Source organism: Crotalus tigris, unplaced genomic scaffold (assembly GCF_016545835.1).
Source record: "Crotalus tigris isolate CLP2741 ecotype Arizona unplaced genomic scaffold, ASM1654583v1 scf7180000018974.730210, whole genome shotgun sequence".
Taxonomy (NCBI): domain Eukaryota; kingdom Metazoa; phylum Chordata; class Lepidosauria; order Squamata; family Viperidae; genus Crotalus; species Crotalus tigris.
Window position 1 is genome coordinate 349,739 of NW_024097305.1, and position 72,089 is coordinate 421,827.

The following is a 72,089-nucleotide window of genomic DNA, read 5'->3' on the forward strand; positions in this document are numbered from 1 at the left end:
GCTGGTAGCGGGGTTGTAATGGCTTTTACTGGGGGTCTTTTTTTGGGAAAAAAAGATTATCATAAGTGTATGTAGGGAACTGAGTGGCTGAAGAGATTTGCAGTGAGATGTTATAGCTCAGAGGCCTTCAAACTTGGCCCTTTTATGACTTGTGGACTTCAACTCCCAGAATTCCTCAGCCAGGCAGGCTGGCTGAGGAATTCTGGGATTTGAGGTGCACAAGTCATAAAAGGGCCAGGTTTGAAGACCCCTGTTATAGCTTCTGGTTCTTCAGTGTTTGGATTCGGTTTCTGCTTTAATAGAATGCAACCAAAAGTTCAAAGCTTAACTGTTGTCCAGTGGTGTGTTTCTAATTTTTTTTAGTTTCCCATAGTATAACATACATGGATACATTAAAACAAAAATATTTAGCACAAGCAGGTATGCACAGAAAAAAAAGGCACTGAGAAATTGTATATTAATGAGTTTTTCTCACCTCAGAGAGAGCTGTTCAGTATCAGAAGTTAGACTGCTTGTACAATGAAATCGTCAGCATACAAAACACAATCTTCCACACTTTACTCAGTTTGTATATTCTGTAGGCTCAAACTTCAAGGAGCACAAAGGCAATCATTTGTACGCACAATAATTGTTTCAATGAAAATATCAACATCATCACCTGATAGATCTGCACATCTTGTTAGATATATTGGAGTGGTCAGATTGGTCTATTTCATTTATGAATCATATTTTCAAAGATTAAATTCTGCAAATGTACTGTGTTTATGCCCAAGAGCTTAATTGTCTACTACCATTCATCAAATCAGACATAAACAACCTATGGGCCTAGGATCTCTTTGCCTGCTAAACAGTTTGAATATGGCTTCCAGACATTTTGCAAATGTTGTCAGTAAATTGTAACGTAAGATAAGAGGAAAGTATAGAATACATGGGGAATGGTCTTCTTAATTGTATTAATTGAACTGAATTGGATTTAATGTAAATTCAAGGTTTTTTTGCTCTAGCCTTCCCAGCATTTACTTCTAAGGCCAAGTCATGTCCTTACAAAAGTTGCACACCACTGCCTTAAGTGTAGTACACTCTTTAAACCAATGTTTCTCAATCTTGACTACTTGAAATAGTGTAGACTTCAACTCCCAGAATTCCTGAGCTAGCCATGCTTCAAGTAGCTGAGATTGAGAATCACTGCTCTAAACTGTTCTCTTCCCCAAGCAAGGCAATTGTTAAATGAGTTGCACCTTTTTGTTATGGTTATTAAGTAAATCACTGCAGTTGTTAAGTGAATTAAATGGCCATTAAATGAATCTAGCTTCCCCATTGACTCTGCTTATCAGAAGCTGCCTGAGAAGGATGCAAATGGAGATCATGTGACCCCAGGACGCTGCAACTTTGGTAAATACCTGCTAGTTGCCAGGTTATCAAATTTTAATCACATAACTGTGGGAGTGCTGTAAGGGTTTTAAATGTGAGGACTGGCCAAAAGTTACTTTTTTCAATGCCACTGTAAATTCAAATGGTTGCTAAACAAATGGTTGTAAGTTGAGAATTATATGTACAAGCAGAGGAAGCTCTTTGTGGGCTACCTAATACATAGGTTGAATTAATAGCACCTATTCAGGCTTTGAATCCAATGGCCAAGTTTTAGTAAGTCACATATTATCCATTTAACTAAGTGTAGTTGGAAACTTGAAATTGTCACTTATTCAGAACTGCAAAAGTCTTTGTGAGTGTGAGCGCATACCTGATAAACATCTGGCAGGTCACAATATATGCATCACTGCTTGTTTCTTTCTTAGGTTAAGTAGTTCTGAGCTATTGAAATGGTTAGGTTGGGGTTATGTTATTTTGATCAAGAGTGAGATCACTTCAGTAGTCATTCAACAAGATGTTAGCGATGAAACTCTTGGAAGACATTAATTGTCAATGACCCTTTAAAAGTACTCCAGCAAGACATCTTTTGGCATGCAGGTATGGATGCTGAAGTGATTGATAACATTCCACAGGAACAGGGATCTCTCACATTAATATCCCTCCGTGAAATTTATGAGGGCTCCTCGCCAAGCCAGGTAGCCATAAAATATTAATCAAATGTATGTGCATGTTGCTCTAATGTATACATAAAGAACCAAAGAGCATTAAGATTCTAGTGGGGCTATTAAGAGGGCCATAAAAAGAAACATCAAAACAGAGTCACTGTCAAGCTTGTCAGAATCCACAGCTTCATTTACCTTAACATTTATCCATATATGTTCTTTTGAGACTAGGAAGTTTACTGGATCTTGAAAAAGATAATCTGATGTACATGGAAGTTTAGCTTTACATTTCATAATCCTGGGTGCTTCATGTTGGCAGCTAGATTCATACATTTAGGAAGATAGTGCTGCATAATGGAGAGGATGTAGTATTTTGATGATCTATATTCAAATTTCTGCTGTTCTGAACCATAATGTTTAGTGAGTGTGTGTGGTCTATCTTTCAGTTTAACTTGCCTTGCAGAATTGTTTTGAAAGTGAAATGGGATAGTCATAAACACAGTAATCTAAAAGAAGAGTAGTTTTTTCAAAATTACATAGCTGACTTTTAAAAAATATCAACCTATGTGAAAGGCAATCACAATGGCTTTCTTTTTAGTATGCTTAAGATTTACAGGAAATATAAATATAAAGAATTAAGAATGTTTTTTGCAAATATTTCATGATATGCATTATAGGAACTGGGCCGTGCAAGAGAGGGAAGCCCCATCCATGCATGCATGAAATCACACACACCCAGTCCACAAAAAAACCACCATCCGTGGAACTGGACCCTGGCACCCAAAAGGTTGGGGGGCTGCAATATAGCAATCACCAGAGAAATAAAAAAGATCTCAAAATGGTGGCCACAACCATGTGATCTAAACCCCACCCTCTTTTTACATCTCCTACAACATATTAGAAAAGAGCTGGAGCTTTCACTGAGTGGTCACAACCTCCATCTGGATTTTTGTCCCCTTTGTGGATGTTCCAGTAGGCTTACAGAAAGAATACTACAAAAGCTGTTTCTAAGTAGGAACATTCCATGCATATTTCTTTGTATGGTAACACCTATTTCCAGAGGAATGTAACATGATACCCTAGGTCGGGGGTGGCGAACCTTGGCTTTTTTATGACTTGTGGACTTTAGCTCCCAGAATTTTTCAAGAATTCTGGGAGTTGAAGTCTACAAGTCATAAAAGAGCCAAAGTTCGCCATCCCTGCCCCAGGACTACCCCAAAGCCCTTTTCTGGGTTCCAGGGAACCATCCTTAACCACATTTATCAAGAACTGAAGGGATAATTTCCTACTAGTTTGAAGTAAAAAAAAAAGACACAAAATATAATGCAAACTTTTACCAATTAATAAAATTATTAATGAAGCAAAAAGAATTTCCTCCCCTAGAACAAGGAAGCAACAACCACCACCACCCCCAAAAAATACTGAAACAATCCACTTCGGATCATCACTTGACCCACTAGGTTCCAGCTGAAATATGATTCCCACCACAGAACGTGAAATGGGACTTTAACCAATAAAAAAGGTGTCTATACTTATTTTATTCCTGGCTGAATTATATATATGCCTCAGGAAAATTAACTGTTCCGTTTTAACTGTTTCTTTATCTATGTCCAAGGATTTGGTCAACAAGAAAGACCAGCTGTCATACTGCAGGAAGCATGGCTGTCTCTGGATTTTGTACTTATGATCCTGGTCAAGGACACTGCTATTGCCAGGAACACAGTAGCACAGATTTAAAAAGTAGAGTCTTTGAGAGAAGCTTGCTTTCTGCCTTCTTCTTCTTCTTCTTCTTCTTCTTCTTCTTCTTCTTCTTCTTCTTCTTCTTCTTCTTCTTCTTCTTCTTCTTCTTCTTCTTCTTCTTATTCTTCTTCTTCTTCTTCTTCTTCTTCTTCTTCTTCTTCTTCTTCTTCTTCTTCTTCTTCTTCTTCTTCTTCTTCTTCTTCTTCTTCTTCTTCTTCTTCTTCTTCTTCTTCTTCTTCTTCAAATTCCAACTCTAGTCTGCAACTGTAGCATTTTTTGAAGATCTCCTGACTAAATGCCAAGAAAATTGAATCCTGTTTAATTTCTCAGCCCAGTCAAGTTTGGCCAGTTGCTGAAATTGGGACATTAATTTATCCTCCAAGAAAAGGGAAATGGGTCAGCCTAAAAGCCTGCTTTATGGGTGGCATCATGGCTGGCACATCTGCTAAGAATGGAACCTTATCTGGAGCTCCTTGACCTAGCTTGTCTTCTTCATTGGTCTCAGTAACCCCTTGTCCTTCTAAACAAGAAACAGATGAAGAAACAAAAGCCTTTGATAATGTAATCTTTATTCTTTGGAGGCTGTGTTGTGTATGAAAGCAAAAAGGAATTAAGATCATCTAAAAATTGTTTGATATATGTGAACAATATAAATGAATATAGTCAAACATTTGGAACATAAAGTTTACTCTTTTTCTTTGTGAACATAATTAAACTAATTTATATAATATACATATATTAAATTAAGTTTGAGTTAGAAAAACAAAGCTTTTAAAAGCAATATGGGACAATGTTTACCTTTTCAATTAAGCTCTTCCTTCTTTCTCAAAAGCCTGAAAAGATATAATTTTTTAGCTTCTTCTGCCTTATTGTTTCCTGAATTTGAATAAATTCATATAATTTAAAGTGGATTTGAGAATCTTAATTTTATCAGTTGAGATATAGAAACCAAATAAACTGATTGACTGAACAGTTGAAGAAGTTCCAAAGTGGGGGCCACTTTCTCTCATGGCCATAGAGTAGAATAGAGGTATAGGGAAGTATGTACATTTGTTTAACTCCTAATAGAGACTCAGAGCAGGTCTTTTAAGCAGTTTTTGGGGTGCATAATAAAGGTTAGAAATCTAAAACTCTTGACTCATGAGGATCATTATGGGCTTCAGGACAACTGCTACAGAGTAAACTTCCAAAGTAATAGAACCTCTACACTAGCCTCTAAATGGGATGCTACTACTAAATTTTCAGCTAAAGAGAAAATCAAAATCTTATTGGTTGTGCTCTAGGTCAGGATTCTGAAGAATATTGAGAGATTATTTTTTTTGAACAGGGTTCAGTGGGATGAAGAATATTTTTAGTGGGATCAGCAGTCAGTTGTAGTTCTAAGGGACATGAATTAGTTTAAGACTAAAAATTCTAAAAGTTACCATTTGCAACTTTTCTCATTCAAGGTGTAAAGATGCACCTGTAATATAGAGGTATTGTAGGTGACTGAGGGATACTAGGGGCCAATATTTAAATACTTTGGAAGCTGTATATAACCATATCTCTATAAAATGAGACATCTATTAACATTGAAAAAAGCACCTTAATCCCTGGACTGCCTTACTAATGGAAGAAAAACACCTAGACTAAGGACCACTCTATTTGATGATTAGCTTAATTATAATTAATTGAAGAAACAATGATTGGCTGGGTTTGCATTACACAGTGTCACCATATCTGAATTATAATACCTGAATATTTGCAAAGCTACACTAAGATAAAAGAAGTCATGTTATGACTTAATACAATTGGTAAACTCCTAATAGTGACAGAATCACTGGGGAACTCCAGGAGATGAAGCAACAGAGAAAATATTTTGGAGCACCACACAAAAGTTGAGGAATATGTCTAATCAAATATGGGTCTGAACATATAGCATGATGATAAAAGTGGCAAACAGCAATATTATCACATACTCCTGGCCAGTGGCCCTTTTTAAAGTGAACCATGTGACCTTATGTAGAATGATGGGCTGGAAAAAAAATTACTTGATTTACAGTGAAGAGTTTTCAGTAGATCTAAAGGATCAAGTCTCTCAGGTTTCCTCTGAGCTGGACATTAACTGGCAAATTGTAGCAAGATAACTGAGGTCACATCCTGCATGGGTATCTGAGATATGACTCAGCCTGTTAGTTAGGTCAGCCTGCTATTGAAGTGGCAGAAATCTGTGTGATATCAACTCCATCACTTGTAGTTACACTTCCTGCTTACCAAAAGCCTCTAGGGAAATAATAGGAGGATGGGCTTGGGATGGGGTGGTACTTTGTGGGAGGGGGTAGTTCCATCTGCCTTGAAGGAAGATATGAAGTGTCCCCTCCTCAAAAATCCATTACAGGTAGTCCTTGACTTACAAACATTTGCTTAACAACCATTTGAAGTTACAACAGCACTGGAAAAAGTGATAAATGGCCAATCCTTGCACTTCTGACTGTTGCAGCATCCCCATAGTCATGTGATCAAAATGAGCCGTGGTGGTGCAGTGGTTAGAATGCAGTACTGCAGGCTACTTCTGCTGACTGCTGGCTGCCAGCAGTTCAAGTCTCATCAGCTCAAGATTGACTCAGCCTTCCATCCTTCCAAGGTCGGTAAAATGAGGACCCAGATTGTTGGGGGCAATAGGCTGACTTTGTAAACCACTTAGAGAGGGCTGTAAAGCACTGAAGTACTATTGCTATTGCTATTTGCGCATTTGGCAATCGGTATGTATTTATGATGGTTGCAGCATCCTGGGGTCATGTAACATCATTTGTGATCTTCCCAACTGACTTCCAAAAAGCGCAGTCAATGGAGGAAGCCAGATCTGCTTAACAACCCCATGATTCATTTAATAACTGTAGCGATTCACCATCTATTTGTAAAAACAGACACAGAAAAGATCCTAATGATTATATACAAAGTCCTAGAGCTAGACCTATCTCATTCCTTCAGCAGGGCTGTGATTGGGGAATGTTTCTCCCACCAGCTGGTGGCATGCAGAAGACTAAGGGCAGCAGAGCCACTTTGCTTATCATGCCCTTTGTATATGTAATCAGTACAGCACAAGTTAATGCTGACTCAGAATAACTATAGTAGAAGCAGAATAAAGATCAGCAAAGGGTTTAGCAAAGTTTATGATAGTTTTCTGAGGGTGGATGGATGATACTTCCACTTAGCAATGGAAACTTCTCTCTGTGTGAACCCAGTTATTTGTGTCCTATGATTATCTGGTTATTCTGCTCTTATCTTCCTTTTAAGGTTTAGAAACAGAAAATCAATACCTGGAGCCAGACTCATGTTCTCCATAATCTTACAGAAGTCACATCATAGTTTTGTAAGTATTGTTACGTAGTGATGGTTTGCCTTTTCTGAAATGTTTGTACCATATCCTTTCAGTCCCTACCCATCTGTTGTGACAGCATCGATATCAAATGAAAAGAAACATTTTTAATGGATTCTCTACACCCACTACACCCACTCATCTGAGTTAAAAATGGTTCTTCTCTTGTGGTCTTATGGGAGTACTATGTGAAAAGAAAAGGAAAAATACAATTGTTCCAGTCAGTGCTTTTTTTCTAAAAAAAAAAAAAAAAAGTGCCGGAACTCACACATGTTATACAGCCCGCCTTGCCTACCCTATAATGTTCCATCTAAAAAAGGTGCCGGAAATCCGTTCTGGGTGTTCTATGAGAAAAAAAGCCCTGGTTCCAGTACTGAAATTCTTTATAGTGACCTGTTGATAGTCAGAATTTATGTCATTGGCAGTTCATTAGCATCAACAAAAAGAAAACTTTAAGCATAATGATTTATAGTAATACAAAAGTATTTCAGAGGTCTGTCATCATAAGCTTCTTTGTCATAAATCTACTGTATCATGCATTCAATCGCTAAACACCATTAAAAATTCCCTAATACTGAACCAAAAGCTTGGTTAATACACGTATTCCTTTGCTTCAAAAATCATCTTAAGAAACTGTACTTATGGATGTTCTAAAATTAATCTCTGGTTACCCTTTAATCTTATTTTAAATTGAAGAAGGGGTTTTATTCCAACACCACCAGATCATCAATAAATGACCTGGTTCAAATGAGTCTCTCCAAATAGATTTATAATATTGGATCACAGTGCTGTTTATTTCTTTAGTATTTATTTGCTGGATATAGTTATGATATATGTCATATCTGAAGTGTGTATATATATATATATATATATATATATATATATATATATATATACACACACACACACACATACACTGCTTATATATATAGTTGTAATTATATTGTACATAGTTGTTTTTATTGTTTTTAAATATCTTTTTAGCAATAAACAACTGGTTTATATCTCTCCCGGAGACTGAGGGTTGTGTTATTGAACAGATATGCCCGGGATTCACATTTTTGCAGTTATCAAGGACAGGAGGGTTGGTTGGCTGTGTTGGAGTTATTGTTTGCGGATTGTTCAGCTGTTTTGTAACATTCTGAGTAGCTGAGGTGCTGGCTGTGTGCCCATTAGTCTTTTGTGTTGTAATGACCTGGGTAATGGGTTATATGATGACATCCTAAGATCTAGTGTAGTGATATCCTGAGTTCTGTGTTGCACCATCCTGGGTGGTAGCTTGTGTTGTACCATCCTGAGCTTTAGCATTGTGACCTCCTGAGTTCTGTGGTGTGATGTCCAGGGCAGAAGGCTGTGAAGTAACATACCAGGCTTTGGTCTGGCTCTGAGTTTGCGGTCTAGCTCTGTGTTCATGGCGTGTGTCCGTTTGTTTTGTGTGGGGGTTGGAGGGAGGTGCAGCAGCTGGTGATGTCATCGTGGTTTGGCTTCTGGATGGTGGTTGCATTTCGTCTGAGTGATGGGTTTGGGCTTGGGTTTGGGTCAATAACCATCATTATTGAATATATATATATATATATATATATATATATATATATATATATATATATATATATATATATATATGTCTTTGGTTGTTCGGGTTTTCTCCCGCGTAAAATTGGAAGTGTCTTGGCGACGTTTTGACGAAGTCCCATTCGTCATCTTCAGGCTGGTGTTTTCAGCTTCGTGCTTCGAGCAGCAATGTGTGGTCTTAGCTGTTTCTTCCTTTTAACTGCCAGTGGGGGTATGAACTGATTGGGTGGGAGCTTGGCTGTGTTCTGATTGGGTGGAGGTGTGTTCTGATTGGTTAGGGGCGTGGCTGTGCTCTGATTGGCTGGGGGAGTGTTCTGTTTGGTTGTGCTCAGGTTAGTCTGAGTTGCCTATCAAAGAAGCCTTGACAGCTATTCAAAACAAATATAACCCCCCCAAACACATTTTAGATCTGACCAACCACTGCCTATCCAACACATACTTCATCTATAATGGACAAAAATACAAACAAACAGAAGGAGCACCCATGGGATCACCCCTCTCACCTGTCATTGCCAACCTCTACATGGAACACTTTGAAACCCAAGCTCTAGAAAAATCGGATCACAAACCCAAACTCTGGCTCAGATACGTAGATGACACCTTCATAATCTGGCCACATGGGAAAGAAAAACTGGACAACTTCCTCACACACCTCAACAGCCTACACCCCAAAATACAGTTCACCATGGAAACAGAAGCTAACAACCAACTTCCCTTCCTGGATGTCTTAGTCTACAAGAAATCCAATGGCTCCCTAGGACACACCATCTACCAGAAGAAAACACACACAAACCGCTATCTGCACGCTCTCTCACACCACCACCCAGCACAGATCAACTCTGTAGCCAAGACACTCATCTCCAGAACAAAACGCTTAGCTGACGAACAACACCTAAAACCCGAACTACACACTCTCACCAATGTACTAACATCCAATGGATTCCATAGAAATAAGATTACAAACCTAATCCAAAAAGAAACCCCCACTAAAATCCAAGACAAAGAACAAGAAAACGGCAAAGCCCTCCTCCCATACATAAAAGGCACCACAGACAGAATCAGTAAGATCCTCCATAAACACAACATCAAAACAGCATTCTGCACAAACAGAAAAATATCCACCATCCTTAGAAACCCCAAAGATAAAATTGAATTAGAAAATCAAGGAGTATACGAAATCCCATGCACCACTTGTCCCACCACATACATTGGACAAACCAACAGAAGAATAAGTGCACGCATTGAAGAACATAAGAACTCAGTCAAAAAAGAGGAACCAACATCTTCCCTGGTCCAACACCTTAAAGCCACAGGACATGAAATTGACTTTAAAAATACCAGAACCATTGCCAAAAGTGAACATTTTAATAACAGAATAATCAGAGAAGCCATCGAGATAGAAAAACGCCCACACAGCATGAACAAGCGAGATGATACCTCCCGCCTACCAGCCATTTGGAAACCCGCCCTTATTGACAAACGACTCCCTAACACAAAAAATGATACCAGACCCACACTCACAAAAACCACACAGGATGTCACCACCACACATCCACGCAAAAAGCAAACCCAAAGCCACACCGATGATGAGGCACGACCACAAACCAGAAGCCAGACCACAGCTGCATCATTAGCCACTTTAAACCCCTCCAATCCATACATGAAGCAAACTGACACCCTCCATGAAGAGGAGACACGACCACGAACGCGAAGCCAAAAAATAGCAAGGCAGCCCAAATCTTAAACCCCTCTGCAACTCAGACTAACCTGAGCACAACCAAACAGAACACTCCCCCAGCCAATCAGAGCACAGCCAAGCCCCTAACCATTCAGAACACACCTCCACCCAATCAGAACACAGCCAAGCTCCCACCCAATCAGTTCATACCCCCACTGGCAGTTAAAAGGAAGAAACAGCTAAGACCACACATTGCTGCTCGAAGCACGAAGCTGAAAGCACCAGCCTGAAGATGACGAATGGGACTTCGTCGAAACGTCGCCAAGACACTTCCAATTTTACGTGGAGAAAACCCGAACAACAAAGACCTACATATATATATATATATATATATATATATATATATATATATATATATATATCTATATATTAATATATATATATAATATTTCTGAGGTTTTCGCGGGTATTTGTATATAGGTCTTTGGTTGTTCGGGTTTTCTCCCGCGTAAAATTGGAAGTGTCTTGGCGATGTTTCGACGAAGTCCCATTCGTCATCTTCAGGCTGATGTTTTCAGCTTCGTGCTTGCTGCTCGAAGCACGAAGCTGAAAACACCAGCCTGAAGATGACGAATGGGACTTCGTCGAAACGTCGCCAAGACACTTCCAATTTTACACGGGAGAAAAACCCGAACAACCAAAGACCTACATATATATATATATATATATATATAATATATATATATCTCTATATATGTATATTTGTTTCTGAGGTTTTTCGCGGGTATTGTATGTAGGTCTTTGGTTGTTCGGGTTTTCTCCCACGTAAAATTGGAAGTGTCTTGGCGACGTTTCGACGAAGTCCCATTCGTCATCTTCAGGCTGGTGCTTTCAGCTTCGTGCCTCGAGCAGCAATGTGTGGTCTTAGCTGTTTCTTCCTTTTAACTGCCAGTGGGGGTATGAACTGATTGGGTGGGAGCTTGGCTGTGTTCTGATTGGGTGGAGGTGTGTTCTGATTGGTTAGGGGCGTGGCTGTGACTTAAAGCTACAGGACATGAAATTGACTTTAAAAATACCAGAACCATTGCCAAAAGTGAACATTTTAATAACAGAATAATCAGAGAAGCCATCGAGATAGAAAAACGCCCACACAGCATGAACAAGCGAGATGATACCTCCCGCCTACCAGCCATTTGGAAACCCGCCCTCATTGACAAACGACTCCCTAACACAAAAAATGATACCAGACCCACACTCACAAAAACCACACAGGAGGTCACCACCAAACATCCACGCAAAAAACAAACCCAAAGCCACACTGACTATGAGGCACGACCACAAACCAGAAGCCAGACCACAGCTGCATCATTAGCCACTTTAAACCCCCCCAATCCATACATGAAGCAAACTGACACCCTCCATGAAGAGGAAGCACGACCACGAACGCGAAGCCAAGGAATGGCAGGGCAGCCCAAAATCTTGAATCCCTCTGCAACTCAGACTAACCTGAGCACAACCAAACAGAACACTCCCCCAGCCAATCAGAGCACAGCCAACCCCCCAGCCAATCAGAGCACAGCCAACCCCCCAGCCAATCAGAGCACAGCCACGCCCCTAACCAATCAGAACACACCTCCACCCAATCAGAACACAGCCAAGCTCCCACCCAATCAGTTCATACCCCCACTGGCAGTTAAAAGGAAGAAACAGCTAAGACCACACATTGCTGCTCGAGGCACGAAGCTGAAAGCACCAGCCTGAAGATGACGAATGGGACTTCGTCGAAACGTCGCCAAGACACTTCCAATTTTACGTGGGAGAAAACCCGAACAACCAAAGACCTACATATATGTATATGTATATATGTATGTATGTATATATATATATATATATATATATATATATATATATATATATATATATATATATATATATATATATATATATATTTCAATAAAAAGGCGATCACCAGGAGATAGAACAACACGGTTTTAATAAATAAGACCAAGCTTTCGATGGCTAGGGATCTGCCATCATCATCAGGGTATAGACCAACCAGTGAGGAAACCTGCTTATAAACATAGCCACGCCTGCACTCTGTGCATGGACCTCGTAATGGGTCTCAGCCGACTGATTGTTACTTCACTTACTTCCTTATAAAAGGAAATGACTACTACAAGTGACGGCAGAATAATACCTCTGCTATGCTGCCGTGCTGATCAGAGTTACCGCACAGAAGATCAATACTTACAGCCGCCCTGCTACAGGAGTAGTCACGCGCTCTCAGAGAGTGGCACTACAGAAGGCTGAAAGAGAGGCAACCGGGTTGAGAATCGTGCCGGATTGCACAAAGGAGGAGCACGGAGGACATCGAACAGATGTCAAATTAACACAAACGTCTTGGGGAACACCTGTTATAGCGAAACAAGGTGGACCTTGGATTCAATTAGACAATACGTTAGGAGCAGTGGGGGGAAACAAAAGTATGGATGAGATCAATGGCAAAGGTCGTGAGGGTGCTGGAGGGGTGTTAGGAATAAATGTGCTGGAAAACGAGGGTCAAGGTGGAACCCCCGGTATGAAAATATACTAAATATATATATTTAGTAAAAATACTTACTAAAAAATACTTTACTAAAAAGGTTGCCAAGCTTTCATTGGGGAACTCCCCAACATCATCAGGGCTAAAAGGCCGTTCTAGCAAAGATGGTTTAAATGGGTTTGGTTGACGTTTGCACAGGGTTCTTCGACCGCGTCACTGGCCCCAGCTGATCAGCCGGTATTCGGAATTTATTTATTTATTTATTTATGAGACTTATATACCGCTTTAAGTGCAAGCACTCTCTAAGCGGTGTACACCAGTAAGCAATGTATATATATATTTACATTGCCCCCAACAATCTGGGTCCTCATTTTACCTACTTTGGTGGTGTTCATTCCTATCGTATTGGGGGGATTTAGTCCAATGTTTCCCTGTATCCTGTTAAGGGGTGGATCTTTCTTGGCTGCAAGCCAATGTTCCCTTTTTGTTGTGTGCTCTCCTCCTCCTTGATCATATGAATAGCCTCTATCTGGGTATTACATGTTTCAACGTTCGTATTTCCATCCTCCGCTACGATGTTTCCTATGTCCGTCTCCTATATATATATTGCACACTCAGATACCTATATAGTCATAGTTATGATATGATAGCCCTATAATGGCACTAAATAGGGATAAGCAGATGTTTTGTAATTCTCTTGGATGATCTTAAGCTCTTTCCTGAAACCATGAACCTAAAGCACTTTCTATGGGCACAAATGTATATGCTGTCACTAAATAAACTTTTATTTCCTATGTAATCTATAAAATATCTTCTGAAGATAATAATAAGGAAATCATCCTAAAGATAGGCAGATTTGTATTTGTACCTGGAAGATTTACCTGTATGGCCATGATTTTCACAAAAGAAATGCAGGAAATTAGAAAATTTGAATTGCGGAGTGGATACAGCAGTCTAAAAGTCTATTCATTGGTAATTGTTAGAGTTTCAGTGATTTTTATGTGCATTTCTTAAAGGCCTTGAAGGTGCATAATCTGACATTTTTCCTTTATATAAGCCACTCAATCAGAATAGAGCTGGAAGCAACCTTGGAGGTCTTCTATTTCAGCCCCTATTCAAGCAGGAGACCCTGTACTATTTCAGACAAGTGACTGCCTGTCTCTTCTTAAAAACCTCCAGTGATGAAACACCCACAGCTTCTGATGGCAAGCTGTTCCATTGGTTAATTGTCCTCACTGTTAGGAAGTTTCTCCTTAATTCCAGGTTGCTTCTCTCCTTGATTAGTTTCCATCCATTGTTTCTTGTTCTGCCCTCTGGTGCTTTGGAAAATAAATTGACCCCATCCTCTTTGTGGCAACTTCTCAAATACTGGAATGCTGCTATCTTAGCCAAACCCAAATACTGCAACCTTTTCTCCAGACTAGCCAAACCCAAATACTGCAATCTCTAAGCCTTTAATCATCATAGTTACTCTTTTTTGCATTTTTTCCAAAGTCTCAACATCTTTTTTGAAATGTGGATGCAGTATTACAGGTGTGGTATTACTAAGGCTTTATAAAGCAGTAATAATACCATGTGATTTTGATTCTATGCCTGTTTATACAAAGGATTGTATTAGCTTTTTTGGCTGCTGCCACAAACTGCTGGCTCATATTTAAGTGATTGTCCACTAGGACTCCAAGGTCTCTCTCATAGTTACTGTTTTTGAGCCAGGTTTTGCCTAATCTATATTTGTATCTTTGGTTTTTCCTGACAAAGTGTAAAACCTTGCTTTTCTCCACATTAAATTTTATGTTGTTGGAGAGGGCCCATTGTTCAAATCTGTCAAGATATTTTTGGATCCTGAGTTGTCTTCTGGAGTGTTGGCTGTTCCTGTCAGCTTAGTGTCATCTGCAAATCCTACCCACCTCACCCATGTCTGGCACCCTTAAACCCTGTTAGAACTGCATCATCCAGATATCACACAGACCATATATTTGCAAGCTATCAAGCTTGAGAAGATTGACCTAAACCTACATTTTATTTTTAGACCCATTTTTAGTTTCCATTGTTATCTCAAGTAGCAAGCATGTTGACCAACATTAGGGGCATGGAACATTTGGTGCCAGTTTCTATATTCATCAACCATTTTAGTAGATGATGTTAAATAATCAGTGATTTGGTGCTTCTGGGTAGATTTTCTGCCATTGCATTAGGCTGCAGGATATGTGGGCATCCTATCACTTTGCCATGTAGCATACTCCTGCAGATTAGTTTGGTAGTCTCCTGCAGATTAGCTTGGTAGTCTGCTGTGCTAGGTGCCACAGTCTCTGTGTGTTTCTTGGCACTTCAGATGCTGAGAAATATTATTTCAGTTGTTTGAGAACTACAGTTTTGCTTTCTCCATCCATAATTTTATATAGAGTCCTCAGTTTCATTAGTTCTATAATATATAATATAGACACTGATATTTTGGGCTTATTAATATTAATCAGATGTAAGCAATAAGGTGTTTTGCATATTAAATGGATTATAAATATAGCACTTGTCACTGACTCTGCCCCCGTATGAAGTAAGGGTATGGGTTATACAGCAAGTTTTCTCCATAACAACAACCTCAATGTGGAAAATAGAGCTTCTGGGGATATGCTTGGTCCTTACTTTTCTCTTATTTTGGAATGCTCCTAAAGCCATTCTGCTTAACCATCACCCTAACCTATAACAAGTAGTTGGAGGCAATCACTGGTTGTTAGTATTATTAGTTTCCTCAACTTTTTAATGAGGTATGGGAATTTACAATTTTTCTCTTGTAAAGTCCAACTTAATCTATATTGATTGAGGAGGTATATAAATACAAATTGGCCATATTGGCTGAGGCTGATGGGTGCTGATTTTGGAGATCACCAAAGTTTTTAAAAATATTATTTTTCATGTAACTAATATACAGTCTTATGCTGGTCCAATTAAATGTTTTCTCCTATCTTAGAGCTGGTGCACGTATGTCCATTACAAAAGTGGGCTAAAATTCACAGGAAACCAGGACTGTGAACCAAACTAAATAAGTCATAGACCAAGCAGAAGAACTACTAAAAAAGCAAGATATAAAAATAGCAGTAGAAAGTAGCACCCCATGACTTACTTAAAAAGGAGGAATATTCAAAGAATTTTCAAGCTAACTGGGCAGCTTGCAGTAAGTATCTGTTTGTGTGCAGGTATGTGAGGGAGTTCTCCGCAAGAATGTGTGACCATGCAGCAATCACCATGTTTGCAGTTTCCATCCTCCAGCTTAACAACTCTCTAAGGAACAAAGCAAAATGTGCTGAACTTCTGGGTCATAGTAATAATCAGGCTGGTTCATAAGGTCTCAGTCCCTAAGCTTGTCATGTTAAACTTCAAGATCTGAAAGAGACTGTTATTCTAGTTGACTTGATTGTCTTGTGTGGAGAGTGCTTAAGATCAAGTTGATGCTGCAGGACTGAGGATAAAGAAAACCGACTCAGTGTTCATTAATTCAGATAAATACAATAAGTTGAACCTGAGTCAAGACCTGAATTTACAACAATATTTTATACCTGGTAACAATTATTTTCAGAAGTAGACTATAATAAGAGGATTGGGAGAAAGAGAATCATTTTCTCTTTTAATGAATACTAATAGCCTAATTTTTAGAGAGACCATTGGTAAGAGAATAGAAATTCTCAGCATGGAAGATACCAGTCCTTTTGGAGCATATCTTTCATTGTTGGTTATTGTTCTGTCTTTGTTATCTTATCCTACTCCAAAACCATTTGAATGCTTTTATTCAAACAATGGATGATAGAAGCTGCAGCCTTACCCAGTTCTATGTATGCCAAATGGGCATTAAGTGGCTGTCTATAAAAGAACAGTAGAAATGGATCATACTGTGTTTAATTTGCTCCACACAGTGTTCTTTAGAGTTCAGAGAACATGTGAAATTATTACTGCCATGCTAACATCATGAAAACAGCAAGCCAGCAGAGAGAGCACCTTCTCATATGCAGATGGCAGCAACCATGTTGGTTGGGAATCCATGCCCAACAAATGGGGTTTGATTCCCATTCCCAACAGTTCTTGCCAACATGGATCTAAAAGTCTAAGAATTCGCCATCTTTGATGTAAAGACAATGCTAACACCCACTGTAAATTTTCAGAATGGGTGGTACTTGCCCAAAACAAATTGCTTACAGGTTATGTTTATTATGTGAGATTTGGCATATAGATTTATTTCCCCCTTTTCTCCTATGGCAGACTTAAACACAGCCTATCAATCCTTTTCTTAGGATATTCAGTCAGTATGTCACCCATGCACAGACTTGACACTTCAGCAATGTTTTATTTATCTTCAGACCATGCATTAGGATTAATAATCATGTGGCATTTTCTTCTATAACAATGATGTGATTTCTCTTGGCAGCATCAGAGACCATATGCAAGAGAAGGCAGTAATGCATTGCCATACCTACAGCTGAACTACTTCTAGAACACCAGTTCCTATAGGGAATATGTGAATTGGGATTTACATTTCAAGAGTCCCAATCCTTGCAGAATCTATTTTAGTTGTCAATTTTGGGTGCTCCCAACTCTCCTCAATGATGACTGAAGGAGCTACCATTTTTACTTAAATACTACACTACCTAAGATCATTGTTGTTGAGGATAATGGGAGAAACAGCAGGAGAAATGGAATAATTATGGTACCAGTATGTGGATCGAGAACTACCAGAAGTACAGGGAGGATTTCGAAGAGGCAGAGGAACTAGAGATCAAATTGCCATCATACGCTGGATCATGGAGAAAGCTAGGGAGTTCCAGAAAAACATCTACTTCTGCTTCATTGACTATGCAAAAGCCTTTGATTGTGTGGATCACAACAAATTGTGGCAAGTTCTTAAAGAGATGGGAATACCAGACCATCTCATTTGTCTCTTGAGAAACCTATATGCGGGTCAAGAAGCAACAGTGAGAACTGGACACGGAACCACTGATTGGTTCAAAATTGGAAAAGGAATCCAGCAAGGCTGTATACTGTCACCCTGCCTATTTAACTTATATGCAGAGCACATCATGAGAAAGGCAGGGCTAGATGAATCAAAAGTTGGAATTAAGATTGCCGGGAGAAATATCAACAACCGAAGATATGCAGATGATACCACTCTAATGGCAGAAAGTGAAGAGGAACTAAAGAGCCTCTTGATGCGGGTGAAGAAGGAGAGTGAAAAAGTTGGCTTGAAACTCAACATTAAGAAAACCAAAATCATGGCATCCGGCCCTCTCAATTCCTGGCAAATAGATGGGGAAGAAATGGAAGTAGTGACAGATTTTATTTTTCTGGGCTCCAAGATCACCTCAGATGGGGACTGCAGCCAAGAAATTAAAAGACGCTTGCTCCTGGGGAGGAAAGCTATGGCAAATCTAGACAACATACTAAAAAGCAGAGACATCACCCTGCCAACAAAAGTGCATATAGTCCAGGCCATGGTTTTCCCAGTTGCAATGTATAGATGTGAAAGTTGAACCATAAGAAAGGCTGAGCGCCAAAGAATTGAGGCCTTTGAACTATGGAGAAGACTCCTGCAAGTCCCTTGGACTGCAAGGTGTTCAAACTGGTCAGTCCTAGAAGAGATCAATCCCGACTGCTCTTTAGAAGGCCAGATCCTGAAGTTGAAACTCAAATACTTTGGCCACCTAATGAGAAGGAAGGACTCACTGGAGAAGAGCCTAATGCTGGGAAAGATTGAGGGCAAGAGAAGAAGGGGACGACAGAGAATGAGATGGCTGGATGGAGTCACTGAAGCAGTAGGTGTGAACTTAAATGGACTCCAGAAGATGGTAGAGGACAGGAAGACCTGGAGGAACGTTGTCCATGGGATCGCGATGGATCGGACACGACTTCGCAATTAACAACAACAACAACAAAGCAGTAGATGAAAAGTAGATCTTTGCCAGGGTGTGGATGACTCCTTAAATTTCAGTTTCTTTCAAGCAATTTTTTTTAGGGCAACTTCTTTCAGATGTCATAATGCATTTTGCAAGTAAGAAGTCCAAAAAGTAGAATTGGGTAGTTTGAATTTTTTTTAAAAAAATCAGATCATGCTTGTCTCAAGTACATTTTCCTACCACCTTGCATAACAAATCCTGCTTATGAGGTAACATTTGGTTGGGTTTACCTCCCCCCACCTTTATTTTTATGGCACTAACTTAGATATTTAGGAGATAATTAATTCACCTCTTATTCTGAAATAAATGCACAGAAATTCTTCTATCTCTCTGAGTCTTGATCTAAGGATATAATTAGATAAGATTTTTTAATAATAATTTCTTACAGTGAATGCATCTTGCTTGGTTGTGTACTGTTGATTGTGACTGGCAGAATATATTATGTTTCAGATTGATACAATACTCTTCCCTCACACTCCAAATCTCTGGGGGTTTTATTACATGAATTAGTTATAATATGACTGATGTCTTATTAGACAATATTTTGTTTTACATGCTTTAATATACTGTAGCTTTTTCCAAACCAGTGTTCTCCAGAGATATTGGACTTTGTTGGATTTGATGGGAAAATCACAATGAGGAATCTTGCTTTGGGGGTTAAAAATAAATTTAATATAACACCTTGCCTTTGGCCTCAACCCAATCACGATTTTTAGAACTACAAAATGAAAAATTATTTAATTACATTTTTAGACCACTTCTTATCAAATAACTTGGGGGGCATGAATGTTCTTTCTTTGTTATCATTATATAAAGATAAATGAGCCAAAGTCATTCTGTGAGTTTCTTAATTGAGTGGCAGTTTGAACCTAGATCTTCCAATCCTAGTCCTTGGCCAGTAATTTCACTTTTATAGTATAATATCTTTGTATTCAATAAGTATTTTGGCCCATCAAGTCTGACTAAATATGATGAAAGTCCTTGTTGTTTGTAAGATGTATGTCAATGCTGCTAACATTGGATGTTCTTGTTTTGAGAACAAATGGAAATGCAGCCATTTTACTTTTTTACTTTTAGAGATAGATGATGGTGGGAGGGGGAATGTGGATGAGAGTCCAGTTAGTCATAACAATAATAACTCAGCCATGAGAGTCCAAGGTTATTGCGCTCAGAGTTGATAAAAATTTGGCAGGCTGGAGAGCTGGGGAAAAGCCCCTGCTTCAAGCTAATTGGGGAATGTGATTTATGACTGTTAATTGGAGGAAGGAATTGTGCTTTGTTACTTTGTGCCCAGGGAAGGGGAATCATGGTTAAAACCACAACATTCCTCTAAACATATAGTTGCCCTTGATGTAGTTCTGCTTTTTTTCCTTACAATATGTCAATTCAGTGCACATATGACATCAATGGCACTAGTGTTTCTGTGCTTTTGTTTCACCATTTGCTTGAACTAGATGGGAACATGCTAAGTATGATATTGTTAAGCCATGCAGCCACTAAAACTAAGCTTTACCTGGATATGCATGAGATGAAGGACAGTAGCCTTTATCATATAGCTGGGTCCTTATTTTACCCACACTAGAACTATACAATTTATCCATTTCAATTTATCTGGAGTAGGGTGAGTGTTCCACTTCCCAAGAGTGGATCAGGAATTTTATGACTTTGCTTCATTTATCCTTTCCCTGATGCCCTGTATGCATTTTTATTCTCTTGTATTATTTCACTTTTTCTGTTTTTAAACCCTAATGTATAAGCCACCTAGATAGCATACAAGTTGATAAATAAGAACCCAATCCCCTTTTAAGAAAAGAATATCATTTCATTTGGGAAAACTGGACATATACACCCATAGAATCTGAAGCAATGTTATTGCTTTATGGAAAATAATGTAAATATAAAATAATGATAAATAATTAAAGCGGAAAAAACACCCTAGTCTAGTTATATATTTGAAAATGGAGCTGTAAATTGTTTGGAGTTTTGATGCTTCAGAGCCCACATGGCATGATGTAGCACCTGTCTGCAAACCCCTTAAAGCAACTTTGCCTTTTCCCAAAATCATGCAGCTGCCTTTCACAATGAAAAGATGCTTTGGAACTGCAGACAGGTGCACCCACATGCTCCACAGCACTATTTTTGCCCTCAAATCTGAAGCACTTTGCAATCCTACCAAAAAGCAATTTACCCAAAATGCTTCATCAAAACTGCCATCCTAGCCTCCTTTCTTCTTTTATTCATTTATTCTTGCCAATTTGAATGGGTACACCTTATTTTCCCCACACCACCACTCAAAGATGTATAAAAACAATATTAGAAAGCAGTAGGTAGAGGGTACTTTATAAAGCTTCAGCAGATTCTCTGTTTGAGATAGTTGAAAAGCATCTGTTGTCTGGCTTTATAGTATCATGATTTCCAGTCTTACTGCAGCCAAGAAGGATTTTGTGCACAAGAAAGACAAGGGCTGGGCAGGCAAATCATCTGGCTACCTGCTTGGTGTACTTCTCCAGGAGCTGAATATTCTTAATGCTTCTTCCTTTCCATCCTTCTGTTCTGCCTTCCTCTGCAATAGAGTCAACAGCTGTAACAACACATGGAATATACTTGGCAGCTGTAAGACACAGATGCTGGGTTCTGTAATGTACTTTTCCTGTTGAAGCTACGGAGTGTTTTGCTGGCTGCTTGTATGTCTTTATTGCTGTCTGAGTGCTTTGCTATGGCACTAGTTACCGTTCAGCTGATGGTGATGTAAAGCTACTCCAGGGAGAAAGAAATCATAATAACAGCAGTGCAAACTGACTGGAATTCTCCTTGAAGATGCTTGCCATCATTGCATCTATGTGCTTGGGAAAAAGAAACAAATGGTCAAGAATAAGGTCCTTACAAGAGGTGGGCTCAATCTTCCCCCCTGAAGATATGTGTTTAGTAAGGGAGGGTACCTATGGCTATTGAATTAAGAGGACAAGCAAGGAATCCAATTTTAATCCTTTTTTGCTTACCTGAAAATAAGTCCCATTGAACTCTGATTTGTTTCTGATTAGGAAAAGAATAATAAATCTATTTCTCCTCTAGATTGGTTTTATATGTATTCAGTCATAATTTTGTTGCATCCAATCTTCTCAGTCTACAATTTAAAAGCACAAATAAATTTGTATTATTTTCTCTAACATGTGAGATTTATACATACATTTTTATAACATGCACCATTTTTTGCAACATATTCATTTGTCCACAAGTGTCCACAAGTGTTGTGGAAAGTGTTTTTTAATAGGACTTTTTAAAACAATGAATGTCTAAAAAAATCTTGTACAGACAAGTGTTGTATATTGTGGAATTGCTGTATTAATTTTATCCCTTCTTGTTCCCATTTTCAACATAAATTTGAAGTGTCTTTATAATTCTAGATAATTTCCCTATGACATATGTCAGTGGTACATCATTTTATAAAAAATTCTCTTTAAAATTAAGAATTAATGCAAATTTCAGTCCTTTCAGCTACAACTACATAGTTTCCTATTGTTGCTTTTGTTACTATAACCAATGTTTAGCCCATTTTATCATACATTCTTTCACTTGTTCTTCTTTTGTTTCAAAATTCAATAAAAGTTTATATATTTTAGTGATTGCATGTTCATCATTTGTACACAATTCTACTTCAAAACCACTCTTACAATATTCAATACTATAAACTCTTGTGTCTAATTTAAATCTTTCTGATAGCTGTAAATAAGAAAACCATTAGCAACTATTTCCCTCTGTCACCAGTTGTTCTATTGATTTTATTTTTTTATTTCCCATGACAAAATTCTAGTATCTCACAATAGTGATTTGTGTTTGCCTATTATTTCTCATCTATAAAAAGCTGCTTCTGCTGAAAGATACAAAAGTGTTTTGTATCTTGGGGTTTGTACCTACTCCATATTCTCAATATTACCCATCTAAAATAATGATTTTTTTAAAGTTCACATTAACCTTGACTTTATTGTATCACTAATATCCATGCCACCCAAATCTCAGATCAGGTCCTTCTAATTCCAAGAACCTTTTAGTTCTTAGCAGCACCCACTCTTTCATCCAAACAAACAACAAGCTGCAAAATACAATTTCAAATCAGGTAAATCCAATCCTCTTCCCTTTGCATTTTATAATACCTTATATTTAACTCATGGATTTTTCCCTGCCGCACAAATTTAGATATATCCTGCTATTGTTTAAATGGTGTATCAGTTGTCAATTAGGTATTGTCTGAAACAAAAACGTCATTCTAGGCAAGACATTCATTTTTATTATTTTATTTTATTTTATTAAATTTGTTTGCCATTCATTTCATTTTAAAGCAAAATTTTTATCACTGAATGCAATGACAATTATAGTTTCTCACATTTAAACTCCATTCCATGTTTTAATATAGTTTTTTGAAATAACATACAATTCATCTTTATCATGGTGATAACCAAATATTTTACTTTCTTCACAATTTAAAAACACATTTTTAAATCACTAGTTCCATTTGATCTTTTATTTTCATGGTTTTCATCTTCTGTTTATTGATCTTAAATTTGCTACTGCATCATTTTTTTTTTTAGTTTTCCAATGAATGTTTCAATTGCCTTTAAAGGATCTTCCAAGAGGGGTGGGGCTTTGCATGGTCATGGCTGCCACTTTTAACATTTTTGAGATCTCCTGCAGATGTCTCAGCCAGGTGAAAAATATTGTTGGTTTTGGTGCAGCTATCATCATCAAAGCTTTAAGTACTTTCGAAACACCATAGAAAACCATTGTTCAACACCACAATCACATACTGAGCTTTCCCCATTCTATCTAAAACTCCCTTTTGGAGTCCATAAAAAAATCACCAATACTAGGTTCACCTTCAAAGTAATACAAATATCAACTCCTGCTTTAGCAGGTGCTTTTGTGCTTCTTGCGTTTGTATGAAAACAAGTGAAATATTTATTTTTCATTCATACTATCAGATTATTGCAGGTTTCCTTTGCAGCAGTGTTCATTTCAAAGCTAGAAAAAAATCCAATGATTTTATCTGAGTCCAAAATTTTCCATAGCGGTTGATCACACAAAAGTAGCTTTGGTTGTAACCTGGAGAACACAATTGTTTTTATTGCTTCTTTCATCAAGTTGGATGTCCACCAGGCGGAAAAATATTATGTTTTTTTTTTCTGGGCTGAAAAGATATATATTACAGACAAAAACAATCCCAGCATCTGAAGAGAAAACCAAAGTGCCTCATTGTAACAGGAAATGATTACAAACCAGAAGATGAACTCCTAGCTTCCAATAGGTGCTCTCTTGCACTACTGTTAATTCTGGGTCAAATTGTATATTACATGCAGTTTTGTGTAACACAGTACTGCTCTTTTAAAAATACAATGAAGTAACCTTTGGATGCAATTGTCTTAAGATGGGGAGTAGCAAAGGAAAGAGGCCATTGAACTGTTTTCCCTGCACATGCGGTCCTTAGTTGTTTTCCTATTCATAGGACTTCACATGGATACAGATAATATTATGGAAACCTTATACAAAAAAAATATTCTGAGGACCTCCCTGGTTGTCACTCCATCATTCATAAATGTATCTTTCTGAGCTGCTTAAGAAAACCAAATGGGGAGCTTAAACATGCCATCTTCCTAGGATTACTCTTATTTTTATTTCCTCTGCAGGCTTCAATCAGAATCCCTATTGAATGCATACATGTTTTACTGAAATATTTTTAAGTTGGGTATACAGCAATATGTGGCACTATATCCTTGACCCTAGGGAAAAGGCTCCTATTATAATATTGTGGGGCAGTGGTGGCGAACCTATAGCACGGGTGCCAGAGGCGGCACTCAGAGCCCTCTCTGTGGGCATGCGTGCCTTCGCCCCAGTCCTAGGCCTTCAGCTGGGTTTTATAAAACCTTTTTGCTTTAGGCCTCCACTGCTGTGTGCAAAAAAAAAAAAAAGGTTCAATCAGTCAATTTCAACTTCTCGTGGGAAAAGAAAGATCTTGCAAAGTTGGAATTGATTGATTGAACTTTTTAGTTCCACCCAGTCTGCCGTTACCATCATAGCCATGCCAACCCAATGGGCCACGCCCACCCAATGAGCCATGCCTACCCAATGGGCCACACCCAGCCAATGGGCCACACCCACCCGGCACTCGACAATGCATAAGTAGGTTTTGGGTTGCAGTTTGGGCACTCAGTCTCTAAAAGGTTCCCCATCACTTCTGTAGGGCAATCACAGTTTTGTTCCCAGACTTCATTACTCTAGACTTGTTTCATCCCTAAACTATGATTTTTATAGGAAAGAGGATGGGATACACATGCCATTGGCTACCATCAACCATTGCCCTCAAAATATTCACCTGCTACTGAAGTTTAAATACATTTTTTTAACCAGCTTCAAAACATATAGGATAGTGACAAGCATCAGGACAATATACTGTTATGCTATACTGGGTTATTATGCTATGGAAAGATCTGAAAGAGGTTTTTAAGCCCACAGAAAAGCATCTGTCAGCTATTGAGAGTCTTAATCAAGGCTAAGCAATGACCCTCATGAGAATTATGCCAACTTCACAGTTTGAACTGCCATGCCAAGGTGATTCTAAACTACTGCACATGAGTCAATTTCCTAATAAAATAGTATAGTGGAGAATTAGTTTGTTGCAGAAACTAATTGCGATTTTCCTCTTCAGTGGAATGGTCAACATGCAGCTTCAGGGCTTCACAGGTCCTTTGAGTCCCAAGGACAGGGACCTCTTTCTAAGCCAGTCTCTTGAATACTTATAGTAGAGGTAGCTAGTTTGGTGTTTTGGTGCCTTCAAGTCAGTGTAACTTCTAGAGAAATCCCTGAAGTTTTATTGAATATTTTTAGAAGGGATTAGCCACTGCCTTCTTTCTAGGGCTGAGAGAGTGATTGCCCCAATGTCACTCAGCTGATTTTGGACATAAGGCAGGATTAGAAGTCTCACTCTTCCTGTTTCTAGCGTGGTGACTTTTAGCAAAGCTTTACCAAACTGGCTCTTACAAAGTGTAGTATAAGTCCTAAAATAATTAATTATTCCAGAAACTCTTCCCAAAACTCAGACCTCTCACTCTGTACAATTTTGTCTCCCAAAAATGTCAACCCACTCTTTGGTACACTGATTAAATAGGACTGTGCAGGTCAGTTCTTGTCCTCTTCTTCTTCCATCTCTCTTTTGCCCAGACTTTCAGCCAAATCTTTTGGTCTTTTTTCACCCCTCCATCCCTCTCAGTATTAGAATAAAACTTTATTACTGTTACAGACTAGACTTACAGAAAGAAATAGAAAGGTCAACTTTTTTTAATTCATCAGAAAAGGAGTTAGGAATTATATGTTATAAAAAGTAAAGATATATACCTTTACATTCCATATTGGACTAATTGTAATGCTTTAGAATAGCCAGATGTGAAACCTTTATGTTGCTATTATTACTGACATTGCGTTTCCATTTCTTGGTGTTTGCTTATTTAAAAATAATAATAAAATCATGCTTAAAAACAAACATAATCATTTTTATTAATCCCAATATTCACAAATTAGTAGTGCTCCTGAAATACTCCAGTTGCCTTGTACTTTATTTGCATGTTTTAGTCCAGATGCCTTGTACTTTATTTGCGTGTTTTATCACAGTTATCGTCATTATTGGGGAGCTGTCTCATTATTGCTCTTTCACTGATTTCCATGGAAATGCAAGCACTAGAACAGGCAAGTGCCAGATTTAGTGTTTTGCTGACTGCCCATGGAACAGTGGAAAGTTCCACGTCATTGATATACTTGACGATAAAAATGATCAAATAGATTTCAATTAAGGCTATAAAATGTATATCATGTGTTAAATATATCTTTATAGAATATGAATTTCTAGGTGCACTGTAAGTCAAACTATTGGCCTTTGGGTTGCAAAGTCTTCAATAGCTTGGTCTTTAAGGCATCGTATCTTACTATCATTTTATCTTATTTGTCTAAATATTTGACATATTTTTAATGAGCTCTTAGGAAAATACCAGAAGCTGATAGAATAGCTTCTTCATTGACCAAGAGTTCTTAGAGAAGCCCATAAATCAAGGAAAACGCAAAGCAAAATGAAAGCATCAGGACAAGATTCAGCAGTCCATCTGCATTTGATAAAGTAGATCATAACCTACTACTTGATAAGATAGAAAACTGTGGGTTAGACAGCATCCCCACCAGATGGATCCGTAGCTGGCTGACCGGCCGTACTCAGCATGTGGTCCTCAATGGAACCACATCTACATGGAGGGAAGTGTGTAGTGGGATGCCCCAGGGCTCTGTTCTGGGCCCAGTACTCTTCAACATCTTCATCAACGATTTGGACGAGGGGATAGATGGGGAAATCATCAAATTTGCAGACAACACCAAGCTGGCAGGAATAGCCAACACTCCAGAAGACAGGCTTAGGATACAGGAGGATCTGGACAGACTTGAACACTGGGCGCTATCTAACAAAACGAAATTCAATGGTGAAAAAAGTAAGGTTCTACACTGAGGCAAGAAAAACCAAATGTACAGTATAGTATGGGGGTACCTTGCTCAATAGTAGTAACTGTGAGAGGGACCTTGGAGTCCTAGTGGACAATCACTTAAATATGAGCCAGCAGTGTGCTGCTGCCAAAAAGCCCAACATAGTGCTAGGCTGCATTAACAGAGGGATAGAATCAAGATCACGTGAAGTATTAATACCACTTTACAATGCCTTGGTAAGGCCACACTTGGAATACTGCATCCAGTTTTGGTCCCCATGATGTAAAAAAGATGTTGAGACTCTAGAAAGAGTACAGAGAAGAGCAACGAAGATGATTAGGGGACTGGAGGCTAAAACATATAAGGAAAGGCTGCTGGAATTGGGTATGTCTAGTTTAATAAAGAGAAGGACGAGGGGGGACATGATAGCAGTATTCCAATATCTCAGGGGCTGCCACAAAGAAGAGGGAGTCAAGCTATTTTCCAAGGCGCCTGAAGGCAGGACAAGAAGCAACGGATGGAAACTAATCAAGGAGAGAAACAACCTAGAACTAAGGAGAAACTTCCTGACAGTTAGAACAATTAACAAGTGGAACAACCTGCCTCCAGAAGTGGTGAATGCTCCAACACTGGAAGTTTTTAAGAAGAGACTGGACAGCCATTTGTCTGGATAAGGTTTCCTGCCTGAGCAGGGGGATTGGACTAGATGATCTCCAAGGTCCCTTCCAACTTTATTATTATTATTTGAAAGACAAAAATCATTATTTTGAAGACAGCAAAGTCCACATTCTGGATAGAATGGACTATTGGTTTGAAAAAGGTGTAAAAGAGACCATTAACACTGAGCAGCACTTTCTCAATGGAGGGAGAGGGATAAGACCTATCTTCTGTCTACAATGCATTCCTCTCAACAGTTCCAAGAAGATTCCACTCCCATTTGCACTTTGAAACAGGTGACCTTGAGGACATATATAAGCCCCCAATTAGCCTCAAGAGCCCTCAGGGAGAGTGCTAATGACCGGATGAGTGCAAAGAAATATGATCCTTCCAACTCCCCCTTCCCCTATTCTGTCAGAAGGAATCCATCCATCACCCCCACCATTCTGCCAGAACCATTGAAGCTTCTTGGATGAGAAGTAAAACATCTTCTTCTTCCTCCTCTTCAAGGACAAAACAGTCAAGTTGCCTTTTGAAAAAGCACCTTTGGGACAATTATGATCTGGATGACTGAGAATTTCCACAAACATACCATTACAGTAGTTCCACTTCTCCCTCCCTTCTCTCTCCCTCTCCCCTCTTTTTCTCTCAATCAAATGCAGAAATATTCAGACATTGTAGCATTCAATGTCCAAAAGTGTGCTAGTTTTATTTTTCCATCTAACTGTGCTAGATGGTATTGATGACTCTTCTGCTTTCTCCTTTCCGCACCTACCACAGCAGAGAGGTGGCAAATTATCATCTGCACCTTCTGTAACAATCCTCTTCTTCTCTCTTGTTACATATGGAAGAGCCAATTCCTGTCATATTTCTTCTGGAGCTACTATTAAGTTAGATCTCTACTATGTTGCAGCCAAGTTCCACCTCCACTTCTCTTTCTCTTTTTCAGAACATTGCATTCTTCCAGTCATGATAATATGATGATTCCATGTCAAATACTTGCTGTTTAATTTTAGTGTGAGAAGGTATGACTCTTCCATTATAAATTTTCCTATATATCATATTCCAGATGATCAAACAAAATTGACCACAATATAGATGCTTGATCTACTTTGCTAACAATCTCTCTACTCCAGAAGAACCATTCTAGTCATAACCACTCTGCTTACAGATTTTATAATCTGCAATAAAGAATGTTCCTCCCCAGTCTCATGCTTATTTTACAGTTCATTGTTTTTATTTTATTTTATTTTTTAATGTCTTATTTAAAGCCATCTTGAAAGTGCAAGAGAATGATCATCAAGGCTATGCGTTGTTTCACAGTGTGTGTGTGGGGGGGGGGCACAAGTGTGGTATCTGTCTGCAATCCCTTAAAAACCTTTTTCTGGTTATGTGTGACTACCCCATGACCCAATTGCTTAATGATGATTCTTTCCATCTCTTTATTGTGCTATTTTATCCCATTCTTCTAAAAACCAGGTCATTGGATGTGAAGAAAGTACAAAAATGTTTTGATACAGGCTTCAGATTGTTCACATGTGTTTAGTCTGTTGTTGCAGCATTATTATTTTACTTTTTGATGTAGACTAATTTTAACAGAAAACTCACAGGGAAACTACAACTTTATCTGTCTTTCCTGCCTCATGAAACCCAGGTTAGTGAACATTTTCATTTCCAGAATGATCTTTCATCTGGGCACAAAGCAGATATAGACAACCAGTAATTACTTTATTACTCAATTGTCTGATACCACAGCAAGTGACAGCCATTAATTTATATGAGGAAAAATCACAGTAGTAATCTGCATTCATAGACATCTTCAAGTTGGTGGTAATTTATCTAATCAGATGCTTGAAGTAGCAAACCTTGCTTCCTCCAAAAGTAATACAAAATGCAATCCATTCACTTGGTACTAGTGGAAAGTACTATGAGCCAAGGCAGCTTCTACCTGCACATGTAGATGGTGATCATTCTAATGTAGGCAGCATGTTTAGAAAGTAAGTGCAGTGTCAGAAAGCAACATTTGTTAAAATATAGAGATGGACCTTTCTGAGAAGGTGTGAGAAGCAGTTCTGAGAAGATGTGAGAAGCAGTTTGGTAAGAGCCACTGATTTGGATATTAATTGTATAGTGATTCTGCTTCTGAACAAATGGGACAAGATGTTCCATGATAGAAGCGGGTGGGGAAGGAGTTCTGGCAAAAACAAATAGCACCAAAGAAATCAAATAAATGTACCATCATCTCTTCCTCTCCTGGTATGAAAAAAGCAACATTTTGCAAGCAGCGGCGCATATGGGCTCATGACTTGAACGCCAAAAGTATTGCAACTTCTTCCAAATTCTACACACAAGCTGCCTTCATGGCAGCCTGTGGCATAAAAGTGGTCCTCCCATTTTGGACCTGGAAAAAAAACTAATTGAAAAAATTAGGAAATATTACTAAAACTCATGCAAATTCATATCTGCTTTTTCAATGATCCCTCAGGAGAAGGTAAGAACACTTTCAAAACAGATTACATTATAGAACAACAATAATACTAATAATAGTAATAATAAATAATAATATACTACTACTACTACTACTACTAATAATAATAATAATAATAGATATTAAACTATAATGTTTCCATTATCAGTTCATATTAAAAAAAATTGGAAAATGCAAAATTGCACATTGTGCATTAGAGTTTGCAAAACTGATAATTTCCATGAGGTTATTCAAAAGACACCTGATTAATTTAAAGAAATAAGACAACTCTGGAAATATCAGAGGTTTTCAAAATTTGCAATAAATATTGCAGTTGCCATAATTTCAGGATAGCCATCAATTTATAACACTATATCCCATTTTCTATGATATTTGCTCTTATGTTCTCATTTTAACAGAATCATCCATGCTTTATGGATGTATCTATACAGAGAGAGAGAGAGAGAGAGAGAGAGAGAGAGAGAGAGAGAGAGAGAGAGAGAGAGAGAGAGAGAGAGAGAGAGAGAGAGAGAGAGAGAGAGAATAGAATGTTCAGGTTGTTCTGTACCCATCGCTTCATATTTTGCCATGAGAGAATAGATACCTAATCTTATATTTGAGAACAAAAGATACCTAATCTTATATTTGAGAACAAAACACTTCTGGGGTAAAAAAAATTTCCACCCAGAAAAATGACACAATATCTAGTAAACTCAGTCATCCTTATGGGCTAAAGGATGGAAACAACACACTAGATTTAATTGAAAAATATTTGGTTGATATTCCCTGCCCATAAGACCATAAGAAATGAACCATTAGGGAAACTTCTGAACATAAGATGCATATATGGATTTTTGAATTATAGATAATTTTATTTTTTGGGTTATAATTATACTTATTATACCATTTGTACACCAATTATACAATTTTGTTTTCTGAACCTGGATTGAACTATTTGGACATGCATTTCAGTTCAGTGATTAGTCAGAATAGTCAGTTTTAGGATATTTGAGTAAAAATCATTGTAGAATAATTGTTTTCCAAAGCCTTTTCATTAGTTTTTCACTAATGTGTGAGTAATTATTAAGAATTATTAAAATCATAATCAGGCAGCAAAGCTGATTTTCTATGGAAGTAGCTTTTAACTAGTAGATCCTATTTATTAATAATATGTATTTAATTATGTAATTGATAGCAAATACCGGTTACAACCTATTTCAGTAGCAAATTAGTTTTGATACTAAAATCTGTCTGAAGAAAATGTTTTTAATTGCTGTTGAAAGGAAAATTGAATGGAACTAATGTAACTTCCCTTAAGAAAAAGTTTGAAGTCTGAGAGCAACCACTGAGAAGGCCCTCGCTTACATTCTTACAATATATCTTGAGACCCTGGAATAAAGACAAGAGGTGGTTTCAAAGTTTGCTAAAGTCAACAGACTCCTATGGGAGAATGCAAACCCACACCATCTGATCACAAGACAAGATCATGTCAAGTGACAGAGAGAGTCCAACTCCCAATGCAGTTCCTATATGATTACAGGTAGTCCTCGATTTAGGACCACAAATGAGCCCAAAATTTATGTGGTTAAGTGAGTTTTGCCCCATTTTAGGACCTTTCTTGACACAGTTGTTAAGTGAATCACTGCAGTTGATAAGTTAGCAACCCGGTTGTTAAGTGAATCTGATTTCTCCATTGACTTTACTTGTCAGAAGATCACAAAGGGGATCATATGACCTTGGGACAGAGCAACAGTCATAAATATGAACCAGTGGCCAAGCATCTCAATTTTGATCATGTGACCATGGGGATCCTGCAAAAGTCGTAACTGTGAAAAACAGTCATAATTTTTCAGTACTGTTGTAACTTTGAACAGCCACTATACAAACTGTTGTAAGTCAAGGTCTACCTGTAATCAGTTGTACACTGTATATTACCAATTCCACCTAATAGTCTGGTTGCTGCATTAAGAACTAGCTATAATTTCTGTAGTTAGTGTGGTTCAAATGGCATATTACTAATCTAAAGTATCACTATGAGCAGTGACATTATAACATCTTCACTATTGTTAACCATGTAACACATTCCTTAACAATCAATTAATCATAATGGAGCTGGAAGGGATCTTCGAGATCTTCTAGGACATCCCCCCTGCTTAAGCAGGAGATCCTATATCATTTCAGTCAAGTGACTGTCCAGTCTTTTCTTAAAAGCTTCCAGTGATGAAGCACCTACAGTTTCTGAACGTAAGCTGTTCTACAGGTTAATTGTCCTCACTGTTAGGAAATTTCTCCTTAGTTCCAGGTTGCTTCTCTCCTTGATTAGTTTCCATCCAACCAGGCATCCAGTGTTATAGGTGAATCTCAAGAGTTTAATCCAGTCATCCTAACTCTGCTTGGCTCCTATTGATCTGTTTTGCAATAAATCAGAAGCACCTCAGCCTTGTCAGTATTATGCTTCAGTTTGTCTGCCCTCATCCAGTTGATTAACCCTAATCTAAAGAGACTATTCATTACTGAATAGTCAACTTAGATTTAGATGAAAAAGTGTGAAATATTTGTGTGTGTCATCAAAATACTGTTGCCACTAAATCCTAAAAATCTGGAAGATCTTTTTCACTGATTTCATGCACCGTTAATGGCAGAGGAAATGATACAGAATCATATGCAGTTTAGATAGATAGATAGATAAATAGATAGATAGATAGATAGATAGATAGATAGATAGATAGATAGATAGATAACCTTTATTGTCATTTTTTACTGTGAGCACAATGGCACACATTAGAAATGAAATTTAGTTGCTTCCTCTCAAAGTGTACACATACATAACACACATTTAAGCATACTATATACAGCATATGTAGAAACCTACACCCTTACATATAAGTAACATATAAATATTAATCACTGTCCATCTTGAATACATAACGGAAGGAGGAAGCTTTAGTGTTCATAAGGTTAATTCTGTATAGAACAAAAAGTAACTCAAGGCAGCAAACATACCTAATACACCTTCCTCCTCCTATTTTCACCACCAAAACAAACCTGTGAGGTGAGATCTAAATCTACACATGTCTATGGAGATTCTCAGTCATCCAGGTCTTGGTTGTCCCAAAAGTGCTTTTCCAAAGGCAACTTCTCTTTGGGTTTTTTTTTTCTTTCTTTGAAGACATTTTGCTTCTCATCCAAGAAACAAAATGCTGGCTGACCAGCCCTACTCAGCGTGTGGTCCTCAATGGAACCGCATCTACATGGAGGGAAGTGTGTAGTGGGGTGCCCCAGGGCTCTGTTCTGGGCCCAGTGCTCTTCAACATCTTCATCAACAATTTGGATGAGGGGATAGATGGGGAACTCATCAAATTTGCAGACAACACCAAGCTGGCAGGAATAGCCAACACTCCAGAAGACAGGCTTAAGATAGAGAAGGATCTGGACAGATTTGAACACTGGGTGCTATCTAACAAAATGAAGTTCAGTGGTGAAAAAAGTAAGGTTCTACATTTAGGTAAGAAAAACCAAATGCACAGGTATAGTATAGGGGGTACCTTGCTCAATAGTAGTAACTGTGAGAGGGACCTCAGAGTCCTAGTGGACAATCACCTAAATATGAGCCAGCAGTATGCTGCAGCTGCCAAAAAGGCCAACACAGTGCTAGGCTTCATTAACAGAGGGATAGAATCAAGATCACGTGAAGTATTAATACCACTTTACAATGCCTTGGTAAGGCTACACTTGGAATACTGCATCCAGTTTTGGTCCCCATGATGTAAAAAAGATGTTGAGACTCTAGAAAGAGTACAGAGAAGAGCAACAAAGATGATTAGGGGACTGGAGGCTAAAGCATACAAGGAACGGCTGCTGAAATTGGGTATGTCTAGTTTAATGAAGAGAAGGACGAGGGGGGACATGATAGCAGTGTTCCAATATCTCAGGAGCTGCCACAAAGAAGAGGGAGTCAAACTATTTTCTTTTTTTTCTTTTTTTTTAATTAAAAGTTTTAAAAATTTTATACAATATATATCCCAAATCCCTCCCCCCCCACTTCCCAGAGCTGATTACAGGGTTACAAATAAACAATCATAATCTAACTAACATTACCTAACTATACAAACAGTCAAATCCATAACATGCTTTAACTCCTCTTCAAAGTAAATATTAACAAATTAAATACAAAAATAATAATATAATTAAACCTTAAAACTAAGAGTAATATAAATTCTACCATATTAAACTATTAGTAATAATCTGAAATTTACTCATAAGCTAGATAATACTTTTTAGTCTCATATTTATTCTGAATATAATCTATCCATCTTCTCCAAACCGAAATATATCTTTCTTGTGAGTAGTCCTTCAAATAAGCGGAAATCTTTGCCATTTCTGCTAAATTAGACACCTTGAGTATCCATTCTTCCATAGTAGGCAAAGAATCTTTCTTCCAATATTGCCCCACCAATAATCTTGCAGCTGTTATGAGATTCAACATCAAATTAATCTCTTTAACATCAAAATCTACAATAACACCTAACAAAAATAATTGTGGCGTAAACTTTATCTTTCTCTTAAAAATCTTTTGAATGTTCCACCAAATCTTAATCCAAAAAGCTTTTATATTTCTACACGTCCACGAAATATGAAAACAAGTTGCATCTAAGATTCCACATCTCCAACATTTGGGCTGTAAATTAGGATACATACAGGATAACTTTTGAGGATCCAAATGCCACCTATAAAACATTTTATAAAAATTTTCTCTTAAATTTTGAGCTTGAGTAAATTTTACATTTCTAACCCAAATTGTCTCCCATGTGTCCAATAGAATCGGCTCTTGAATATTTTGTGCCCGTTTTACCATACAATCTTTAGCTAATCTTAAACTCGAGCCCATATAAAGAGAATTTATAATGTTTTAATACAATTGGATTCTGAAACGGAGTCAAGCTATTTTCCAAGGCGCCTGAAGGCAGGACAAGAAGCAACGGATGGAAACTAATCAAGGAGAGAAGCAACCTAGAACTAAGGAGAAACTTCCTGACAGTTAGAACAATTAACCAGTGGAACAACCTGCCTCCAGAAGTGGTGAATGCTCCAACACTGGAAGTTTTTAAGAAGAGACTGGACAGCCATTTGTCTGAAATGGTATAGGGTTTCCTGCCTGAGCAGGGGGTTGGACTAGATGAACTCCAAGGTTCCTTCCAACTTTACTATTATTATTATTATTAAGCATATGAAGAACTTGGATGAGAAGCGAAACATCTTCAAGGAAAAACAAAGTCCAGTTGCCTTTGGAAAAGCACATTTGGGGCTAAATCTATAGACTTACGCCATGGCTCACACCCCTCTTTTGAAATTACCACTCCAGGAAATCTAGTTTCTCTAAGTACTTACTGTAGGTGGTCTTTAAGCATATCATAGTCCCGTGGTGGTGAACCTATGGCACGCGTGCCAGAGGCGGCACTCAGAGCCCTCTCTGTTGGCACACATGCCACCGCTGCCAGCAGCAGGTCCATCAGGCTGCCACCGCTGCCTGGAACAGGAGCCCCACCCAGTACAAAGGAGGCCAAGCGGCCGACTAGCAAGCTCGAGAAGAGGTGGGAGAGCAGAGGTCACTAACCATTGTCTATTGGAGGACTGGAAGAAAAGGGAGGGGGAAGCATTTTACATGTGTGCATGCACGCATGGGGCCGCAAGCAAGCACTTGCTGCAAATGGGGCGGGGCTCGTGCCTGCATGATACTCACTAGCCCTACCCCGTTCTTATGTGGTGCAATGCCTTGTATCTGCACCTCGCAGTGTGGCAGCAGCCATTTTTGCGCCTTGCAGCATGGTGGCCCATTTTTGTGTCCCCAGTTTTTGCGTGCCAGAGGCGGCACTCAGAGGTGCCTCCCTGCCCCCCCCCCCCCGAGGGCACCACAATGCTGATGCAGCCCTAGCATTTTGCAATAAATAAGTGGATTTGGGGCTGTGGTTTGGGCACTTGTCTCTAAAAGGTTCCCCATCACTGTCATAGTCAATGATATTCAGAGCTTCTGAGAGAGCCAACATAAGCAATAGAGTCAGCATCCCCTGGTCATTCTTAACACAAAGCATTTAACACTGCACTGAACACCCAGAAAAAATATGAGCTTATGTATATTTTTGAGGTAGATAAAGCTTGTTTAAAATATACATTTTGCTTATTTTTTTAAAAAAAGCAAAAACAAAACAGTATTATGTGTAAAATATGTAGAAGTATTTGAGGAGTAAAAAGGTTAATCCAGCTATATTTGCCTTCATTTGTTAATCTATCTATATAGTAAGCTCATTTTCAGCATCTGGTTTTCTAGGCCACTCTAATGGGAAAGACCAAGAAGAAACCACATAACAGTATTTTAATGTTGACATGCTTCTTAGAAAAACCAGGAAAAACAAATTTACCTATGTTGATCCATAAGAAAAGAAAAGAGAAAAATAGAATTGGCTGATAAGTTTATAATGGGAAAAGCCAAAATGCACTACATATACTAGGTTGAAGAGAACCAAATAGCTTGCATGTTACTGTGTTAATTTTATTGATTCTAATAAAATGTTGGACAGTTGTTCATTTGGATTTATTTACCGTATTTTCTGGCATATAAGGCAACTCAGTGTATAAGATGACCCCCGACTTCGGTGCCGATTTCAATGCTTTAGAAAGTTGTCTTATACGCCGGAAAATACGATATTTATTGTATTAGGAAGAAGGCAGAAAGGAGCTACTTGGAAAAATCCACTATGATTCTTTATTCTCACTTAATACTAATGCATTAATAGGTATCAGTGCATTTGTATTAGTGTGTTTGTGTGTGTGTGTGTGTGTGTGTGTGTGTGTGTATGTAGATCTTTGGTTGTTCGGGTTTTCTCCCACGTAAAATTGGAAGTGTCTTGGCGACATTTCGACGAAGTCCCATTCGTTATCTTCAGGCTGGTGCTTTCAGCTTCGTGCTTCGAGGAGCAATGTGTGATCTTAGCTGTTTCTTCCTTTTAACTGCCAGTGGGGTTATGAACTGATTGGGTGGGAGCTTGGCTGTGTTCTGATTGGGTGGAGATGTGTTCTGATTGGTTAGGGGCGTGGCTGTGCTCTGATTGGCTGGGGGGTTGGCTGTGCTCTGATTGGCTGGGGGAGTGTTCTGTTTGGTTGTGCTCAGGTTAGTTAAACCCCTCCAATCCATACATGAAGCAAACTGACACCCTCCATGAAGATGAGGCACGACCATGAACGCGAAGCCAAAAAATAGCAAGGCAGCCCAAAATCTTAAACCCCCCTGCAACTCAGACTAACCTGACAACAACCAAACAGAACACTCCCCCAGCCAATCAGAGCACAGCCAACCCCCCAGCCAATCAGAGCACAGCCATGCCCCTAACCAATCAGAACACACCTCCACCCAATCAGAACACAGCCAAGCTCCCACCCAATCAGTTCATACCCCCACTGGCAGTTAAAAGGAAGATACAGCTAAGACCACACATTGCTCCTCGAAGCACAAAGCTGAAAGCACCAGCCCGAAGATGACGAATGGGACTTCGTCGAAACGTCGCCAAGACACTTCCAATTTTACGTGGGAGAAAACCTGAACAACCAAAGACCTACATACAAACACCCGCGAAAACCTCAGAAAACATTATATATATAATGTAGTAGCAAACAAATGGAACGGTGGAGAACTGTCGACACGAAGATTGCCAGGACGGAGGAGGAGGGCATAGACCCCCAAATATGCAACACCCATATGAAAGTTACTCATGACAGTGGAGGAGTGAGAAGAAAGGGTGTGGAGCAGGGATTGAGAAAAGCGTGTGTGGGGGGGAGCGTCTGCGAGCCCAGGGAAGCTTGTAACACTGATAGAGGAGAAACAGATGCCCCCAGGGTGGAAAATGAAAACAAAAAGGGGAGGAGGGTCAGTACTATGAAAGGAAATAAGGATAAAGGAGTAGTGGAGGAGATGAATGCCAGTAATGAGATAGTGGAAGGAACGATCTGGAAGAACCATAGAAGGAAGCGTAAGGAGAGTAATAAAGAAACATCTGGAACACTAATTAACCGGCCGGGACCAGTGACGCGGTCCATGAGCCGGCTGCAGATGCCGGCAAAACCCATTTAAGTCATCATTGTTTACTGGCTCCTTAGCCCTGATGATGTTTGGAGTTTCCAAACGAAAGCTTGGCAGCTTTTAGTAAAGTATATTTTTATATTTATACTCTCCTGGTGTTCGTATTTTATTTGTACCATATATATATATATGCATTACTAATACTAATAATTGCATTAAATATAATTTGTTTTGTAACAACAGAATTATTAAAATGCAGTTATCTTATTGCTTTAAGTACAGATTGCAACAGGATCCTCATTGGTTATACATTATTATAACTGGCAATAATTGCAGCAGCAGTCACAGCATTGGTTGTTCTAACAGCAATTAATCAGGATTCATAAGTAAAAAAGTTATGCAATAGGGTGCAACTACAAGATGTTAACAAAAGACAACCACAGGCCGGACAAAGATGTCCTGCAGAAGCCGGCGAATATTCACAGTAACTATAACATAAACATTTATTAGACATTTTGTACTTTTACCTAGGAAGTTAAATAGAAAAGATGGGCTGATCAGTGGTAAAGAGCATAATGGGAATAGCAAAGTGGTATAATGAGAATAATGCCATGGGATTATCCGTGGGCAAAAAAGGAACATAATGGGAATGAGATAGTATTAAGGACAAACAGTTAAATCCTGTAACATGGCAAGCAGTCCCTAGAAAGCAGAGAAAAAGATTCTCAGTAAGGCCTGTGGGAACTGAATGCCCTCAGCACTGTGTTGGAAATGGCCCACAAACAGGAAATTCCATATTAAGGACAACAGTTTCATCCTTAGCTCTCAGGTGATACCAATTTAGACCTCTTAGCTGAAGACTGGCATGTAGATACAGATTGATTTCTGTTTGGTTACCTAATGTAGCTCCCAGAGTCTGACCATATTTACATGGCAACAACAGCCTCCAGTGAATTTTTAGATTCAAGACATCCTTGCCATGCCCTTTCTTGCTCTTTTTGCACATCTACATTTTGATTGTCTCTCTGAAAAGCATTGCAGTTGTGACTGTCACTCTAGCAGCACAAAAGTGGCTTTCTTCCATATTGGTATCACATATGGAATTATGAAACACAGAAACATAGAAATAGACATAGAACATAGAGTATCAGAGTTGGAAGGGATTTTGGAGGTCTTTTAGTCCAACCCCCCCCCCTATACCACTCCAGACAAGTTGCCCAGTCTCTTCTTAAAAGCCTCCAGTGATAGAGCACCCACAACTTCTGCAGGCTAGCCATTCCACTGGTTAATTGTTCTCACTGTTAGCAAGTTTGTCCTTAGTTCTAGGTTGCTTCTCTCCTTGATTAGACAAGATATAAGAGTAGAAGAAGAGGGGTGAAATCTATTTCAACAAAATTTATAACATTTCAGCATTAATGCAAGATTTTGGACAATAAGCACTCAATATGATTCATTTATTATATTTTTAATTTTGCCAATTAATGACCTCCAGACAAATTAGAGAATTAAACAAAAGATAAAGTTAACAATATAACAGAAACAGTAAAGCAGTAAAATGATACATTAATTAAAAAAAGAAAATAGATGAAGCGAGCCTTGAATTAAAGCGATTGTTTAAAAGCCTCCCTTCATTATTTATGTTTGGTATATAATTCTTTAACCTTCACTATGGCTTTACTGGTTCTAACCAATATTTAGTCTGCAATCCTATATGCACCTCTGTCTGAATAAGCCCCATTTATATATTTAGAGAAATTCATTTCCGAGTAGGTATATAACACTGAGCTTCTAGGCAGAAATGCCCAAAGTTTAAATGGTAGAAAACTGATATTTTAGGAAATGCTTTTACTTCTTGTCCTAGAGTAACTCATCTTTAAGAAGATTGTTTTCTACTCTATTCCAGGGCTAAATATTTTGGAATTTACTTATTTATTGTATTTCTATACCATCTTTATTAGAGGATGGGTTTTTGGAAAGACGACATCTATCTATTTTGGAAAAGACAATGTTTCTACTAATCAAAGGATATGGCAATATTGGTTATGGCAGAGATTTTGTGATCTGAGCCAAATATATTGTAGTAGCATATTTATTAACAAACCATTAATTATATAATATATAAAGTAGATTTTTTTTCTTTTTTCCTTAGTATTTTACTGTTTTGGCTTGTTTCTTTCTCAATTCTTTAAAGTTTTTTTTTAATTTTTGGTTGATTTACATATGTTAACAATGTTAAATTTTTAGAAAATCATAAATAACACTTTTTGTTATCTAAAAAAATTCCAAAGTGGTTTGCAAATTCTATGAAAAAAATTCAGGAGAAAAGTGAAGTAAAAAGAGAATAAAATTTGACAGTTCAAAGTGTTCTCCCTTACAACCTGCAAAGATATCCTGCTTACCATTTGCTAATGACACATGGCCTTACAATAGAGCCTTCTTTTTATGGATACCCCAAACACAGAACCTATAAAACTCAGACCAAACCAAGTTAGCAAGTTAGATTTACAATATCAATGCACTAAAAATGTTGTCTGGACCTGATCTAAAATGTTCCAGCAAGAAAGTAATTTTACCAGCTGTTATGGCAGAAAATTTCCTGTGTGGACTTCCAGAGTTGTTTGAAAGAGGAGTCTTCTGAAATCAAAGGATCTGACCTGTTGCCGGACCATCTTATTTGGCCATTTGTGCTATAGCTGATAAAGAAACTAGATATGTCTTAGGCCCTATGCAGTTCTTTCCTTTTGTTACTATGTGTGCATAATTTGATTAGGAGAATATAGACTTTATGAAAGTCAATTGTGGAAGACCATTGGTAAGTAGAAAGCAGAGTCAGCATGAGTGGGCAGCAAAGAGAAGCTGCAAAGAGCACCTCTGTATTGAGCACTATAGCAATATCCTTTTTCTGTGTCTCTGTTGTGTATGTATGAGAGGAAAATAGGACTCCTTTGTGAGTTTTTTTTTATTTTTGTCTTGACTAAAAGTGCAGGGAAGCTATGTTTTACCTTTACCTTTACTTCTTTCACTTCCAGCAGAGGGGGAAAAGAGCCTGCAGCTGTGCAGTCACATTAAACTTTATATATTTATTTAAAACATTTATATAGCCATCCATCTTATACAAACTCTGAATGGCTCCCAATCAAGAATTAAAACCACATTAAAACTATTAAAACTGTAAAAACAAACACCTGGCACCAAGTCAAGCTTACGACAGGCAGCCACCTCATCCTATCACAGCACTTTGAGGAAAATGAATGGACATGCTGCAGGGGCGAGAACATCTCTGCTAGCAGAAGCAAATGAGAACCTGCAACATCCCATACGATTTACTTTGCTGGTCTGCTCTAGTCTCTAATTAGGTGAAGGGCTAATTAACTTAAATTTATACAGCTGGCACACTGCTGCTGCTGTGCGCAAAGTCCCAAATGTACAAATGAGTGAGTTTAGGTGCAGTTACAGACATGAGCATGAATGTCTCCTACCTAGATGAGGTGAGCTCTGCCTCTTTATCCCCTTGCCCCCTAATGCAGTTTCATGCTCAAGGAGTGACCATGGAAATAGCTAGATGAAGCTGTCATAGAAGAAGAGGAAACTCTTGTGGTGTATTTAATTGCTGCGTGAAAATACTATAAATTGAACTGTGCAGCAATACTAGTGTCCTCATTCTTGTTCTCTTCTCCAGGATGGGGGGGGGACACATTAACATGGCTGGGTGGATGATCCAAAGGCAAATATTTAAGCATTTCTTCATTAAAAAAATGCCAAATTGAGTTTCATTTATGCAATAAATATAGCAGAAGAAACACAGAATCTAGAAAACTCAAGACAAAACCAAGCTATCAGCAAGTTAGTTTTACAATATTATTGTACTGAAAAGGCAAAGATAATTAAAAACAGTTTACCTGAGGTCAAAAAGCCCCATAGTTGGCTTACCATAGATTAGGAATGGATCACACATGTCCCTTAAATCCTTTTCTGGCATCCTTTCCCCAAGCCTTCTTGAATCACGCAGAGAAATTCAGTGGCAAATCACCACAAATTGGTGACACAGATTTCCCACCAATTTCAACAACACATTAAATATGTCAAGTAGAGGCACTATGCCTACAGGTAGACTTGGCATGTCTAAACCAACAGGAAAATCCCCCACCATAAAAACGATCTGTCATGATCACTGAAAATAATTTTTTAAAAATGCAGCCCCTGGAGGAGAGAAAGGCTGTCAGCCTGGTCTGGGAAGAAAGGACTAAGAGTGAGTATAGGGGAGGCAAGGAGAGGAAGAAAACCAAGAGGAAATACCTGGGAGAAAAAGAGAAATTATGGGGGTAGGTCAGTGCCTCGAAGTGTATCTTGTCTCTTCAAATGTTGTTGTATCACCTGCTGCTAAGCTAGCAAAAGCTGCTAGAAGGAAATCTCTATCACTGTGGTTACTTGTGCATCTTGTGACAAAACAAGATTCAGGACAACCTTCACATTAAGAACCTGACCTTTTCCAGCAGAGTGCAATCCCATTTAGAGCAATCTTGTCAAGATCAAGCTTCAGTTATTGGCTGTCATCTAACCCATCACCCATACCCAGTATTTGTTAAGCACTAAGTCAGTTTCGGCTGACTCAGATGACAAGAAGAAATTGAGCCATGTTATCAGAGTACTTATGGCATCCATTTCCAAACCTTTGGATGATCTCAGCCAGCTGCTACAAAGTGATAATAAGAAAAAGGGAGAAGATGGAACCTGGTTAGCTTCATAGAGTTAAGCAAAACTGTTTAAATGTATTATCATTTTAAAGTACCAAACGCTTAGTCTGAAAGGTCATCTATTATTGTGGTAACGTACAGAATCCATTCAAAGGATGGCATCAAAACCTCCTGAAGGATAAAAAAAGAAACTTAGATTTACATCTCCCTAGTCTTGCTCATGATGTAGATGCCTATTCAGATGAACAAAATATGCTAGGCCCAGGCTGTGGAGGCTGGCTAAAGCATCTTTCTGATTGACCAAAATTCAGCGGTGATGTTTCCCATTCCCTAAACTGAACTGTTCAATTTCAGCCTGCCAATACATTCCATCAAAAATAAATTGGCAGCCCTGTTGCTGAGTCATTTATGATCAAAGCATTACTCATAGTTTATTCATTTAATAATACTCATATTGTAGCAAAGTGACCCAAGCTCTCACCTAGACATTTTTAAGGACAGTAAGGTCTTTATTTTTTAATAACTGCTTCAAATTATCCCTTCCCTTTCCCTCCCTGCCCTTCCCTTTTTTTAACATCTAACCCCCAGTGATTCCATATTCATATTTTAGTAGCATATACTGGTAGTCCAACCTTGAGTGTACTGTATGTACTTTTAATAATCTCCATAAAAGCCTGATTTCCAATCCCTAGGCTCAAGCTGACAGTGTAAATAAAATCACCCAAATCCACAGGGGAAGAGAAATGAAAATGACAAGGATTAAAATTTTGTCAAACCTCTTTCTTTTTAAAATTCTGTTTCTCTTCCAATTGGATCACGGCCCTCTGTGTGCACAGCTTAAGACCAGACGGTCTGCTTTCACTTTTATTCCTCTCTGCAGCAGGCTTACAGTATTTAGTGAAAGTCTGTAAAGAATGTGTGCTGTGTTGAGAGTTAATGCCATAATCCCCTATCGTTGGGGTCAAACGCTGAATAGAGCAGAAGAATTAGAAAATATGTTACATACAATGGCAGGAAAAAATGCATCAGCATGGTGTTCTATTAACACAGGCATTCATTACCAGCCCAGGAATGGCCACAGGGGCCTTAAAAGATCTGTGTACTTCCACTTCAGGATCCAGGCTCTTCTACTAGAGATGGAAGGCTTTAAATGAGAATTTAAATACCTGTGTGCATGATCAGACACATGCAAAACCATACATATTATCCCATTTTCCCATTACACATATACCAATGTCTTTTTGTTTGCTTTGCTTTGCTTTGCTTTGCTTTGCTTTGCTTTGCTGGGAATAAGGTTTTTTCCTACAGAGTGAACACTTCCTTTCTCGTCTGTATTCTGTAGCTCCAAATTCCAGAAACATTCTGCAATGTTATGGCCATTTCCAATGTGATGTATCTCCTACACACAAAAATAAAACTTCTAAGTAAAGTCTCATCAGTCATCAGTAGACCTATGAACTATGGAAAATATAGACTATTTTTACCATGGTGGGCAGAAACACCCCTGCTTCCAGCACCAACTTTCCATGAGATGAAAGGTTTTGTTTAATTTATTCATTTATTATATTGACATCTCACTTTCAGAGATGTTCAAGAAATTAGAGTTATTATTCCTGGATCTCTTTCCCCAGTCCAATCTTCACAATACCCCTGGTCAATAAATTAAGCCAACTGACAATGCCTGGCCCAAGGTCACTCAGTGAGCTTTGCAACTAAGCAGCATATTTCAGCCACAATCTTCCCCCTCTGAATCCAACACTTCAGCCAGTAGCTGCAGAGGCTTCTTTCTTTATGATAGGAGCCACAGAATAAGTTACTTATAATATCTAGTGTAATCACGTGAATGATTAGAGAATTTGTAATGACATTAACATATTCTGCATTAACTTGCCATGATAACTTGAGAAATTGATTAATGAGAAAATAATTTGTCCAAAGCTGCTACTAATCTTGGCAAGAAAAATTTCATGACTAACCAAGGGAAAGCTTTCATCTGGAGTTAACAGCATTTTCCTTTCTTTTCTTTACTTGTGAACTATGAGAATTCTGAACATCTGGGCCACTGTAGGAAGAAGAAAGAATTAAATCTTCCTATCCATGTACTGATTTCACCAAGATACATGTTCTTACCTGAGTAATTTTTAAAGAAATATTCACATGGCTTTCAGTGATGCTGGATTTAGCCCTTCATGTGTTCTGCTGTGGTATGTGATAAAATTGGAAAAAGAAAGGAAAACTATGCCATTTCTGGACAAAATTAAGGACTTTTTAAATAATAATAAAATAATAAACTTTATTGTCATTGTATGTGTATACACAGTATACACATACAACAAAATTTATGTGACACCAAAGACCAGGTCCCACACACATAATCCCCAAACACACTCCCACCCACCACAATTCCCCACCCCTAAAACCGCCCAAACATCCACCCAATAGACCAAATAATACTGTCCAACAGTTCACTGATGGTGGCCCATCAGTGAATGTTAGGAGATTGAATCTGGGAACTTCTGTATGCTATTTCAATATTCCTTCACATTAAACTGTAACCGACTGCACAGTAATGTGGGAGAAAGCTCTCTTGAATTCAGAGGAGTTTAACATTAATCCAATCATATTTGTAAAGAAAAAAACAACTTTCTAGCAAGACATATCTGGATGCACATGTGACAAAACTACAGGTGTTTGCTTTCTCCCTCCATCACTGTTCATTCTCTACAACAAAAGTGTGTAATCTGTGCACCTGACCAAGGAGGAGAAATGGATAATTGTATGTGTGTCATGGTTCTGAAAGATGAGACTGGTAAAAGCAGAACTCCAAGGCAAGAAGTTTCCTTAAAGAACATGTTTATTGGCTACAAAGTATCGGCACAGTTAAAAGTGAAAACCAAGTATGGAATTCCCTCCAAAGTTTTACAATGTTACAAAGTTGAACTTCCCACCCCAGCACTATGTAATTAATTACGTTCCCCAATAGAATACTTTGGTGGGCTTTCTAATGGAAGGCTCAGCCTGCCAAAAGTCAGGCAGCAATGACCAATAGCTATTTTAAAAGGAGTAAGTCCAGTGCTCCTATGCACAGTGTAATTATAAGCTACTTCAGCAAAAGGGAGGAGGTCAGCCCAGTTTGTCTGTTAGTAATCAACATAGCATTTAATGTATTGTTCCACCACTGAGTTCGCTCTTTCAGCCGCTCCATTCATATTCAGATGAAAAGTTGACAATAGTCCTTGTGTGGATCCGATCAGCTTAAGGAAATCCCTCCAAAATCTTGCAGTAAATTGAACTTTCCTATCCGAAATAATTATTTTTGGTGCTCCATGAAGACAGTATATATGCTTAAGGAACAGCTTGGCAAATTTCTTTGCAGAAGGGAGACCAGAAGAGGCTATGAAATGTGCCTGCTTCAAAAAAAGATCAATGACAGTCTATATTACCATATTTCCCTTACTTTCTAGTAATTCCATAATAAAATCCATGGCAATCTCCTCCAAGGGTGGGAGGGATCTGCTACCTGCTGCAATAATCCAGGAGGCTTTTCAGGATGTTTTTTCATGGCTGCACAAATTGCACAGCTCTTCACATAACTTTCCATGTCTTTTTTCATACCTGGCCACCAAAATTGCCTTCTGACCAAATATAAAGTCTTTAGGAACCCAAAGTGGCCAGCCTGTTTGGTATTGTGGCTGCGCTGAAGTGCTTGAACTCTAAGTGTTCCTGGCAAGTATAGTTTTGATCTCTTCCAGGCTAACCCATCTCGATAAGTCAGTATGGTTTTATTAGCCTGGAACCAGGAGTCAGTTTTTAATTTCTCCTTAAGTTTTTTCATCAGTATCTGGGATATCTGGTTCAGGTGGTTTTGCCTGCACCTGGCCTCCAGGGGTTATCTGAGAAACTGACTGTGATAGTGGAATGATAGAGTTCACAATCTCCTCAAGGTGACTTTTATATTAGGGCATTCTGGACAAGGCGTCAGCCAAAAAATTCTTTCCCCCAGGGGAATACTTTAAAGTAAAATTGAAATGGTTAAAATACTGTGCCCATCAAACTTGTTTGGGAGATAACGTACAGGGGATTTTCAATGCCTCTAAATTTTTATGATCAGTCCATACTTCAAAAGGCACCTTGCCCCCCTTGAGAAAATGATGCTGTCAACAGGGCCCATCCTACTACAAAAGCTTCCTTCTCCCAAACAGCCCACTTTTGTTCGGTGTCTGTTAATTTCCTGGAGGTGTAGGGGCAAGGTTGTAAATCTCCCCTTTGGTTTCTTTGCAGAAGGACTTCCCCCACAGCTACATCACTGGCATCAGCTTGGTTGATGAATTGCTCATCCAGGTTGGGGTGTTTGAAAACAGGTTCAGCTGCAAACAGTCTTTTAAAGTTCTCAAATGCAGCTTGGCACTCTATAGACCATGGCAGGGATTGACAAGATCATGGATTTCCCCCACCTCCTCCAGTCTTTAATAGCTCAGTAATTGGTAAAGCTATCTCAGCAAAAGAGGGGATGAATTGCCAGTAGGAGTTTGCAAATCCCAAAAAACTTTGAAATTGTTTACAGGTCCATGGGGGCTGCCATTCTAGTACAGCTTTAACCTTGGCTGGTTTCATCTCCACCCCTTCACTGGAAATTCTGTATCCTAGGTAGTCTAGATATGTTTGATGGAATTCACATTTTGAGACTTTTGCGTAACACTTGTTTTTCAGCAGTTTTTTTAATACTTCATGCACTTCATGCTCTGCTATGGTCTCTGTGTAAATAAGGATGTTGTCAAGGTAGACTAGAACTCCTTTGTACAATTGGTCATGCAGCACTTGATTGATCAATTGCATGAATATGGCAGAGGCTCCTTGAAGACCAAAAGGCATAACTTTGAACTGAAAACTCCCTAAGGGGCTGTTAAAAGCCATTTTCCACTCATCTCCTTCTTTAACCCTCACTCGAAAGTACACTTCTCTTAGGTCTAACTTGGTAAAAAAAGCTTTCCTTTTGCTAAATGGGCCAGCATGTCTTTCATTAAGGGGAGGGGATACATATTCTCCATGCTGACAGCATTTAACCCTTTAAAATCAATGCACAGCCTCAGTGATCCATCCTTCTCTTTGAAGAGCACAGGGGCAGCTATACAGGATTTAGCTGGCTGAATGAATCCCCTGGCTAAGTTCTTATCGATGTACTCTCTCAGCTCTTTCAACTCTCGGGGGGGGGAGGTCATAGACTACATTTTGGGCTTGGGAAGTTTGACACACAGCAAAATCTCAATTGCATAGTCAGTCTTTCAGTGGGTGGGGGATGTCACATTCCTTCTCACTGAATGCATCAGACAAGTCTCGGTATTCACTTGGCATGAGCTGAGTCCCAGGTAGGGGGCCTACAATGGATCTCAGAGTCTCAAGGGACTGCTCTTGGTCCTTATTTGCTATAGCCCCTTGCGTATCACTGGCTGGATACGGCAAGGGTCCCATTGCCAATCTTAAGGTCCTCACTCCATTTTTCCAACAGATCATGGGGCACCACTTATCAAGCCAGTCTTGATAAGTCTCAGTCATTTTTGGGACCACTACAAAATGGATGAGTTCTCAATGCTCCCCCATTTCCAGGTGCACTGGTTCAGTTATGTGAGTTGCAGGAGCTCCCCTATAAGAGATCCATCAGCTTGTTCAAACCCCATAGCTATGGGCAACAATTTGGCATGAATGCCTAGCTTAAGTACCATGGGGAGGTTGATTAGGCATCTGGTGGAGCCTGAGTCAATTAAAACATACAAGTCCACTTGGGCACAGATGGCAAAAGGTAGGATGGTTTGACTCACCACTGGATTGTCTTCTCCCTCATTGTCACTGTCATAAGGGGCAGGCGTTGGGCCACCTGGTGTCTTTTTTGGGTTCGCCTTGGTCTGAACTCCAATGTTGTGGTCTCTGATAACGGTCCAGTTCAATGTCTAAGTTTATAGCCAGGCGGTACCATTCACAGAGCTGGTCAGGGATCCCCTATAGGTACACGAATGGAATAATTCACAGTCTAAGGCTGCCTTGAAGTGGTGAATTAGTGATCACTCAGGCCATTGCTTGATCCATCTGGCCACCTTTTGGAATTCTCTTACATATTCTTTCACTGGCCAGCCTCTCTGCTTCAAATTATGGATGTCTTTTTCAACTTGCAGGGCTTGGGATTCATCTTCTATCTGGCTCTTAGCTTGCTCATAAACAGATTGATGTCCCACAATTCTGGTGCCTGCTCATCATGTAGGCCAGTCACTCATTCGGTAGCTTCCCCTTCCAGGTTCTCTGCTGCGGCATCAACCATTCCAGCACTGTCCAGGTAAGCATTTGCATAATGATTCAGGTGAGCCCACACCTGATTCAAGAAGAAAGACAGCTTCTCAGGGTTCACATCAAATGTGGGTTTGATAGTAAGTGGGTCCACAGGCCATTGTCCCCAGTAAGCTTGCTGTATTTCTGGTCGCTGGTGCTGGGGTCACGGAAGGACCCATCCATAGAAACCCCTCAGCTGGGCTCCTGGGCTTGCAGAGTGTCGATCTTGATTGGGGCTCCACCAGCAAACTGGACTCGATATTAAGGCTGGTCTAGGCAGCAGGGATGCAGCATGAGCCATTGCTATCAGACTTGGGCTTTGCTGGGGAGATGGAAGGGTTGGGGAGTGTCTGTCACCTTGTCCACTGGAAATCTCCTGGCGGGCAGTTGGCTCTACTTCCCCTATCTCAAATCGGTCAAACTTCTCCCTCAGCTGCTCAATGGAGTGGCTGTGGATAGTGGTCAGGTACCTCCAGTTCCCTGATTCATCCCACCCAGCTGGTCATTTTGCCTTCCTCAGCACAGGTGAACAAGAGCTGTGGGATGAGATAAATGGGAATTCAATCTCAGCAGCCTTAATGGTGCTCCTCCACTGCAGGGCAGCATCCAATCACCAATTCTCTCTGAGGGTCAGTATTCCTTCTTGCTGCCTCAGCCACTCCAATGGTATTGCCAGGGCTTTTGGCCTCACTTCAGCTGCAGGGGCTGCACTCTCTGCCTAGCCTGTAGCTGTGTCCTGTCAGCTGATGTCACACTGAGACCAGTGGATGATCCTCCCTTCTTCTCCATCTCAATCTCTTCCCTGAGTCTTTGTCGTCCTCCTAAAATGTTTAGGTAGGCGACCAGGGCTCAGGTCTCCAAGTTTTAAAATTTTAAGGAGACTTGTTTAATGTCATGGTTCCAATAGATGAGACCAGTAAAAGCAGGATTCCAAGGCAAGAGGTTTCCTTAAAGAACATGTTTATTGGCTACAAAGTATTGGCACAGTCAAAAGTGAAGCCAAGTCTGGAGTTCCCTCCAAAGTGTTACAATGTTACAAAGTTGAACTTACCACCCCAGCATTATATAATTAACTATGTTAATTAACCAAGGTCATCACTGCCTGACTTTTGGCAGGCTGAGTCTTCCGTTAGAAAGCTATTCTATTAACTAGAATACTTTGGCGGGCTTTCTAACAGAAGGCTCAGCCTGCCATAAGTCAGGCAGTGATGACTTTGGTTTCCACGGGAGAAAATATTGTTTAGTCTAATATTAAAAGCACCGATCCCCCCTCCCAGTACTGTGGCAACCAAAAATGAAACAAAAATGGCTTCAGCTAAGATCGTTGCAGTGTTGACAGTGTGCTTCCATATACAATATTTCTTCACATATATTCAGATGCACAAACAAATTATTTCCTGCTTCTCTAGGCTCTAAAGCAGTATTGCACGGAGGTATAAGGAATGTCCTCTTTCTTGAAAATCTTGCCAGAATGAAGAATAGTTTGCCATGACTATCCCCCAAAGCTCTTGTATTAGCCTAGGAACTGTTCCCCATTAAGGGTGCACTCATTCTAGCAGCCTATAAAGTAGATGTTTAGCAAGTGAACTAAAGTGCTGAATAGCTTCTCAAACCAATATACCAATGCTTCTCACAATTACCAGGATGAAATAGAATACTAATGTAATGGGATGTGAGAAAATCCTTGGAAGACAAGAGGAAAAGCTGCAATCTAGACAAAAGTCAGGTGAGAACCACTGCAGCCCACAGGGCAGTGAAAGACTATCTTAAGGGAGTCTTCCTGGTTCTCTGGAAAGTAAAGGAAAGGGAGCAAAGAAATGTTTTTAGACTTGCAAGAGTCTGTCACTGTAACTTTATAATAAAAGCAATATTAGTACTCATCATTTTGGTTTCATATCTGGACTACCTCAAAGGGCTGGCAGCCAAGCAACCCATGAATCAATGAGGTGCCATCCACATTCAGATTAGTGAGTTGCCATCCCTGTTCCCAAGTTACTTCCAGTTTATTCAGGCTGACCTCTAACAGAAGACGTCTGAAGTATCTGTCAGAGAACTGCGCAGCTAGTGTCCAAATGGAGTCAGAGACACTATTATGAACTAGCAGTTTTGTTTATAAATGAATATATTTACAGTAAATAAGATAGCCAAATGGGAGCATCATCAGTAAATTAACACAGCAGGAACATCATGAGGTAAATCATAGAGAGCATACATAGCACAGAGGAAAAAGGCGGGAAAAAAGGAACATCTCCCTTTTCAATCACAGCAACCAATCACAGTTCAGATTCCCTTATACAGTGGCCAGCTCTCTTTAACCAACTAGCTATAAATATGTGTTCTTACTCATTATCCAATTCTTCTCTGCTCCAGCTATTAAAATTTAAATATCTTAACAGTTATCTCTTGACAGTTTTGATTTCCCCAGTCTCTATTAGCCTTGGATTTTCTATTCACATATTTTAAAGGAGGCGCAATGTGTAGATACACATGTCCTTTATTGCTACTGCAATCCCTTTATAATCTGGATCCTGGCATCAGGCTCTGTTTGAAGGCAGCATTACCCATAAGAGGTACCAGCGATTTTCTTTTTCTGTTAGAATATCCCTATTCCTAAGCATAGTGCACGGTTCGAGATTCAGAAATTGCCAGTGTTAAGTACACCTTGTTTTTGAAACTGATATGTCATAGAACTGGCAGTTCATAATTCAACATAAAATAATATTAGCGGCTGCACATAACCTAGAGAAATGACTACAAAAAGAGGAAAACAAACATTTGCATACCGTAATGTCTGTAAAGGTAAAACTGCACTGCTTGATACATATTTACATAATTCCAAATCCATGGCTTCATTACTAACTTGGTTATTTGCATTTAGAGATCAGTTGAAAGTGTTCTGCAATAATTCTATTGAATAGAGGAAAAAATGGAAGTGAAACATCACCCAGACTTGTGTTGCAGAAGCATAGGACCCTAAACCTTAGCAAACCTTCTCTTCAGACTGTATTATACCTGCTAGGAAGTTCCAACTGCTATAGATCAATGTGAAAGGACTCTCGATTTTGAGACGGAAAATTAGGGATGAAAAATAAAGTTGGCTTTCTTGTGCTGTATCTAAATTTCTGAGTCTGGAGGGCTGCTGCTGGACCAACTATGCTAAGAATCGGCAACCTTTTTTATAGATTGTCTATAGACAGCAAAAATGATGGGGAAAAGGCTGCCTTTTAGATTTCCCAATCTTTCAAGATTTCGTCCTTTAGATTAGATTGTGTGATTCTCACCTGAGACCTCAGATGTTTTCACTGGAACAAATTAAAAGATTTGGTAATTTATCAAGAGTTAATGTTAACCATTTTAAATTTAAAATTTTAATTTAATTTTTAATGACTGTGGCCACCATCTTAGGAGTGTTGAGAATGACCCAGGGTTCATGAATGCCACCACTGAATAATGCCACTTGGATGGCTTTATGTTTATTTGTAATGTGAAGTATTTTATTGTTGTTATTGTTGTCCTTCAAGTCAATCTAGTTCTACTAATGCATTTTTGCTTTAGAATAAGAGAAAACAAAGATTATATAGTCAAATTCCCTGACCAGAGAAGTGATCTCATCCATTCTTCATCCCTCTAAAGCTGCCCTTCTCTCCAGGGGGTATGCAATATAATAGCCAATTTTGTAGAAGGGCTTAAAAGAATTTTAAACCGAAATCAGCTGGTCTCAGACAAAAATGCATTGGCTGCTTGAGTAACTTTAGGTGGCGATGGAGGAGGTGGGGAAGAGATGTCTTCCTCTCTAAAATTTTCAGAGGAGCACATATCTTTTATGAGACATATCTTTATTCAAAATTCTTTAAAAACATGTTGTCTTGAACATGGAGATAGAAAATACAAGAAAATCTTTGGCTTTGAGAGCTGCTTTGCTGTTCCTGAGCCCTTCTATTATTTTAAAAGGATGGCCAAAGAAATCATCTTCCTGAAAGGTTCTGCTTCTGTTTCCTGAAATTGTGATGTATATGCTTATATGTGAGAGGGTTTGCTGCAAGTGATTTCCTGTTTTCTCTGCGCTGTCTTTTTCTCTTTCTATCTTTTTCAGTTAATGTCTACAGAAGTGCAAAAGCTGTTAGACCCCCTTCTGATATCAAGGAAGAATTGCTTCCAGGTATAATGATAAGTTCCAAAAGGAGGTATTTTCCTCAGAACTCCCATGGTGGAGAAGAGAGGAGTTCTTAGGCGACATTGCTCAGAAAATGGAAGGGCTTGAGTTCACATTCCTCTTAAGCCATGAAGCCCAATGGGTGACACCAGTTCCTAATCCTCACCTTAAAAGGCAGTTGTGTGAGGAAGGAATAGGGAAGAGCCAGACCTAGAACAGGGGTCCCCAACTCCCAGTCTGTGGACCAGTAACGGGCCATGCATGCCAGCCACCAGTCCATACAAACAAGCAAAGCCCCATCTGCAGGATGCAGGCAGCACATAAAAACACACACCCTCCAGTCCACGGAAAAACCTCTCTCCATGGAAACTGGTCCCTGGTGCCCAAAAGGTTGGGGACCTCTGACCTAGAACCTATGGTGTCCAGAGAGCCAGGCAATCCACAAGGTTCCACAAAATTAAACTTGGGGTTGCATATCCTTCATTCTATCAATCATAAGAATATGATTGATTTGTATATGAATATCATGAGAAGTTCAACAGTGAAAGATCATGGTCTGCTCTTACTTAGCAAGCTTTGCTATTTTCCCTTTGAACCAAGGTCACACTGGTCTCATGATAATCTCAATCTGTATTCTCCCCCACCCCCTAAATCCCATCATATATGTGTGCAATGGATAACAGCTGTGGTAGTTCAACTAAGGATTTGAGGAAAAGGGCTGTTGCAGCCACCCTGAATCTTTCTGAAAGAATGATAGTTTATAAATGTTTGTAGGCTAATGTCATTCTCTTGGAAAATTCCTAGAATCTGAGATGCTAAACTGGAAATTGTGCAACTTCATAATCTGTGTGCTCTAAGAACCCAGTTTCATTGATTGATATATTATGTTTTAATATTGAATATCAGGATATTATTTTTTGAATCCATAAGGGGAGATCTGATTTATGTAATCTCTATAGGTTTCTAATAGTTTTAATATTATGGGAAAACATTGCACATATACAATCATCTTCTGCAGATGTGGCTTTAGCCTGAGAATTAAATACATCAGAAGAAAATGTTGCAGTAGTTGTTTATTGGATACGCTTTTTTCTCTTTAGAAAAATTAACAGACTCTTCACTAGTATATTTCAGTAAGTCTGATGTATTGACAGTTTTTGAGAGGAGCGAACTGGGTAGTATCATTATATCATCATTTCATTTATATTTTACATTTGGCTACTTTAAATGAAAGGGATAAATAGCTATACCTATAATTCATTCCAAATTGTCAAAGCTTCTGTGGAATTCTATGCTATGACCAAGTTATAAAAGAAATATGACATTCAAGGAAGGGGTGAGCCTTAAAATCACATAATTTTTCTAAATGAGCAAGTTCTTGATGAGCCAGTGTTAACACCATTGTATTCATTTTCTATCGTGATTCAGCTAATGCTTCTATTTCTCTTGGTCAAGAAACTGGATAGAGCAGGCATGTCAAACTCATGACATCACATGACATTGTGCGACCTATCGCGACTTTTTCCCCACTGCCGGAATGGGGTGGGCACGGTTTCAGCATGACGCATCCGGCCCATAGGCCAGCAGTTTGCATGCCTGAGATAGAGAGTAGTGTTGGATTAAGCAGGAACCTACTCTAGTGTTGGAACCAATGAAATAAGTTTTCCAGAGCCAAACTCAAGAAACAATATGCTTCTACTCACCTTGTAAACTTAAAACATAATAAACACAAAAATGCAAATTCCAAAATCTCAATTCATATATGTCTATTCACACACACAACCACATACAGTAGCAAGAAGAACTGAGCTATGATTGTTGAATTAGGCTTGAAATAGAGAACCTTTCATTCTAATTCCTTGATTTGTTAAGAGAGGTGTCTGGATGGAGTGGGAATCTAGAAAAGTTAAAATATTCCTGGTGTAAACATTGCACTTTAGGGGGATATGAGTGAATGTGATTTTTATGTAACAGGAGAAGCTGTTCTTTCCACCTCCGGTTTTTCTCTTTTACTTGAAAACAGAAAAAAGTAGTTGGCAGTGTTATGCTATATACTATGATGCTACCTACTATGTAGGTAAGTGAGCTACCTATTGCAGTCATATTCTTACACTAGGCAGGCTTCAGTTTGCTTGCAGAAGTTTGTTTGACTGTTTACTTGACTGATTGGTATCTTGCCTTCATGCTACCCTACCCTTTGGGAGCTCAAGAATGTCATAGTATTTCCCACTCTAACTTTTCCTGACAAGAAAAACTGCATGAGGTAAAATGGCCAGTGAGTTTTCATGGTGGAGGGTGAACCTGTACTTGAGTCTCCCTAATCCCAATCTGGTACTTTAACCACAACATCACATTAGCTTTGCAACTATCATGATTCTTTGTCACAATGTTTCAAACCAAAAGCCTATGCTGTAAAGTGAGTTTCACTCAGTGCTGAAAAATATGCAGCAATTCTTGAGAAAATACCATCTTCCACGGCTTCCCATTAGTTGAGCCTCTGTTATCTCTCTCTTACAAATTTCTGGAATGAGTTTGCTTCATTAGATAGCATCTTTCTACAATGGCCAGTGGGGAAAAATGGTGACTGCTAAGCTATTGATTGCACATGCACTGCGGTTTTCACAATGGTGAGAATAAATAGTGTCTTTTAGCAGAAAATATCAGAGCAGGTTTAATGCTTTTATGACCCCATGTGGATCAACCATAGGGAAAAAGAATACTTGATATAATGAACTCAAATTCTTCTGAACTTTTTATTAGTTTTTCCAAACTCTTTCATGCTCTCTATTGCTCTCTCTTTTCCTAAATAGTACATACCATGCCATTTTCCTGGAAAAGGAATCCTAAAAGTACACCACATTAAACCATTACACTATCAGGATTTATAGTATTCAGTATCCATATGTATTCATCTATATATCTCAATTTGTATCCTCCCTCTCTCTGTTTAACAGGACACTCACTTATACCCTTGATCTATGAATAGTTTGCATAGGAAACTAGAAAATTATCAATTATAGTAAAAATGGAGCAAAACTGGAGGATTATTTTGATTCCTGATTAATATTTTTATATTGCATTAAGTGAAGGATAGTATTTCCTATCCTCTTACAATATATGTAGATCTTATTTGCATGAGTAGCTGATCTACCCATCTCTTCTACCAGGCCCACCATCAATTCAGTCACCTTGATAGGGCAGCAAAATGTGACCGACTTCTTATCCTCTCTGCCATTGGAAGTTTGCTTCTTCCTTCTCCACTTCCTGCTCTCATTACTTTATTCCACACTAGAGTGTTAAAAACCAATTGTGGGGCAGTCAGGGTCAGTGTCATCATGAAATCACACATTTCTTTTCCTTGTTTACCTTGGCCCCTGTGGTTGCAGGACATGACAATTGAAATGGCCACAGAGACAATAGTTTGCATGGACTCAGTTGATTTGAGGAATTTCTGTTACCACAAAAAGGGTCTGCATAGGGCTAAAATTAATTTTGGGGGTTTGGCTAGATTTTGAAATTTTCACGACTCCCTTTCCCTTTCCCATGACTTAGTTAAGCTTGAGTCATGAAACAGAGCCATGATTTTACCTTTCATTATTTGAAGAGTGAAAACATTTTGTAAGAACTGCTCTGTGGTTGTCATAAGTTCAGACTGTATTTACTCATTAATGTTACTTTAAGAACATTAAATAATATATTGATAGGACAGAAGAGAAGAATTTAGAGCTATCATAATTCAAACCAGTTTCCATTTTAAAAATTACCAGAGTCCTTTTAAAAATGCAGCTAAATTTGTCCTCTGTTGCTTGTTCTGAGGTTTTAAATTGCCAGGTAAAATGCCCATAAAGGGTCCAATCATCCTCGAGGCAATCCAAAAAGGGCAGAAGGGAATCCCTTGCTGCTTTTAAGAGAAAAGAGGATGAAGGAGGAGACTTCCGTGCTTTGCATGTATTTCCTTTTATAGCATGCCATAAAGATTAAAAATACATTGTACGCAAGTGCAGTATTTAATGTAGCACTTTAATTACATTCAAGTGTGTTGCTAAATAGTCTTGAGAAAACCTTAATGACCAGCTGTTCTCCCCTCTTCCCATATGTCAGAAATGGTTTGAGAAATCTCATTCTGGGACAGTAAGGTTGCATAATTAGACAGTGTATAGATAACACGTCTAGCTTTTCCTCTTAAACTGCAGCCCCTTTTTCATGAACATACTGCAGTTCTGTGCCAGCTTGGCACCAAGTTGTCATGCCTTGTGCCAAACCGTATCCGAAATGTACAAACTCAGAGAGATGTTATGATTGCACCATTATCTTTAAAAAAAAACCTTTTTCATAATTAGAACTCAATCCTTTTTTAAACTGTTATGCAAGAGTCAATCTTCTGTGGCTGACAAATAAGCTGAGTAAAACAAGGGACTATACATTTTTAATTGTCTTGCTATAATGTGGCATATCTAATCCGTAGGAGTAGTAACTGCCTCTAAGTAGTCAAAGAAGCATTGTTCCATAAGTGTTTTATGAATTTGGCATTGAAAATTCACCAAGATTTTGTTTTCCTAAACAATCACAGCAAAAGTCTTAATCAGCCACACACATGCAGTGAAGGAAATACTGAACTGACAGCAAAATTAGCAGGAACATACTCAGCTCACTACCAAATCATCAGATCCAAAGCCTCCTGGTGTTGTAGAATCTGCAAATATTTTAACATCACAGCAGTACACATACTTATTTACGTGTTCATTCATTTATTGCCAATGGGAAAACTCTACATTCTAATTGTATATACACATACAGTTAGCAAATGTTGAGGTTTGATAAGAATGTGTGTGTGTGTGTGAGAGAGAGAGAGGGAGAGAGAGAGAGGGAGAGAGAGAGGGAGAGAGAGATAAAGCTATATATATATATATATATATATATATATATATATATATATATATATATATATATTTGTTTTCTGAGGTTTTCGCGGGTGTTTGTATGTAGGTCTTTATATATATAGGCATATATATATATGCCAGACCCAGAGCATTCAGGAATACATCAGCAAGATGGCACCCAAAGATGAGCTGCTGAGAGAATGCCTGAGGCAACAGCAGACATGAGAGGAAAGATCAAACACAGGAAGTGTGTGGCAAAACAAGGGCCTGCATGGGATGTAACATCTCGCAGAGTGCTGAGGTGGCAGACATTGGGAAATCTTATCAGTAGATGAAAAGAGCTGGACTAAAAGACAACACTGAAGGACAGATCATAGCAGCACAAGAACAGGCACTAAGCACCAGATCCAAAGAAGCAGGAATCTACCACACTAGATAGAACCCCAGGTACAGACTATGCAGAGAGGTCTCAGGGAACACATAGTGGCAAGATATAAGATGAGGTCAGGAAAAGTATACAATGAGTGGCACAGCCAAGTAGCTTGCATTGTGTGCAGGATCAGCTGCACAATGTATGGGCTTCCAAAGTCCAGATGGGACATTCCACAGAATATCATGGAGAATAAAAAGACTAAGATCCTGTGAGACTTTTAGATGCAAACAGACAGGTAGGTACTGACCAATCAACCAGACATCATGGTAGTATATAAGGAACAGAAGACAATAGTGGTGACAGCAACATCAAGAAGGAGTATGTAAAGGAGTATGAGAAATTCTTGAATCTATTTCAATGGCCAAAGAAAAAGGTTTGTTAATGAATGCCAAATGGTCCCTGGCTGCCTTTTGACAGATTGGATGTCAGGTTTTCATAAGGCATGACACAAAAGAGTTGTACCCCCAAATGTCCCATCGTCACCTAAGAATTTTCTTCCTTAGTAGTAGCAAAACAATATCACCTTTCCTCATAGATAAAATATTAGAGACTTACTTCCCTTTTGCATGAATTAGCAATGATTAGTACAAAACCCTACTTTGGCAGATGCAAAAGGAAATTAGCAGAAAGCCAGGTAAAAATATTTAAAAATGTGTTTAAGGCTGAAGAGTGAAGTTAAATTAATTTCAGTAAATTTCTTCAGTTAAATTCTTCAGTTCTAGAGAAAAATGGGAGTCTTTTGCTTTTACTTCCTGCCTACTTGCAACTTCTTTTCCTGCAAGATACTAACTTGAGGTGGCCAAGTAAACTTAATAAGCAATGAATGATCTAGAAAAGACTGAGACAGTTCTCCAAAAATAGGTGGATCATGATGCACATAAATCATTGCTGGTAGCCAATGAGAACCAAATCCAAATCTGATGGCTTTTCATCAGTGATCTCAAATGGTCAGGTCTGGGTAACCAGAATGTTTGCAATGAGTCAGAAGTATTTAGTATAGCTCATGTTCCAGAACTGTGGTCAAAGATAAAATAGATAATTCATTCTGAAAGCTGAGAGTTCTCAGAACAACAAGTTCCATTTAATGTAGGTACATCTGAATTAGCATGGCTCTGCTATAAACAAGTGATGAAAACTGGATTTTTAAGAAAGTCTTTAAGATTTGAGCAAGTTGATTTGTGCTCCTGATTCCTATTTTGTTTTGTTGTTTGTTCATATTGTTTTAGGTATTGCTATGACTTTAAAAAGTGTCCATTTGTATGTACATTTTGAGAATGTGGTAGTGAAGATACAGTTTCACTCCAGCCAGGACAAAATTCCCTCTATGAAGTTGAAATGTTTCTTAGATTTTAAGGCAAGTTCACATAGCACACCTAATTAGCCTGGAAAGAGACAAAGGTGGGGAGGAATTGGAAGTAGTGGGGATCTAATTGATTTCTTTGCCTTCTACTAATTGACTGTTTTGTGTCTGGCTAAGTTCACCAGAACAAATTTTTTGGAAAGGTGAAGCACTTCTCTCATAGCAGGGATATAAAGGTCCTCAAAATCCTCACAATAAAAATATTTCCTAACATGCTAAGAGCACTGAAAAATTTACCCAAAGGTCCCCAAAGGTTCCTGATACAGACAATTAATATTATCCAAGAATTGCTTGAAATCCCTTAATCAACCATCACAATCCAAATAAATACATTTATATTCAGTTAATAATTGGAATAATCCTCCCTGCATATAATTTGTAATAGTCATCCTAGGATTGCTAGGATCCTAGTTGATAATATATTTTTTATGGTGGAGTGACTGCTGACATATTGTCCTCTGACTGAAAGAAAAGTTGTCAGAAAAACTTGTTAGGGGCATATTGATCTGCCTGTGTGTAGAAAATGGGGGTATGAGATAAGGGATTTCTTCAGTTCTACTGCCCTGCTTAAATTTCCAATAGCTTATTTAGATGTAAGCAATGACAGCTGTAATTTAGTTTCCTTAGTTATAATGTCCCTCAATTAATATTCATAGTAATGGAAGTGAAAGGCCCCTTTGGAAAAAAAAACTTGAATGCTGGCCAAAGCTTTGGGAAACTGATTCTCAAGAGGATTAATCAGCATTTAAAACTTGCTTTAATAAAAATCTGATCTTCTGCTTGTGGCGTGCATAATACTTTTCAAATTTTAAAGCATTTTATTTTAATAGTGTGTGATTCTTTTTCCACTGTTTAATGGAATTTTAAACTCTGCTTCAGATCAGTCCTGCTTTGACCTATGAGTGTTCTTTCACTTCATATTCAATATTAAAGAAAACCTGATTTCTCTTAGAAAAGATAAGCACTACACATAATATAAAAGCATAAGCGAGTGATAAGGGTTTTCTGCACTTTTTATCAGAGTTTGAAAATAGGTATTTGAAGAAGCTGATCATTCAACATAGTTAATATATTTTTTTAAAATGCAGAAGCAAAGTAATAATATTTATTATTAGACAGCCATTATGCCAACCAGAAATCTATAACATATTTGTAGTCAGAGGTTTGTTTTCCAAATAAATCTTAGTTCAACAACGAGACATTTCAAATAAGCACTGATTTTTCAACTCACTTCCTATGAATTCACCCAAACTAATGTACTTTTGCTAAGTATCTCTGTGCACATTCCTTAGGAATAAGTCTCATCAAACGTACTTGTGGATATTTGTCTTGCTTTCTTTTGTACAATGGAACAAAAATAAATGTATTCTGATCTATGTGATAACCCCAAGATGGAATTTGCTCTCTAATTAGAAAGCTTCCTTTTAAATAATAATATTAAAATATACCACAATTTCTATCTAAAGATCAGAACTTCAGTTTCCAAACTGATTTTTTTTGTTAGGTCAAAAGTTTGGATGTATTCACACAACAGTAATACCCAGTAATATTCAAAGTTCCAGCAGTTGCTGTTACACAGCATGCAAAGCTTTGGTCAATATAATTTTGGGTTTTAGCAAGTTCTGTAAATGAATTCAGCTTTTTGGATTAAATTATGATTCCAAACCTCAAAACTATGAGAATTCAGTAACCAGGTTGAACATATTATGTGAATGTAGCCTTTGTGTAATAACTATAGCCCAGCTGCTTTTTTCCATCACTGATCCAATTTGATGCTTCACTTCATCATAAAAGCACAGGATTCCTAAACTGTGCCAAGGGTTCATGTATAAGATTCTGGGGTTTGTTTGTTTTATTTTGTTTTTGCTGCTCTTTTGTTTGCTTGTTCCAATCAAACTTTGTGATGCCTCATTAAAACAAAGTAAAGAATTAAAGACAAATCCTCTGGGGTGAGTAAAGATAGTGAAAAACAGCAGAACTAATCTGGCATAGAAGCTGAATTTTCTAGGCCCAAAGAAACTTCCCAGATGTAGTTCCCCCAATGGTAAGAGAGCTTGAATGCCAACCACTGAAAGTTGTGGACAAACCAGAGAAAGGGAAGAGGGTCGTACAGCCATTTTCCCCCACTGCTGGGTAGGACTGATCCTTCCATGGATCATGCATTGCCCTCTGGCATAATAATTATACTTGGAGGCGGGGGGGGGACTTCCTCTCTCTTTCCAAATACAGCTGTTCATGCACACAATATTCATGCCTTCTTCCCTCAGAAGAGCTACATACTCTTAATCCTCTGAACATCTTTTTCTCTTAGCCGTATCATATCATATTTTAGAAGGCAAAAATCAGGATGGCCAATAGATGCCAGCAAAGGGTTACAATTCGAGTTAGAACTAAATACGGTGCTCTGAAGAAAGACCAGGTTGAACATTTTGCTTTCTTGTGGGTTTCTGAAAAAGAGATGGAGTCAGCTTCATTTTTGCTTTTATCTCAGGTCCCTGGCTGGAAGAAAGCTAGGTAGGAAAAGGAGTCTCAAGTCTTGAAATCTGAAGTTTATCTAATTAAATCAGTGTTTGAAGCTACACGAGCTATAGGTTTTGGTTTATATTACAGTGAGTGGTGCTATTGTGGCCTTCTCTGTTTCTAAGTTGTGTGTGGGAGGTATAGGCCCCATGTGCAAGCAAGCAAGATTGTGTTTGTATGATGCACTTACCTCACTATAATAAAAACTTTTATAGTATTGAATTGGCAGTGTGAAGTACAAGACATTCTGAAAGGACCTTTCTAATTCTCAGTCCTTATTTTCCCATTATAGATAGAAATAACATTCTCAAAAACAGAACAGATATTCAGTAACTGAAGTCAGTGACTATAAAATGCTCAAAGTAAACTAGGCATTGATCATATAAAACAGCTAATAATAAATATATATAAATAGCTCCATTGATATTATCCGACCTTTTCCTATTGTCACATCTAGTCTTCAATATTCAAACTGATACCCTATAAAATGTTGGAAAGGAACATTTTATAACACATTTTCTTTTATAACACATTTTCTTATAACAAGTTATTGTACTGGATATGCCTTTTATGCTATTTAGAATTCTGTTTTCCTCAAAACATATCAAAGCCTAGTCCAGAATTTCTACTCTCCCATTTCAATTTTGGAATCTCTTTTAGATTTGGAATTTTAATTTCTTTGCTGGAATTCACCAGAACAAGAAGTATTCTGAAGATTTTTATAACATAATGGGAGCCCTTGCACCTGCACAGGGTAAATCACAGGCATATCCTATAAGCCTTCCAGGTTATACCACTGTGTATTCAGATGAGTTTTTTAGAGTTTTATCATGGATACACACTTTCAGCTATTGCCAAATTCTGATTATTTATTGAAGGTTTCTCAAATAGAGTTCCTCAAATAAAGCAGATAAGATTGGAGCCAAACCATGCTAAGTAAAACAAGAGGAAGGTACAGCATTATCAAGGGAACTCCAGGTATGACGAAATACAAAGTTATTCTTTAAAAAAAACCCTCAGAGAATATTCTCTTAAGCTTCCCCCCATAACAACCTTGGTGTTCTTCATTTCTCAAGACAGGAACACTAAAATGGAAAAGGGAAGAAGTAAAGAATTCTGGAGGTTTACCAAATGAAGTGTACAGAATGGAAAAAAAACTTGCACAAAGACAGTGCAATCAGAAAAAATATGTGAATGAATGAATGAATGACGTAGGGTGATGATATCCAAGGAGTATGAAACAAAAATAACGAAATCATAGAAAGACCAAATGAATACTTTGTTTTCCCCAAAGAAATTGATCAATAGACATCTATGATGAATTTATATTTTCAGGCAGGTTTTGCCACAAAATAAAGCAAATACTGGTAACAAGAGAAACACTTCAAGATCTTATTGAAAAATTGCAAACAAGCTAATTGCCAGATCCAAATGATACCTGAGAGAGATTAAAGCACTGAAATGTGAAACTATTGATTATCTACTGTTGATGATGATGTTATCCATTCAGTCTTTTCCAACTCTTGGCAATCCTATGGGCCAGGTCTCTCCACATTTTCCAATCTTGCACTATTTCCTTTTTCTATGTTCTGGCTGCTGTCAGCTTTGATGGTGGTTGATCATCTACTAATATATAATATACCTGGCCAATTTAACATTAACATTTAAAAAAGAAACTCTGGGGAATCACACATGGATTGGTGAAATAAATGAGGATTGGTGAATAAATTTTGCAGCAAAATTTCCAGAAGATAGATGAGGGTCTCCTACATATGTGCATCTCTATGGACCCAACTAGACCAGCAACTGATTAAAGAACAAAATTCAGAATAATGGAATAGATTCTTGCAATGGAATCACAGTGTGATACCAAAGGAAACATAAATTTAAAAATTGTTCATCAGTAGTCTAAAACAGGCTGGGAATTCTGGGAATTGAAGTGCACACATCTTAAAGAGACTGGGGTTGAGAAACACTGATCTAGATAGCCTTTTGTTGCAATCCAATATGTTCTTCTGGTTCTTTAAGAAGACAAGGAGAAGTAATAAAAAAAAGTTATTTTACTATAAGGTCTGTCAGGCAAGATGTTTTATTTATTTATTTTTGCTTCCTTGCCAATCTCATATGATAATTTCACTTCCCACCTCCACCTCTATTCTTTTGCTCCAATTTTCTAGTTTTCTTTTGTTAAGGCACTTTAGAAAGAACATATTCACCCTGTAATGGTTAATTAAAGAAAACCAACACAGATAATCACTTTCTGGTACTTGAAAATATTCTAATTTTTTAATGGAGAAAATGCATTCTTAAATTAAAAATGCATAATAAGTCATGGCAATAATAAGAATAAAGTGAAAATTGGGGCAGATGAATGTAGGTTGATAAGTAAAATCATTTGCTAGATATAAAAGTAGTCTTCACTGATGAAGACTCAGGGACGGGGGGGGGGGAAATGGCAAGCCTCATAATGCTTACAAATTGTCCATAATTGTATGGATTTTAAATATAAAAGTTGGCAGTGGCAAAAGCTAAAAGCCATTAGGAGAGATACTATTGTGTGATACTGCTGCAGGAACTAGTTGTAATCTTTCAGGGAGTGGGGAAGCGACACCAAGGATGAGTTTTCTAAAATTTTGATAACGACACTTGAGTCATGTCTTAATGTTTACTACAATGCTCACATTGTTCACAAATGACATGGCCTAATGCATAGATGAATTCAGTTTGAAAAGAGCTTCTAATTAACATGAATAGTCTTCTCCTCTGAAGGTCACTTATTGCAAAGTTCATTTCCAATCATGCCTCACTAAAATTGTCACCCTCAGTAACAGCCATTAGATTAAGAGACTTAGGTCTGTTCTCAGTCCAGCATTGGGTCATGGATTTAAAAAGAAATCTCTCTTCCATGCAACACCCCCCCCCCAAAAAAAACCAAACTGGAGCACAAGAAGAACTGTTGTAATTGCACCATAAATATTTCCACATTTAGGGTGTTAATGAATTTCTTTAATGACTATAAATATAAAATGGAAGAATTTATATGAGGTGTGTCAAAAATTAAATATGGTAGCTGTGACCACCCAATCAAAGCATGTCACACAAGAGTGGGATTTTGATCATGCAGCCATGGTTGCCATCCTGACTGTTTGGTAAGGAAAAGATCCAAGTTAGTAGATTTGGGGTTCCCTTTTCCTCTTATGTGTGACAGATTTCTGGGCAGCCTGCTTTATCTAACATGACTAAAATGAACTACAACCCTGGAATCTACCAGACATTTTGTGATCAGCACAAGAGTTTGGGTTAGAACAGTTCTTGGGTAGAACTTTAAAGAAAAGCTGTCTTGAAACCTATTATGTCCTGGGCCTGCTGAGTGACTCAGCAGGTGCAGGAAGCTGCAGAGAGGCCCAGGCAGACCACGTGGATGCCCGGGACCAGACAGGCTGTTTCCAGCCTATTGCGCATGTGCAAGGCGGGAGAATCCATTGCATTGATTGGTTGATGTTGTCCCTACAAAAGGGTATAAAAGGAATCGACGGCATTTGTATTGTTCTGTTGGAGAGTTAATAAAGAAGGACTGTGTTACTCCTGCCTCGCCTCAATGTCTTTACAACGAACAAAACAGAACATTGACAATGAAGGTGGGATGTGCTGCAAGGGAAACAATGAAAGAACATAGGCTGACTCACCACGGAAGGCCTGAAGCACTGGGAAGTTCGGCGTCCGAAGAGTGCGACTCTGCCTGCCAGTACGAGAATGTTGGAGGAGAGCTCGGCAAAATGGACCCCCTTCTCAAGCCATTGCAGCATGAGGCGTTGATGAGGCCACCGGGAAGTAATGATGTCTAAGCTAGGCCGTCTGTCAGAATTTGACACAGCTCATCCAGAATGTTGGACTTCTTAAGTGGCCCGGGTAGAGAACTACTTTTGGGTAAACCAAGTTTGGGAGGATGATCTTAAAGCTGCTACGCTACTGAGTGTCTGTGGGCAAGAGACTTTCGATATTGCTGAGAATCTGGTCGCCCCAGCACCACTTGAATCCATCGCTTATGCTGAGCTGAAGAGGATGTTGCGAGAACATTTTGAACCAAAGTTTTCGGTGATTGCATGGCAACATGCATTCGAGCAGAGGGACCAGCATCCGGGAGAATCTGCTGCGGACTTTATTGCTGCGTTGCAACAAGCAGATAGGCCATGCAAATTCAAGGACCTGGAAGAAAGACTTCGTGATCATTTAGTCTGTGGACTAGAAGTTGTGAGCTACAGCAGAAGATCTTTACAAAGGAAGACGTTTCTTTCCAGGATGCTTTGAAAGAGATTACATCTGATGAAGCAGTGGGCAGAGCTGTGAAGGCCTTGAGGCTCTCCAAGACCCCTACAACATCGAGCTCAGTCCATCAAGAGGTCGCTCAAGAGGTATCCGAACAGAACTCAGAGAATGAGGTTGACCGATTACAGCAGCCAGCAGAGAGAAGGCCCCAAGAGCGAAACAACAAGGCAACTCTATTCCCTCAGTGTTTTGAATGTGGAGGACGCCACAAGCGCTCTGATTACCGCTTCCGTTCTGCTGTTTGCCAGGCATGTGGCTGGCAAGGCCACATTGCTGCCATCTGTTTGGGTCACAAAGAGGATTGTCCTGCAGGAGAATTGCCTTGGAAAGGTACCATGGTCCTCAGCCAGAATAGGGTGGGGTTTTGTGCCTCCCGTAGAAGCATTTTTAAAACTGGGGCCCATAGGCCACTAAGGAAGAAGCTTCACATTGACGTGAAGTTGCAAGGAGTTCCCTTATCAATGGAGTTGGATACGGGGTCTGCTTTATCGATCATATCTCAGGATACTTTCAAGAGAATTTGTTGTAGAAGCGGTCATCGAGTTAAACTCAGGCCATCAAATTTAATTCTTACTGACTTTCAGAATTCCCAAGTCAGTGTGAAGGGGAGGCCACACTCAAAGTGCAGCGTAGGAACTTTGAAGGGTTGTTAGATGTAGTTGTAGTCGGGGGTAACTGCACAAGTCTCATTGGACTCGATTGGTTTGAGGCCCTTGGGATTCAAGTGACCAGACTTCACAGCTTGCAAACGACAGGCCTTGCGGCAGTTTGCAAGGAGTTTGCTGATGTGTTCAGTCTGGAACTTGGATCGTACAAGGGGCCTCCCATTGCTTTACGGTTAGACCCATCCATCGCCCCCATTAGGATTAAGCCCCGTCGGATGCCCTTCGCGTTGAAGAACAAAGTTAATGCAGAACTGGACAAGCTGATTCAGCAGGGGATTCTAGAACCTGTGGACAGTAGTCCATGAGAAACTCCCATAGTCACGCCATTGAAGGCCAATGGAGAAGTCCGCATTTGTGCAGACTATAAATGTACACTTAACAAAGAATTGCAGCAGCATTCTTACCAGGTGCCAGTGGTAAGCCACATTCTGGCCTCCCTCAAAGGAGGCCGAGTTTTCGCCAAACTTGACTTGGCTCAGGCCTATCAACAACTACCAGTTGATGAGGCAATGGCAGTGGCCCAAACAATTGTAACGCACCGGGGAGCATTTAAAGTTAAAAGGCTGCATTTTGGGGTTAACTTAGCCCCTGGCATTTTGCAAAGCGTGATGGAGCAAACGCTCCACAATATTCCAGGAGTTTGCCCTTACTTCGATGATGTCCTCATCACTGGGGAATCATCTGAAAATCTGGCTGACAGGCTTAGGGCTGTCTTGCTGCATTTCCGCTAAGTGGGGCTGAAACTCAAGCAAGACAAATATAAAATTGGAGTCACCTCCACAGAGTTTCTGGGGTTCCGTATTGATGCTGAACGCATCCATCCTGCTGAATCCAAGCTCAAAGCAATTCAGCAGACCCCAAGTCCCAAGTCAAAAAGCGAACCTTAGGCTTTTCTGGGACTGTTAAACTTTTACCATTCATTCCTCCCTCACAAGGCTGCAGTGGCTAAGCCGTTACATCGGCTCTTGGATAAACAGGCTCCATGGCAGTGGACAAAAGTCCACGAAAGGAGCTTTGCAGAGGTCAAGGCCTTGCTGTCTTCAAATGCGGTTCTAGCATATTTCAATGAGCAACTGCCTGTGTGCATAGCCTGTGATGCATCCCCTTATGGGATTGGGGCTGTGTTAAGTCACTTAAAGGCTAATGGGACACAAGTCCCTGCAGCTTACTATTTTAGGTCTCTATTATCTGCTGAGCGTAATTACGCACAGATAGATAGGGAAGCCTTGGCCATAGTGGCTGGCATAAAAAAGTTCCATGACTTTTTATATGGTCGCCATTTCACAGTCTTTACAGACCATAAGCCACTGCTGGGGTTGTTTACAACCAACAAGCAAACCCCACACATAATTTGTCCTAGAATGCTGAGATGGTCAATTTTCCTTTCTGCATATGACTACACATTGGTTCATAAACCGGGCAAAGAAATCGGCCATGCAGATGGCCTCAGCAGACTACCTCTACAGCTAGTAGAGTCAGATCCTGCTCCAGCTAACCATATACTTTCTATTCAGGATTTTCCTGAGTCTCCCCTCAATGCTAGGGATGTGGCTGCAGAAACAGCCACTGTTCACACGTTAACATGTGTGTTGACATGGATGCTATCAGGATGGCCTGACATGTGTCCAGGCACAGAGTTCCAGAGTTTCTGGAAGAGGAAGCACGAGCTATCCACCTTCAAGGGGTGTGTCCTATGGGGTAGCAGGGTAGTGATTCCAGCCTCATTGAGGACTAGAGTCTTGCAGTCTCTGCATGAGGGACATCCAGGAATAGTCCGGATGAAGGCACTTGCACGCAGCCATCTTTGATGGCCTGGGCTCAATAAGGAGATCAAGGCCCAGGTCCACGGGTGCAGTGTTTGCCAACAGTCTAGGCCTCAAATGCCTCAGGCTCCTGTACATAGGTGGGAGGAGACACATGCCCCTTGGTCGAGGGTCCATATTGACTACGCTGGCCCCTTTCAGGGGCAATTCTTCCTTCTCCTTGTGGACAGCCATTGCAAGTGGCTAGAGGTCATTCCAGTCTCCTCCACAACTGCTGCCAGGACCATCCAGGTGTTGAGAGGGATCTTTGCCTCTCATGGGCTTCCAGATGTCCTTGTCTCTAACAATGGACCCCAATTCATTTCTTCTGAGTTTCAGGCTTTTCTACAGGCCAACATGATCCATCATGCCACATCAGCACTGTTCATTCCAGCCTCCAATGGCCCAGCTGAGCGCATGATGCACACAACCAAGGATGCTTTAAAGAGGATCACTCACGGAAGCTGGCATCACAGGTTAGCTGACTTTCTTCTTTGCCACCGCACCACACCTTGCACAGCCACAGGAAAGAGACCATCTGAACTCTGCTGGGGTCGCTGACTCAGTACAAAACTGGTTGCACCCAGACCGGGTGGCTTCACAGATGTCACAGCCACGGGCACCTAGGAGACTACAGGTGGGCAATCCGGTTTGGGCAAGGAATTATGGACCTGGACATCTCTGGGTGACAGCAGTGGTCTGCAAAGTAACTGGGCCATTGTCATATGAAGTGGCTTTGGATGATGGTCGGGTGCTATGTCGACACATCGACCAACTGCACTGGAGGCTCCCAAGCCACCCTTCTGCTCCTGACTCTGCTCTCGGGGGGGACCACAATTACGATCGTGGACCGTAGTCACTCTGCGAAAGCAGAACGTCACATGCACCAGTAGGAGGTTTTGCCAATGAGGCGGCTCCTGACTCTGGCACCGGCACTGGGTCCATGGGACATTGCTTGCAACCGCCTGTTCAGGCCATTCCATCTGCTGGTCTTGGACTCATGGGACAATGCTCCCAAGAGGGGTCCATTATGGATTTGGGGAATTCCACCCAACCAAGGAACTCTGGTCTGGGTTTACAGGATCTGGCCAGTCAGCATGATGCAGGGTCACCTGAATACAGGGGGCATCAAAGTCCTGGTCTGCCGAGCCTGGCAGACGAGCTGGCAGACCAAGCAAGCACACCTGTTCTAAGAAGATCAGAGTGGGCCAGGGGATCCACCCAAACACTTAAAGAACTATGTGAGGTTCCTGTCAAGTTATGGGAAAGCCTAGTATTTCTCTAGAAATCAGAACACGGTCAAATGGGTAGAGTGTTAGATTTATAGTAATGTAAAATAGTAAGTGTCTGCTTATGTTTCATCCAAGGGGGGAGGGGTGTTATGTCCCGGGCCTGCTGAGTGACTCAGCAGATGCAGGAAGCTGCAGAGAGGCCCGGGCAGACCGCATAGAGGCCCGAGACCAGACAGGCTGTTTCCAGCCTATTGTGCATGTGCAAGGCGGAAGAATCCATTGCATTGATTGGTTGATGCTGTCCCTGCAAAAGAGTATAAAATGAATCGATGCCGTTTTGTATTGTTCTGTTGGAGAGTTAATAAAGAAGGACTGTGTTACTCCTGCCTCGCCTCAATGTTTTTACAAGAACAAAACAGAACAAAACCTGTCATTACCAGTAGGCTTCCCCAATAAATTGGTAGAGGCCATCTTTCCCAGGAGCAAAAGAAGAAACAGCAGGAAATTACCTGTCTTGTTGCCTGCCTGCCAGCTAGCCAGGCAGTTCAGAGTATAGCTCCTGAATAGTTCCTGAACTTGTTTAGAGAGCTTTTCACCTCATCCAACAGACCTGCTTGATCTATGTGATACCCCAGTTATTGATGCTATTTGTCCCCCTGCCATTTTCTTTCATGCAGAGCCAAATCAGACCTTGTTTTCCTATGAAACCAAAAGTAATGGAGCAGACAGGAAGGCATCTGAAATGCAACTGGGGAGAAAAAGACCTTGGGATGAATCAGATCAATCATGAATTGAGGCCCATTTGAAAGTCTGCTACACAGCAGTGGAGGCAACAAAGTGGTTCAACATCTACATGAAACTACAGGGGAGGTCATTAGGAACTTTGGAGTTGGATGCCATCAGGATGCTGATGACACACACTTAGCTCCACTGCTTTTTGCCATGTAACTATAGGGAAGCAAGTAATTTTCTTGAACCTCACCTAAGTTCAGTGAGGTGGATAAGGGAAAAGAGAAACATCTAATTGAAACTGAATCCAGATAAGACTAGGGGGAAGCTGGGAGATAGGAAACTGGACTCAAAGCTTAAACTTCAACCTCATATAGAATTGTACTTTTCCAGAAAAAGCAAATGTGGGAATGGC